Here is a 71,047-nt window from a genome sequence, read left to right as displayed (position 1 = left end):
GGATTTTCATGACAACTTTACACCTCTCCCAAACAAGTTTCTTACTTTATATTCCTATTCGAGAAATGTGCAGGGGATAAATATAAAACAAAGAATTACTTGTGCACGAACATGTCAATTGCCATATACTACCGCGGAAAGAAAAGGGAACGTCCTTTGCATCCACGACTGATTCAAGCACGTAGTGGTGCTGCGTAATGATCATGTCCCTAGCTATATATACTACGCTGTAATCGCCTTTTATTTCCCTTTCGTTTATCCCCGTCAGATTCAGCAAATCACAACAGTACATTGGTGATCAATTTCTGATTAGACAAAGTCCATATCAGGGTAGAGATGCAAGGTTTTATCTCACTAATCCACATGACTAGCATTACAGAACCAGGTTGAAAGCTAACGCAATAATATTATTCCAGGTGCTTTTCTTTGCAGACCGCGGTTCGCCAACTCTATATCAGATAGATAGGCATGTAGCCAGGCAACACTGCCTGGCTGGCCCACAGCCACACGATCAACATCCCACGAATACAATTTCTGCATTGTCTAGTGAAAGTTTGGTTTTGGTGAAAAGAAAAGTTAAGGTAGGTTGAGTCCTCTAAGTTTAATATTCAAGGGAGCCTACTCCTCCAAGGAAAAAAAATAGAATTTAGTTTGTCATTTTTTTACTGATGCAAGTGATTATATTCACTAATACTCCTAGATAGAACTGTTAAATGTTTCTCTAGGATCAAGATTGACATGAACTTTGTAATGTTCAAGCTGGCCAACCAGCAGATCTTTTGTACTGTTTATTTTGTTCATGCAAAATTATTGAATCACTGTTGATGAACAAGTTGTTGCATGCATGCATAATTCCATATGCAAGAGGTGATGCATTTTCTGCATTGTTGTCTTGTAGACCATGAACCAAAAGTGTTTTCTGCACTGTTGCCCGGACCCAAAAGTAACTAAAGATTGAGAAGGACTACACTTCAGGGATAAACAAGGAGCTAACCAAAATGCTGAAATGAGATATTCATAAGTCTGGGGTTGGTGCACAGCACAAATTTATTCGTTTAAAAAATGTTTATTTTATTTTTGTTCACATTACCGCCACTGTATTTACATCTTACTACCACTCACAATTCACAGCACTGCCAAAAAAGAAAAAATCACAACACTGCAAATACCAACTGCATGCATGCAAGCTGCAACATCAGCAGACACGGCTTTATTCATGTGTCTGGTAAGTGTACACCAGCGAGAGTTGCCCAAAAGAGTGTCAAGATCGAACAGCAAGAATCCGATCGTCCAGTGGAAGAATCACCCGTTGCTCATTGAGTCATTTGGCATTTTTCAATTTTATGTAGGAAAGACGAGTTCCTTTTGTTTTTCTAATGAATGACTCGAAAGGCACCAGCTAGATAGGCAAGTTAGTGACACAGGTGAACACTAGCACTGCTAGCTAGCTACTGCTGGCTGGCTGGATGGATCAATTTGCTCCTAGGTTAGTACATATACCGGCCGGCTCTGAATTATGGTGCTTTCGGTTGGCGCATTAACATCACTCATGGGGGAAAAGGATGGACGCTGTTGATCCTGTTTGGAGAGACGGCGCTAATTAAACTTCTCACAGGATGCATGACATGAGATGGATCATCGTTAGGTTATTGCTGCCTTTGGGCTTCCTCGAAATGCAGGAATTTTTATAGGACTTTTATGTGTAAGTTGGTTCAAATGTCACAAAAGTCCTTCATTTCAAGGGAATCCTTATGTTTTCTGAAAATATAGAGGGGATTTTATGGAGAGCTGGTCATGATCGGTGGGTATTTGAAGAGTCGGATATAGCAATTTTAGAGATTCTAGCTCTTAGTGATGTGCTCTTTCCGTTTCAGGTTATAAGACTTTATAGCATTGCCCACATTCATATAAATGTTAATGAATTTAAGTACACCTATATGTCTAAATTCATTAACATATATATATATATATATTAATGAATATATATATATATATATATATATATATGAGTGTAGGCAATGCTAAAAAGTCTTTGTAATATGAAACGGAGAAAGTATGTTCTTCGATGATCTGACTGTGACGACTCATGAACAAACTAAATTCCTGCCTAGAAATCCACATGATTCAAGCCTTCCAGGACAGCTACTTATGGGTTGAACCTCTGAATTGGGGGAGGCAGAGCTTCTAAAATGGAGGGCCACTGTTGGGTGAGATGACGTCGTCAAAGCAACTGTTCTATTGCTGCTGCATATATCTGTCCGTCGACAAAACATTCGCTCGCATTTTATGACGGGTGATCTGAACTAATCGATCGTGGAGCTATCGATCCCTTTGTCTCGGTTGATTGGAGAATGATTTCGTGTAGAGTGTGACTGCTGGTCATGTCCAAGCTAGGCTAATATAACCTAGAAACTGACCATGGTGACATGCATAATAGTCTGTATTAGTGCGCACTCCAGTCGATCCAATCATTAAGACCGACAAATCAATCCTGTAATTGGCTCGAGCTTGTGTCCTGATCTTTCCTGGAACATAAACTGATTGAGTGGTAGGCCACTGTGAGCCTCATGTAACATAGACACTACCACACATCTATTTGCATCAACTGAAATTTGAAGATGGATATCACCCTGTTTCTCGCATGTCATCCATATATCCATAAAAATTGTGAATTTTTTTTACAAGATAGATAAGTGAGTAATATATCACTTTATAAATATTTTTGTTCTTTTTATTACAACTTTTGTATTTGTCAAATCTTTTTACATATTGATCTACTACATTGTTTTTTTTCACGGTTATTCATGTAGCATGAAAAGCAAGAAAATATTCCTTGTCTTGTTCGGTTTGGAGGGGATTGAAAGGGATTGAGGAAGAATAATTTCACATCATTATAGAGTTGGAAAAAAGTACCCTTAAATTCCTCTCTTTTGGGAGTTGACGAACAAGGCTTTTAAGAACGTGTTAGGTTAATCCTCACGAGAAAGGTATCGGAGGGAATTGAAATAGATTAATTCCACATCTCAATAGAATAATTCCACACACCTAATTCTTAGGGACGGATTAAGTGAAAAAAAATAGGGATGAAATTAATTGATATCCCCCAAAAATGTCATCGTGAATATATATTTTTTTTAAAAAAAATGTCATCGGAAAGAAAGGAGGAAGGTAGACGATTCCCTTGACAACAAGGCCCAATCAACTGTTCACCTCCAGCAGGCGCGGCCAAATTCTGCAAGCAATTGACCAAGCTAGGAAATAAACACCATATCTGCAGTCGAAAACGTGAGACTAAACAGGCATCAAAAGTCAGGCGGCGGCGACTACGCGCGAGCTGAGCTCTTCGAAGTCTCGCCACCTCACTCACACACTCACCATCAAGGCATATATTGATCACCTACTTGGAGGCTCCGTGCGTCAAAAAGATCAGATAACAACAGCTGCTAATGCTGTGGACCATCATCAGCAGGAAGAGTGAAATGTAGTGGAGCTCTGACGAGAAACGGATCGACCTGCTTTCTTCTTGTCTCATCTCAGATTAATTGATCAGTACTGTCATTAGCAGCTATGCTTTGGCTTTTGCGGTTAGTAAGTCAACTGAGCCAACCATAACAAGCCAGTTTGGGAAGGTGTGCGTCTTGTCCGGGCCAAATGTTCATGCAGAGTTAGGTGTTATACACTGGTGTTAGCTTGTGTCTCTACTGTGTCTTCAAGACTGCAATCACCGAAAGGCGATGGCAATCGTGGCCATGCAAGTTACTAGTATATCAGACGTTCAGAGGGAGAAAAAAAACACAAACGCACTCAGTTTGAACAGCAAATTCAGAAGTTCAGTACTTCAGTTCAGTGTCACTCGTGTAGAATGATGATTAGCAAACTGTTCTGTCCAAAATGCATATAAAATTCAGTACTCCTACTAGCCATGTTGAGAATGCATATACTTTGCGTTGCTTCGGACTCAAATACAATAGTCATGCACTTATTTCACATTGCGGGTCGCTTCAATCATAACTATATTAGCCCTAAAAAATAATACTATCTAATGACTAAAAAGTCTAAAGTGCAACTCATCTTTTTCATCTAGATTAGATTATGTCTTTTAATAAAATGTTCAGTGAACACATGGTTGTACAGTGAGTCAGTGACTACGGAATGTGAATAGCGAAAGCATCTTCTTTTCTTTCTTTTTTTTTGTCATTGGAAAAAATCAGGGAAAAACCATTCGAATTTATGGGAAGAACAATATTTTAGTAGCCTTGGAGAAGAACATTTCAGCCAACTCAACAACCATTGAACCTCTCCTCTCCGCAAAGGCAGATCCAACTATTCAATCGCTTCTCTCGCTGCATGGGTCTCTCTTCTTGCAGAGGCTCCACATGCAAACGTTCCAACCATTTGGCTTCTGAGATCAGGTGCCGTAGGACAGGGCAGCATGTACCATTGTTGGATCTTACCCTGTAGCTGGTTCAATGTTAAGATAACGATGTAATCGTAGGGGTTGGTGGGTCATAAACTTGCATTGCACAGTTCTATCACTCAAATATTTTTTTTCCTTCTATCACATCATGCACACAACACATACTAAACCACCATGCCGTTGCCTTTCATCCAAAAATATATCCCCTTAGCAAAAGTAAAAAAAAAATATGTGTTGCAAACTATTTATGTAGTGCAAACTTTAGAAACAACCGTAGAATTGAAAAATGGGCATATCAGATGCTTTTAAATTGGGAAACTGCTATATACCGGTATCCCGTTGGGATACTGACCCAACGGGATCGCTCCCTCTCCACCTCCCTGAGACACAAGAGCGCGGGCCACCGTGGGAGCAGCGAGCGTAGACGAGCTGACGTCGGCGATGCCGACAACAAGCTCCGGCGGCGCCGATGACGAGCTCCGGCGTGGAGGACGCGGCCGCCGCCGACGAGCTCCGGCGTGGAGAACGCGGCCACCGGCAAGCTCCAGCGTGGGGCATGGTCGCATGGACGGCGGAGGATCCTGCGTGGTGATAGAGACGGCGCCGGCGACGAGCTCCAATGTGGGGCGTGGACGGCGGAGGATCCTGCGTGGTGATGGCGGCGGCGCCGGCGACGAGCTCCGGCGTGGAGAACGCGGCCGCATGTTGAGGCATGGACGACGGACGCGGCCGCTAGTGACGAGCTCCCGACGGAGGACGCAGTCGCCGGCGACAAGCTCCGATATGGACCGTGGATGGGGAAGGATGCGGCTGCCAGCGACGAGGTTCGGGTTCGGTGTGGACCGTGGACGGGGGAGGACGCGGCCGCCGATGACGACGCCTCGACGCCCAGCTCCTGATATCTGGTAGGTATCATCTGATACCTCACAAGTATCACCCCGATACATCGTAGAAATCGCACGATACCTGATAGGTATCACATGATACCTCACGAGTATCGCCTGATATGTGATAGGAATCGTCTGATACCTGATGCATGGTAGAATCGCATGATACCTGGTAAGTATCACCCGATACCGGCTAGGTATCAGGACATGATACATCGCAAGTATCACCATCTATGTGGTAAAAATCGCATGATACTTAATAGGTATCATCTGATACCTTGCAAGTATTACCTGATACGTGGTAGGAATCGCCTGATACTTGATGGTTATACTTGATACATGTTAGGTATTAGGTCCTGATACCTTACCGGTATCAGGCGATACTTGCGAGGTATCAGGTGATACCTGATACCTATAAGGTATTAGGCGATTCCTATCACGTATCATGTGATGCTTGTGAAGTATCAGGTGATACTTGTAAGGTATCATATGATTCTTACCACGTAGAAGGTGATACTTTCAAAGTATCAAGTGATACCTATGAGGTATTAGACGATACTTACTAGATATCAGGTGATTTCAACTGCGTATCAGAAACCGAACACCTACCCGGCACCAACGCCGACAACCACTACCGCCCCCTCCCTCCCCTGGCTCTAGGCACCGCCGCCGCACTGCCCCTCCCTCCTCTGGCTCCGGCCACCGCCGCCGCTCCGTACCCCAAATCTGGCTACCGCCACCGCCGCCCCTCCCTTCCCTAGCTCCGGCCAGGCGGCCACCACCATCACTCTGTTCCCTGGCTCCGGCCACCGACGCCCCTCCTCTCTTCGTTGATGTATCCCCCGCCGGCGGCTCGGCCACGATGTGTCGCTGCCTCGACGCGACGCAAACGAGGTCCTCGATGTCGCAGGAGCTCACTGCGCGGGGCTCGTCGCCAGCGGCCGCGTCCTCCCCTCGCCGAGTGGGTCTTCTTCCCCAACTGCGCCGAAGGTCCTCGTGGACAGGCGGCAGCAATCTCCTCCACATGCTCAGGCGCTCAGCTCTCGCTTCTCTTTGGATAGCCCGACGGAATCCCGGTATGTAGCATTTTCATTCAAATTTAACTAGGGGTAAAAGTTTTACTGTGAGTAAAAATTTTACTCGAGATGACGTGAATGAATCTTAAACGTTCATTTTTTTTTCTATGGTAGTTTTCATGTTTACACTATATATATGGTTTTCAGGTTAGTAACAGATCTTTAGCCTCACTGAATTCACTTTTTATGTGCATCCATGTGTATATATAGTATTTGTGAGCACCAAGTTTCAAACACTGATGGATGAAGTTTTACACCCCCACGATTCCACGAGGACCACGACCACATCTGTGGTCTTTTCCCTATCACTTAAAATCTTTGATCCGGCTTTAACCAAAACAAAGTGGCTATGATTTTTTTTTGAAAAGTTGGCATACATTGATAAAGTATTAAGTATGCATAAGCCATCCTACAAATTAAATCTCAATTACACAATGAAGTTTGGGGCTGTGAATGTAGTACTGTATATAGTTATACTGTCGAATTTGCACCCTTCTTTTCAAAGTGTGCATGTAGTTTGTATGAAATTTTACATGATAGGACTCTATAGTCGATTTATTTTTAAGAATCTTTACAATTATTCTGAATATGTTTAAATAGTAACGGAACATACCATTAATGTTTCGAAGGATTTTTTTTTCTCTAGGACTTGTCCTTGTTCGGAACTTTAGATATTCTTTAGATTTGTCAGTGATCTGGACCACTATTTATCCAACGGTGGATAGAAGGGTTGCAAACTTGCAACTTTTCAACTCCAGGCGATCTCTACCCATATTACGTAGGAGTATCTACGCTTACCAGATGTACTGGGGCCGTCCAATTCCATCTTTCACCGGAAATCCCCGCCGTACGTTTGGTCATCTCATCGGAACAGGGTTCATCTGTCGTTGTTACTACTCGTTGTTACTCGGCGGATTAGGCATGGTAAAACTAGCAGCCGCGAGACAAATCCTGGGCGAGGTCACGTACGCCGCCTTGTTCGTTACCAGCGAGGAGGGAAACCACCAAGAGACGCCAACTCAAAGAATCGCCTTGTGCTCTCCTCCGCCTCCTCCCCGTTGCTTGCCTTGCTCCCCCTACCCCTCGATCTCTTCCCCTGGCCCCACCACCCGTACCGCGACGCAATGGCCGCCTCCTCCCCTATATAACCCGCGTCTCCTCCATCCCTCACCTCGCCTCTGCTCCCTCCAGCGTTCGTCCAGTTCGTCTACCTCGTTGCCACAGCCATTGTCATCTGTCGAAGCTTTACTGGTAGTGCGCGTTCTAGGGGCGGTCGCCGTACGGGAGGCGGTGGCAATGGTGGACGTGGACCGCCGGATGGCCGGCCTGTCCCCGGCGGCGCACGCGGCGGGGCTGCGGCGGCTGTCCACGCGCGCCGCCGCGGGGCCCTCGTCGGCGTCGGCCTCGCCGCGCCACGGGCTCCACTCGTTCCACGCGCTGGCGGGCGCGGTGCTGTCGCACCTCAGGGCGTCCGGGGTGGCCGTGCTCCCGGGGCTGTCCGACGCGGAGCTGGCGCGCGCCGAGGCCGAGATGGGGTTCGCGTTCCCGCCCGACCTGCGCGCGGTGCTCGCCATGGGCCTCCCGTCGGGTCCCGGGTTCCCGGACTGGCGGACGCGCGCCGGGCTCCGGTCGGCGTTCGACCTGCCCATCGCGGCGGCGTCGCTGCAGATCGCGCGTGGCGCGCTGTGGCCGCGGTGCTGGGGGCCGAGGCCCGCCGACCCCGACAGGGCGCTCCGGCTCGCGCGCTCCTCCATCCGCCGCGCGCCGCTGCTTGTGCCGCTCTTCGACCGCTGCTTCCTGCCCTGCCGCCCCTGCCTCGCCGGGAACCCCATCTTCTTCGTCACCGACGACCGGGTGCTCTGCTGTGGCCTCGACATCCTACACTTCTTCACGCGAGACTCCTCGTTCCAGCCGCTCGACCTCCGCCCCCCCTCGTCGTCGTCGTCGGTCGCCCCGTCCTCCGGCGAGGCGACGCCGTACATGCGCCGCAGCCTCGACGCGGCTTGCGGCGGGAAAGCCCCACGCTGGATCGAGTTCTGGAGCGACGCCGCGTCCGACCGGCGCCGCCGTGACTCGTCCTCCTCGGAGGCCTCGACCGCGTCGTCGTCATCCGGGTGCGCGTCGCCGCCGGCGAGGAGATCGAGGACCCCGCACTGGGTCGACACCTACCTGGACAGGCTCGGGTCAGTCCTCAAGAGCGGCGGGTGGAGGGACACGGAGGTGAATGAGATGGTCGAGGTGACGGCCTCCGGTCTGTTCGACGGCGAGGAGGCGCCGGCGGTGGACGCCGACGCGGTGCTCGACGCGCTCCTCCTGAAGGCCGACAGGTGCTCGGACTCGCTCCGCCGTGCCGGGTGGAGCTCCGAGGACGTGTCCGACGCGCTGGGGCTCGACCTCCGGCGATGCAAGGAGCGGCCGCGGCCCGCCGTTCAGCTACCGCCGGAGATCGCCGTCAAGGTGGAGCGGCTCGCGAAGTCGGTAGCTAGGCGGTGACCTCATCGCCGCCGCCGGAGCCATCGGCCATCACTAGCACTAGCAAGCATGCCGTTTTCCTTTAGAAAAAGTTACTTTCTTTTTTTTTCCTTAACTTTTTCACTATACAAGGAAAGAATACATGTACTTTTAATCAAGTAAATAAAAATTAACCCCGTGACCGTGATCATCTGAATACTGGGATGTAATTTAATGCTCTCATGTCTCAAGTGGTGAGAGTAACTTGGTCAAGTGAGTAACGGTTACATTGACGGCGCAAGCACACACTTTTTTTTTCACTTTTTTTTTATTTTGGGACTGGTAAGAATTTTTTTCAATCTTTTGTTAGCAAACGGTACTTTTTGTCGAATCTTTGGGGGTCAAGGTGGATGCCAGTGTCTGCTGCTAATCTACCGATCATCTACCGATCCACCCCAGTCTCTCATTTCCACTAGCAAAACGGATCCTACCGTCCCATGTATCTACCGTACTAGATTGAATGCAACGGATCTTACGGAACTCCCAGTGCAAGATCTAGCGGTGTGCTTCAGCAAAAGGCAGCGTTTTCTCTCACTATAGGGCTAGTTTGGTTTGGTTTCAAATTGTGCCCTACCAATTCATTGGCAATTGTCTATAGTGTTTTTTGTTGTTTGTATTGGTGCCAATTTTAACAAAACATCTCTTAGATGGTAAAAATTTTGGCCATCCAAAATTGATAGTGCCAAAAGTTACCCAAACTTTGACACTACCAAGATTTTGGTATAGCACCAAATCAAACTGGCACATAGTTTCTTGATTATTTTTGTCGTGCATTTTGCCTCCGTGCATGTTCGAACTGGATAATACTAGGAGTACTACTACTAGCCGACAAATCGGCAGTAAATGGTAAATTTCCACCGTTTTTAGTTTTTACCCTCACCTCACCTAGACGGTGTGTCATGATGAGTGGTTGGGTCGGATCGGATAGTTGTGGGTTGGGTTCGTGCTCATACATGCACCCCCGCGCTTTTGGTTGAGGGTGTTGCAGCAGTTGTTATTACTGTGTGCACCGTGCCGACGTGTCTCCGCTTTCCGTCGACCTCGCGGCCGGCCACGGGTGTGGCCTCCGAAAAGAACAGCCTTGTTCCGTAGCCAGCCAGCCGCAGCGGCGGCAGCGCACACGCGCGGCTTTTGCCCTCGGGAGCCGAGCGCCCGTGTCGCCCGCCCCGCCTGCCATGCCGCGCGCTGTGGCCTGTGGTGCCCGTGCATGCAGCCGTACGTGCAGCCGCGGCGCGGCGCGTTCCCGTTCTCACTTGCTGCTCTCCTCTCTCGTCGCAACAAGCAGCTTTGGTGCAGGCACCTCGCCTCGCACGGTTCATCAATGCCGCGGCGTGCGCTCCGTGCAGGTGGTGGTGATAAACTGAACGTTTCAACTGGTGATAAACTGTACAGATGGCCAACTCTCCGAGGGCCCTTCAGTAGCATAGGGATTCTTTTTAGTTCCGATGGGAAATTAACCGTTTTCTGTAATAAAAAAAAAGCGTGAAATTCTTGTAGGAAGGTGCCCCAGCGAAATGGATGTGTGCAGATCTCTTTTATCTGGGAGGTTTTATAAAGGGGAGTAGCTATACAACTGTCGACAGTTTTTTGGATGAAAAACTTTCAAATGTAACTACTATATAAATACATTGTAACTACTATGTAACTCGAGTGTAACTCAAAAAAGCACGCCGGAGCAACTGGTTAGCTGGACAAACCTCTAAGTTGGAGGTGTTGGGTTTGATCCCTGCTGCATGCGTCTGATTTTTTCCCCTTTTACTTCACTAGCACAAATCTCAAAGCATATTAGACGACTTAAAATTTGAAAGTTTTCACACCTGTTAACTGTCGACAGTTGTATAGAAAATCCGTTTATAAAGTGTACGAAGGGTATGTGTCATGGAGACCACAAGCATCTGTGGTCTCAGGTTGCCACATAGGATAACCCCACACAAAAACCACAAATCTCAAAGCATATTAGACGACTTAAAATTTGAAAGTTTTCACACCTGTTAACTGTCGACAGTTGTATAGAAAATCCGTTTATAAAGTGTACGAAGGGTATGTGTCATGGAGACCACAAGCATCTGTGGTCTCAGGTTGCCACATAGGATAACCCCACACAAAAACCACGATATCTATAATGGAGATCACTGCTAAGTGTATTTTTGTGTTTCAATCTCTACCTATTTATGTGTTAGTCCCTATGATATTTGTTATTAACAAATTAACTATTTTAGACCTTCTAACATCAAAAAGAAATGTACAGATACCCCTAATCTATATATAGACCCACACTGTCAGCCTCTCAAATCCTCTCTCTCTCTCATTTATTTTCTCTTCCTAGCAGCCTCTATCTTATCCTCTTCCTCTCCAACCGATTCAACACCTCCTCCTCCTCCTCTCAACGGCACCGCCTCCTCTTCCGACACAGAGGCGCCGCTCCCCCTGCTCCCCATCTAGCTCCGGCCTCTCCCCCGCGTCTTCTCTGCAAGCGGCAGCGGTGGAAGGGACAACGAGTGGCGATGGCGGAGCCCCATGGCGGCGGCGGCGGATTTGGCCGCGAGCTCGTTGGCCTCTTGCCCTCCCTTCTCTACGAGCGGCGGCGGCCTCTTCCCACGACAGTGCCGGATCTGGCCGCCAACTTCTTCCCTCTCCCCCCTCTTCTCGCAGCAGCCGAGGGACCATCGGCGGCGGCGGATCCTCTCCCCCTCCCTTCTTCACGAGCGTCGCATCAGCTGGCCTCTCCCCTCCATCCCCATGTCGCGACGGTGAGGGGCCACTGGCGGTGGTGGATCCGGCCATGAGCTCACCGGATCTGGCGGCGGCGGAGAGCAGCGGACGACGACAACCACGATGAGATGGGGATTTGGGGTAGGTGCACGGGGGGACCGATCAGACGAGGCGACGCGCGGGGCTCTGACTCCTCCAACGCAAGTTCTCGAGCCGTGGCTTCGCGGCTCCCGGGCCCAGGCGCGGCGCTTGGAGCGTTTCCTCTGCAAGCTTGTTGCTGGCCTGCGAAACCACTAGCTCGGGTGCCAGCTCGGCTCAGCTCCGACGTGGAGCCGTGAGACCACAGGCCAGAGCAACGTGTTGTACATGGCCTAAGTTAACACGTTGCACCATGTAAAGTGCATCTTTGTCTCACTTTGATCTGCACCATTTATCATCACACGCTTTCACTTTATATCAGTTTATGTCATAATATATTAAGAAATTGAAAAAAAACTCAGCGAATTAAACCTTGTAATATTTCAGCTGGATTTTCACAGTGAGATTTGCTAAATTTGGTGCAAGCTAAAATGAGGTGTACTACAAGGTGCAAAATGCTTAAGCTCCCATATGTTGACCATATGCTGATATAATACTCCCTCTGTCCAGGATTATAAGGATTATAAGGGAGTATTCCCTTTTTGGTAATCATTAAGGAAGAAGAGAAGATGCATCTATGAGACAGGAGAAGTACACATTGGAGAATAAACTGGTGCTTTTGGCAAGTTGGTAAACAAGCAAACCAAATTGGCATTAATGAGTTTGTCAGAGCATTTTCCACCACTTCTACAAAAATGGCACCACTTACACACATTACAATTTCAAACTCGAATTTGAAACATGCCTCTGCCTCTGTTGTACTTTTGTCTTGGAATAATCGAAATCCCATATAATCTTGGACAAAACAAGAGGCCATTATCCTCTATATTTGTGGACGGAGTGAGTAAGTTGTATGACCTTTTTAAAAAATAACAATGATTTATGAGTAAAAATGTTATAGATGTTGTCGGAGTTCATGGCACCACGGGCCCCATCTAGGGATGAAGGAGAAGATGGCACATGATGTCAACCGCTGCCTCGAGCTCACGAAGGTGACCAGAGAATGGCGGCCGCTCGAGGACAAGTTTTTGCCACCTCGAGGCCCCGACATCTAGCCAGGGCCCAAGGATGGCCACCGGACCAGAACTCCCCTAGGGAGGAAGTCCATTCCATTAAGAAGATTTGACTTTATCATGTGTGTTTCTTCATCCCATCATTCCGCATTAATGACAGAGTGCTACAAGTCATGTGGATGGATCATGGGTGATGTGGGATACATGGCTGTCCGTGCACCTCTCCTCTACCCACATCACCCCGAATAAAAAGGTGGGTGATGTGGCATGCCCTCAGCGCTCATCCCACAGCCCCCCTTCACCAATATCGTTGGTTGATAGGTGGGCCCCTCAAAGACTGGAGCGAAAACTTGTGTTGCCCCGCTTCACATGTTAGTCGATAGGTGAGGCCGTCATATCTAATAGGTCTACTTGGAGGAACAACAACAAGATCAAGCATATTAGCCACTGTGTGTTGGGCCCCACTCATGTACGCATGCATGCATAGGCACTGTGGATTGCCCTTCGCGTGTAAAAGAAGGATCCATGCCACCCAGAAAAGGATTGTTGGACTCCCTGAAATAGACCAAGTTAGATCCAACTTTCAAAATCAAGGAAGAAGCAAGGTTCATCCTCTCCCTCTTAGCACATCCGATCAACATCCATTGTAGAATTTGTACTTCACCGCATAGAGTAAGAACACAGGTGTAGAATATTACGCTTCTCAGCGGCATGAACTTTAAACCTCCTATTTACACTTCCTATTTCGAGTGCTCCATTCACGGGCTCAGAACTTGCACCCTGGCTGAACTGTCAAAGGAGGATATCTTGCTTTTCCGCGAGAGGAGTTTTGTGCTTCACTAGATGTGTCATTAACGATTTAAAAGCCAATGCTAAAAATTAACCTTGATTAAAAAAGTTCAAAATTAAGTTTAAATTTTGGCAGCGGCTTACAAATCACGGGGATAAGATGGGAGCCTTACTTTTTCTTTCTATTCTTGTGGCCTATTTTATCGGTCGTTCTCCATTATGGACAACTATCTTATACTTTTGCATTGTATCCATCCATTACACTTGGAATTCTCATTGACAATTAAACTATCGACAAATTTAAATTGCTATCCACTTTATTATTTAAAAAATGCATGGGATGTTTAATAGGTAAATTGTCACTAATATGTAGCTTTGAGTGCATTTTTTTAATGGAAAACAATAAGAACATAATGCTATAGTACGAAAATACTTGTCATAACAAATATAATGCCTAGCTTAAAAATCTATATAACAACCAACCTTAATAGAAGTTCATATATTTACAAACAGGGACGATCCAGGCTAATTATAAGAATCACCTGTGCCATTATACTATATACGGGCCACCTTCACATACAAACAAAAACAATATATGAACTGTGATTTATAATGGAAATACACGGCCGTGACACCAGTGAATCAGGTTGTGGCTCTGTTACTTCCATTCCTTCCCAACGAACTAATCTGTTATTGTCCCAACGAACCAGTATAAGTTATTTTAGCCCTGGGTGAACTTAACCATATTTAGTATTTGCTTAAAAGAAATCTATCTTCACTCCTTCTAATAACATATAGATCGAAAAACTAAGTCCCAGTTAAGACAATAATGTTTGTTAAATACTACTAGTGGATTGATCGGATTAACTTCAGGCAGCCCTGATCATTTTTCAAACCTTAAATTAGGATGCATGAGTGGAAGCATCGTGTTAGTTGATAGCATCATGGTTCCATCATTGCTCCATGGATATATATAGGTCCTTGCATTATTAAAATTTTACACACTCCATTCCGCAGACAAATCGGACGTACTTATGAAGCAATGCATGTCCTGTCGTGTCGAAGCCTTTCCCTAACTCCCTGATAAAAATACCATTCGCAGGTATAGTAGGTTGGCTGTGTATTTTGGCACTACATCAGGAAACATATGCCACAAACGATAAACCAATGCATGGCTGTAACATATGCCGATGGAGCACTACCTGTATCAGTTCAGACATAACAGCTTGTGATTTCAGACATGGCAGCTAAAGCTTGCGTTCTTTACATATAATACCACGGCAATTCTTGGGTGGTCCTTTAAGGCCTAATTGTCATTGGAGAAAAGGAGAGGTTTCTCTCGTGAAACATGACTTTTTCGGTTGTAAAGTATGAATCGCGTTTGGCTCATTTGCTTGGCAAGGGGGCATAGTCTGAACTAAATAAACATGTACATTGTCTGTCTATATTCCTGGACCACAGGCATGTATGTACGTATGATGAACTACAATAACGATGGTGCAATAGTATCGCTGATGCGCACACTCTTTCTTATATATGTTTCATTTGTCAACCAACTACGACGACAGACTAGTTTGGCTCTTTTGGATATTAAAAACGAAAAATGAGACGATCAATTAATTAATCATCTTAATTATTAATCCACGGCAGGACCACACATCAACTCGATCGAGCAAATGTCAAATCCAGCTTTGTATCTACAGGGAAGTGTTTTGCTTCATCAACAGGTCCTCCTAATAGAGTTGTATATATGCTCTATATAATATAGTTTATTTACAGGTCAAGCAATTATATTAGACGTGTAGTACTTACTTCCTTGCCCACATTAATTTTGGGTGTAGGATCAGATCGAATTAGTGTGCACCGATTATGAAAAATGAAGTATAGATAGCTAGATCTCAAGGAATTTAGTGGGTTTCGTAGAATTTTGGTACATAAAACAATTTTAGCATGTTTATTAAAAAAAACTTAGTCTACTGCGTTGGTCATCAAATTATTGAGATCTAACAAGCTCTCAGCCACTATACAATTGAACCCATATGAATAACTTCTCCGATATGTTTTCTATTGTCAAACATACTTCCTCAGAAAGACAAGTGTCTGAATTAGGTCATCATGGGAGGATAAGAATGAAATGGTGCGCATGGTATGGAAATAGGAAAAAGAGATTTATCGATTTCTAATTTGAAGTGAGGCAGGGTTGGCATTGAGGCCATGAGATAGGAGCAAGATCATGAGCACACTAAAGGGAAATTAAATGGTCAAAAAGTGGTGGATAGTGTTCGTATATCTAACAAGTAATAAGTCGTTAAAAATAAGAAGCAAACCAACGCATTGTGCAAAGAGTGCTCTCGTAGCATTGAGAAGGGGAGTGTTATCAATGATAGTTTTAGCCTATATGGCACAACTCTCTTCCAAGACGGCACCATGAGACCATCTTAAGTTTTAAATACCCTAAGGCTCGAGTAAAATTTTTGGGATATATATACTTGATGCTACTTGTTTCAAAACAATCCAAAATGTTGTGCAAGCAGTGTTCTAGTAGTGGTGGTTTTTTTAGCCAATGTTGCATTGAGCAAGAGGTATACTCGATGATAGTTTTACCCTATATGCATATCCCTTGTAAGGCTCTAAATATCGCGATCATTTTTATACTACATTGTAATAAAAACTCTAATTCGTGAAGTGAACCTTTGGCACAGCTGAAGTTATTCGTTCCAAAAGAACCGTTGGCACGTCTAATAGAGAGCAATCAACCCACAGCTAGATCTCCTCCGATCCGACGTTTGGTAATGATTCCCCCAAAGCAAAACAAAACGTTCCTCACGGAACACCGAGTAACCTCGGCGCGAGCAGCGCGCGGCCCCGCCGAGGAAGGGAGGACGACTAGATATGATCATATGATAGCCAACGACGCCCCCAGATCGGATCACCGATCCTGCCCGGGGAACGCGACACGGCGGCCAGCCCGTCCCCGCGCCGGGCTGCGCCCCAAAAGACACCCGCCTCCCCTGCCACCCCCAACGTGCGCGCGCCTCCCCGCCGCGGCCGCGACATCCATCGCACGGCGCCCCACCACCCCGCCCCCTCGCGCGCGCGAGATTTTCTGAGACTTTTGCTCGCGCGGGGCAGGCTAGCGAAGGTCCACGTGCCCCGGCGATGGCACATGCACAGGCAGAGCGCCCGGGCCAATGATGGTTAAGCGCATCGGCAAGCGCAGGACACCGGGGACGCATCGGCAAGCGCCACACGGGCAGGTGTGATTTTGTGATTTGGTTCGGCTCGCCCAGCTCACCGTTGCTGCCGCTGCACGAGCTTTTCGGGGCCGGGACAACTGGTACACTGGTACACACAAATTAAGCGGCAGGGGATGACTTGGAATGAACGAAGTACTGATCCATGTGGGAGTGCCGTTATGATGTGCAACTACTAGGTTTAGGTGGAGTGAATCGTTACTGTGCACGTTGTTTTCGTTGTCTCAAGGTTACATGTAGGTGCATGTGCACGATTTAAAGGGTGCAAGATGTGTAAATATTCGCCTTTAATGGTCTATGAAAGGAAGCATTTACCATTCGATTGAAATGTAGCAGGGGCAGTGCCCAAATGCCTTTACCTATGTGAACTCGTTACGGAACGTAATATCAAAAATACAGTTCAAGTCATGTGTAGTACAACTCAATAGCCAGTTTGCGTTAAACAAAATACTCTACATTGTGTCGATAGATGCTACTAGGGGCGGATCCAGCGTGAGGATGTGTAGCGTCCGTTCCGTCGTGGCGCCTAGCGGGAAAATTAAATTCTAAAAACCCTGATTGCGAAATCTGTTTTTTTTTTGCCTGTTGTCAGTCTCTGTGTCAATCTCTGATCTCGAATCCCTGATCCGCCGTCGAATTCAAATTCCGAACCCAAACCTCTCCCAAATTAAAATTCCTCCGCAAAAGTCTAGTTTGCCTCCCTCAGGTGCGGTGGGCCGATTCCCTCTCGGCCCAACTCTCTCTCTCTCTCTCTCTCTCTCTCCCTCTCCCTCCCTCCCTCCCTCAGCTCTACCCTCGCTCTGCCCGTGCGCCGCACGCGCATGCGCGTGAGCCGACGCCGAGCCGAGCTCCCCCCTCTTTCTCACGTTCTCTCGCTCTCTCTCTCCCCGCTCCATCCCCGGCAAGCTCCCTGCCGCGTTTTCGCAACCCCGTGCGCCGTTGCCGCGCGCGCGCGCCCGCACGGTCGCCGCCCGTGCCGCGCCTGCGCCGCCCAGCCCCGCTGCCCTGCCGCGCCTGCCGCCGCGTTGCCGCTCGGCCCCACGAGTCAGTGCGCGTGCCCGAGCCGCGCCGCCCGCGTTCGTCCAAAACCCTGAGGCAGTGCCTCCCGCTCCCATCCCTCTCCTCCCCGAATTGGCACGGCTCGAGCTCCCTTTCCCCTCTCCGTTTCCCACTTTCCTCTCTCAGCCCGGCCTCTGCTCTCCCTCCGCTCGGAGCTAGCGCCATGGCAGAGGGGCAGCCGCGCCGCGCCAGCCCGTCCTCCGTGCCATTTGACCGCGCCCGTGATGCCCTGTTCCTTCCCCTCGAAGCTCCATCCCACGCCCATAAAAGCCGCCCCTCCCCCTCTCGTTCGGTTCCCCTTCGCTCGCCCGAGTTCGCTCCAAGCCGCCGCACCATTACCGTCCTGCCCTGCTCGCCGCCGCCGCTCGTCGTCGCACGTGTCGGAGGAGCCGGCACGAGCGAGGACGCGTGACATGGACTCCGGGCGCACCATCTCCCTCCTCTTCCCCGGCCTGAGGCCGGAGCGATCACGCCCCGCGCCGTCGGCCATCATCACTGCGCCCCTTCACCCCGTACGGTAGTGAATCCTCCCCGTTCTCACTCCTCGTTCCTCCCCTCCCCCTTAGCTTTCGGTAGAAGCTTGTATTGCCTCCCCGTAGCTAGCTGGCGCCGTCCCGACCGCTGCCACCGCTCGCTGTGTGCTCGCCTCCGTCGCCGCCCATGCTCGATAGCGTCCGCACGTCGCCGGCCTCTCTCATAGTGTCTCCATCTAATCCGACGCTACAAACGGACTCCGGTAGCCGCGTAGATGCTCTAGTCCGGAGGAATCGCACTCCTATCGCGCCGTCGCCGTTACCCTCTTTTCTCGCCGCCGGTCGCCGCCGCCGAAATCCACCGCCGTCGAACTCCCTCCGGCGAATCCGAGCCGTTGGCTCGTCTCCTCTTGTCCCGTGCAACCTCCCGGTGTGCTCGCCTTCACCCGCATCGCCGTAGATCGCCCCGCCGCTCGCCGCCACTGTCCGCCGTCCGTTTCGGCCGGCGTCGTTGTCTTCCTCTTGCCGGCCCGCGTGGCTGCCACGAAGGCGCCACCTCGGCCGCGACCGGGTCAAGCTGACCCCGGTCCGCCGCTCCCCTCTACTCTGCTCGTGCGCGCGGTCCACCGCGAGCCGTGAGGCTGCGCGTGGGCCCGCCGCATCCGCGTCCTCTGCGAGCCGCGCGTGTGCACCGTGCCCCCCTCCGAACCCTATCGCCGCGCTGCTTGCTCCCCGCTCACGGTGAGCCGAGCCGCCGACAAGCAGGTCCCACTCGGGACCACGCGAGGTGGACTCGGCCCACCGGTTCCCCCTCCCTCGCCCCCCCTCCCCGCGCGTGCCTTTGGGCCGCCTTCTCGGGCCGGCCGGCCCATTAGCTCGGCCAGGCCGCGCCCTAGCCGCCCGAGGGAAGTCTATTCCCCCTCCTTCTTTCATTTCTTTTTCCAAAAGGGTTTAATTAAATCCTTTTCCTTTAGACCAAAAATCCAATATTCTTAGAAATTCAATATCTTCTCAACCGTGTGTCCATTTGACTCCGTTCAACTTCCGAAAATCCTCAAATCTCGAGATCTATCTAATGGCATGCTTAGAGGTCAATAATAGGAATTTATTTTTGCCTTTTGTTGAGTTGTCCCGTTTCGCGTGTAGTTTCGGAGCCCGAAGACCCGCAGTGCGAGGATTTCGAGGATCAAGCTCAAGATCTCGAGTAAGGCAAGTCACCTTTGATCATCTTGCACCTATAATTTAAATCTAAGTATTTCTTTTCCGCAAATATTGCATGAATAAGTTTATCACACGTAATTCGGCCGTGGCTTGCGAGATAGCCTACCGGCCCTAATCCTAAATTGCTGCAATTACCCTCCGTGAATTATTGAATACTTAAAACTCCTTTGTCGACTGTTGTGCTTCGATGCACGGGCCTTCGGGCACGGGCATCGGAACACCTCCCCTCAAATTAAAACATCCAACAATGGGTAAAACTTGGGGTTTTACAAAAGACTTGGAAAACCCGACACCTGGGTCGGTGCTTGCGAACTAAAATGAATTTCCAAATCGCGGACCGGGAGACGTACCGGGAGTACGGTTTCCCGCTCTTGCACTTAAGGACCGTTTCCTTGGAATTACATCCGAGCATACAATAGTGCGACCACACTGGTGGAATGGGACACCCCTGGCTGAGTAATTAGCTAATCAGGGGAGCCTTGATTCCGAGAGACAAGTGGATTCGCCGGGGTGGTGTCGGGGAGGACCCCTGGGCTTCCTGGCACAGTATGGTCTGGGACCTAACCTGTTGTTGGTCTGGGACCCCTCTCGTCGGTATATGGTAAACCTGTGTCGGCTTTGGAAATGCCTTGTCATGAAAGCTTGGAGGTCTCTCGACGTGGCTGATCCCCACGGGCTGGGTGATCCGGGTTAGTAATGTCGTGTGGGTAAAGTGTACCCCCTTTGCAAAGGTTAACAAACTGTTCGAACAGCCGTGCCCACGGTCATGGGCGGATGTGAGGTGGTTCCTAGCGTAGTTTTGTTTGACCACTGCTTGTGAAATTGCTGTTGTGGAATGGGTTCGATGTTTGGAAAAATCTGCGGTTGATGGGATCAGCCAGGCCCGGGTGGCCGTTTGAAAAGCTGTTGGCCGGGAGCCAACCTTGATCTAATCAAAGACTGATACATTGCACATACTCCGACCGGACGAGACGCACTGTCTCATCCATGTTGATTGAGAAGCACTCATATAGTTGTTTCAAAAATGAGTTTAATTAAAATCAATCGCAAAAACAATAGCCCTTCCTTTGAAGCCTGCATTTAAACACTTAATTCCCATGACTTGCTGAGTACTCCTGTACCCACCCTTGCTCTATATAAATAATCCCCCCCAGTTGCTAAAGAAGATGAAGTGGATCCTGCTGACGAGGAGTTCTTCCAGGAGCAACTCGGCTACGATGAGTTTTAGGGTTTCGGCCTAGTTCCCAAGTCGCGCCTGTGATGAATGGTCCAAGTCTTGGCTTCCGCTTTCCCTTTTGTAATGCAGTTGTGAGCTCAGGATCTGTCCGTAGCCCAACATGACTGTACTCCTACTCTGTAATAAAGAGACCTCTGTTGCTGTGATAATCTGTCTTCCTGTGATACCAGCACTGTTTCCTGGGACTGGTATCGATTAACAAGTTAATTTGGAGCGTCACGAGCTAGTTCCGTTCGGGGCTAGTTCGGGGCGTGACAGGATGACGGGGTCTCGAGCCCCCACTACTAGCGTGAAGACTATGAGAGTCCTCACAAAGACCACACTAAAATTTTTTTACGAGTAAATTATATTAGCGGTACATAAACTTGTCAGGTGCGTGCAATTTAGTTTATGAACTTATAAAATGCTCATTTTGGTGCATGAACTTGTCTGGTACGTGCAAACTAAGACTAAAATGGCTCGACAAGACCAATTTTTTTATGTTAAACATTATAAATTACAAATTAGTAAATGACTTGCATGTACATAGTAGAAATGTTATATTTGTAAACTTACATTCCACTTTATCTTTTGTTGTCTTTGTCCCTTGCATCATTACTCAGATTTTTATTTTTTTTATACAATCACTATGCCTTATTATATGTTTATCCTTCTTAGACTAATGTTTACATAGAGTTTAAATCAACAACAGAATCAGCAAGATTAAGCTTACAGTGCGATTTTGACCTTGTTCACACGCACCAAACAAGATCGTGCACCAAAACAAACGTTTTACAAGTTTATTTACTAGATTGCACCCACCTGACAAGTTCGTGTACCGCTGATGCAATTTACTCTTTTTTTAACTATATGTAAATGGGAGGGGAACTGTAACTCTATCTAGTTTACTCAGATCTCACTGCTATTTTTTTCTAGATTCGCCAGCTACCAGTAGCCAGGTAGGAACTTTTCTGTCGGCACACGCGTGAACGCACACGTCCAGATAGAGAGCATTCATAAACACGAGGTTTTCAGGACGTGTAGAATCCTAGGAGGGAGGGAATGGATCGAACGACATCGGCCCGTCCACTGGACGTGCAAACGTGCAGCTAGCGCCAGTCGGCCAGTGTGCTACTACTACCACCACCACCCATCCAACGCCCCCAAAAAAACCATCTCGAGCTCGGTCGCCACCGCGAATCTATCGAAACCCGTAGCCACCGCTGCCTCCTCCTCCTCGTTGCACGAGAGAACGAGAGGGCCCCGCTCCACCCGCTTGCCGCGTTCGAATCCGAGGCGAAACTTCCGTACGGCTGAGCTATCCTATCCACCGTTCGGTGTGATGAAGCAGCCAGCGTGTAGGCCCGCCTAGTGGGCGATAAGAAAAGCTGAAAAGGGGAGCCGATTGATGTTAACGCCGAGAGCTCGTGACTGTTTCTGATCAATCCGCCGGCGATTTTTTCTTTTTTTCTTTTTGAATCTTCGCTTGCGTGCGTGCGTGCGATGCAATTCCTGGGTGTGATCATTGCGCACGTTCGGGTCTGACGCCGTGCCGCGCGTTGATCCCCATGGGAGTTGCGTGCCGATGCCGACCGACCGATTTCATTTCCGTTCATGCGTGTACTGGCCTAGTGGGGTGATGTGATCCACGGGGGTTCCAGCAGGCGTGTGGTACAAGCCACTCAAGAGAAGCAAGGACAAGATTAGGCTACAACAAGTGGTGATGGTTTAATTAGAACGGATTGATCAATGTTTTGTGGTGGATTATAGAATTTCCCACTTGGGAGGAGCACGTAGCTCTTGTACGGAGGAAGCATTGTCTAGGGTAGGGAGTGAGTGAGTGATTTCCCAATACTAGTACTCCTACCAATGTGATTTCCCAATACTAGTACTATACTATCTTTTCTTCTGGAGGAAACAATGTGAATATACATACCCCCAAGCAGTCGTCCTCGTCCAGATCCAACTATACATAGAGCATTAAATGTGAATGAAAAAAACCAATTGCACAGATGAGACGAATCTTTTAAACCTAATTGCGCCATGATTTCACAATGTGATGCTACAGTAAATATTTACTATAACGGATTAATTAGGCTTAACAAATTCGTCTCACAGTTTACATGCGAAATTTATAATTTATTTTATTATTAATCTACGCTTAATATTTTAAATATATATCTGTATACTTTAAAAATATTTTGACCAAAGAACTAAACAGGCCCCAGATGGGGTAGTAAACAATGTGAACATTTGGGGTTGTGACCTGTGGGAGGGAGCTGGTGCATTTTGACGCTTGGGCGCGTCAATTTTCCTGCGTGAATGATTAGGGGCCTGTTCATTTTAATGTCATTTTCAACCAAATTTTGATAAAATTGCTAAAAAAGTGGCTATATTTAGTTTGCTGTTAAATTTTGATAACTATAGAAAAAATCCTACTAAAATTTTAGCAAGTTACCAAAATTTTAATAACTATATCAAAATTTTGGCAATATCAAAATTTAGTAAGGGTTTTTTAGCATTCAAGTGAACATGCCCTATATTACGCCGGCGTGAGCGTGAGCGTGATCGGTCCATCCTGCCGCCGCACAGAATCGGCGGTGAAATGCGGCACCGACGACGTGACGGCTCCCACCTCGACGGACGCCGCCGTGTACGGCCGCCCGCCTCGGACCACTCTCCCTCCCCTCGTGCTAGCGACTGACAGGTAGTACAGCGCGAGGGGGCCCACCGCGCAGTCACACGTAGTAGTTCTACCTGCACCCCTAGCTGACAGTGACACGTGGAGCCCACGGAGAGTACGGCCAGCGTGTCAGTGGTGTGTGCCCCCCCGGTTGACACTGCCGCGCCGTCGTCGCACGTGGACTCGACCGTTGCGGCTTCTAGCCACCGATGCCGCCTTCACGTGCGCGCCCTCCGCCCCTGTCGTGTCCCACATGCCCCCACGTGAGCCGGGCCGCGGGACAGAAACCTCATGGCGCACCGGAACCCACACGCCAGCGAGAGAGACCCCTCCAGGTAAACCTCAGGCCTGTTCACTTTGATGTTATTTTCAATCTTACCAAATTTAGTAAAGTTGTTAAAAAAAATAGCTATATTTAGTTTGCTATCAAATTTTGGTAAATATATATGAAATCCTGCCAAAATTTTGGTAACTATGCCAAATTTTTGGCATTGCCAAAATTTGGTAAAGTTTTTTTGGCATCAAAGTAAACAGGCCCTTCATGACGTGTTTCTCGATTTCGTGTCAAAATAATCTCCTCCGTTTCAAAATAATACTCCCTCTGTTTCCTTTTGATCATCGTATTGAAAAAAAAATGATAATTTCATTTTGATCATCGCATTACAGTGGGGAGGCGATGAAAATCATATGAAGGACGTTAATGACACTTCCTAACGAACACTGCATGCATATGATTAGTCAGGCTATGCGGCATGCAAAACTAATTAGGAGCCGCTGCATGCATGGATTTAATATGCTCACAACTGATTGGCCAGCCATACAGCATGCAAAATTGATGGTGCTACATTCACGGATACGAAACGGTAATGCATGTTTTCGATGTTGATTAAGTGCTCCGCAGGATTGTCTTGGTATTGATGCACAAACCATATATGAAAATCAATTAGGAATGGAGGGAGTACTACTATCCAATTTAAACAGATACTACTAATACAATATAATACAATGAGTATGGATAACCTTTGTCGCGTTCCTGTTTAGATTGATCTATTTTAGATAGAGAAAATAGACTTGAGCCACAACTCTTATAGTGCAAAACCAAATGCCCTTAACTGGATACCACGGGACTCCCACCGGGTCATTTAGTCTCAAGCCCAATTGGAGAACACGACTCCTCGTGAAGATCTACGTGACCTACAAGCTAGGAAGTTGTCCCACTATGACATGGAGACGTGTTACAGCGAATACATGCACCACAGACTCACACTGTGAAAGCTCTAAAAAAACTCAGGCACTGTTTCTAACGGATATAAATACCATGGTAACACACCAGTAATAGTACTCTCAAACTTGATATCTGATACGGGACTATTAGGGTTTTCACAGTACGACTATGGCGTGTGGATTTGCTGAACATGTCTCCATGTCGTCGTGAGCCGACTCCGGTAGGTCAGGCTGGTCTTCATGAGGAACCATGTTCTTCACCTACGCCTGAGACTAAATGATGCGATGGGACTCCCGTGATTTCCATTTGAGGGTATTTATTTCAACCTTTGCATTGTGGGAGCTATGGCTCAAGTGAGACTTAGACTTATTTATCACCAAAGACACATAATTGAGGGAGACTATCTATACATTGTTCGACAAATTTTCTCCTAAAAAATTGTCATATGTAATTATAGTACAATAGAAGTATAATTGTATTTAATTTACATGTAACTATAATATAACTGTTATGTAACTTCCATATAATTTTGAAATCATATTTTCTTTAAGATTTATGCAAGTGGAGAAGAAAAAAATAACAACTCACACACAAGGAGAGGATTTGGTCCCGTGACCTCTGCTTCGTGAAAATAGCATGTTATCACAAGATTTTTCTAAAAGTAATTACATACAAATTATGACGTAGTTATACTACGATTAAACTATATTTACGTTTGTTGAATTGTTAAGAGAAAATTTATCGATAAATATATAGCAAAACTGAATTGAGGAGCTTTGCACTGATACTGCCCAAAACGGACACAAATCACAATATTGGGCGCACGGTGGTGATATGGCCATAGCCCACAGCGTCGGATGAGCTCGCTGCGCCTGCGCGTCACCGTGTCGTGCCCGCGCAACGAAAGCCAGCCGTTACCCGGAGCATGCAGCGCGGGGCGCGTTGACATGACATGCGGACCAACGACGCCCGCGAACCCGCGCGCGGAGGAAAGCGCCGGTGCGTGCGTGGGCTTCCGCAGCAGGGGGGCCTACGTGCGCGTGTACGCGATATATACGGTTTGCTACAGCCTACTACCACACGACGGCGGCTGCATGCCTGCGTGCATCAACAAAACAGTGTGATCCACCAGAAGGCGATCGAGCTTGGTTCGTGTTGTTAGCTGATGAACTGCTGATGGCTCGATGAGATCAGGTGTAGTAATTGGCGATGATTGCATGCTATAAGTCTATAGCAAGTAGGCCGGCCGGCAATCGATCTCTAGTTTTGGCGATGATTGCTATAATATGTGCCTAAAACAAGCAAAACTTTACTGTACATTCCGTCTGTTCCTCAGCCGCTAACACAGTGGGCCGTAGGTCAGATTAGCTAGGACATGTTATCATTGGATGAGACGTTGGAGCGACATTTTACAGGTCGCCATGAAATCAAGAAAGTGAAAAGCAAATCTAGGTAGCTTGTGGCCGCTGGCCGCCATCACACAGAATGTAACCTACTCGATCTAGTTGATGTTCCTTGAAACATTTATCATACTCGAAGTACCTGTCGATCCATGAGTAATGAGTAAAGTCCATCACCGGTCCCTAAACTTGTACCGCTGTGTCATCCCGGTCCCTAAACTCGCAAATCGTTCAGGTCCTTAAACTTGTTCGACTGCGTCATCCCAGTCCCTAAACTTGCAGATCACTCATTTAGGTCATCCAACTTATTCGGTTGTGTCACCCCGGTCCCTAAACAGGACGGTCTAAAAACTTTATATCAAAAAATAATTCATAACTTTTTCATGTGAACTCTAATGAAGACAAACTTTATATCAAAATTGTAGCCTTCGACACGACCTACAACTTTGTAGTTGAAAAGTTTTTGAATTAAAACTGTTTAGCTAGGGTCCCAAAATATTGTTGCATGTTTATAGATTTTGAAATTTTAATTCTAAAATTACATTTTGGGACAAAAAATGACTTAAAATAAAAAAAACAACTACAAAGTTGTAGATCGCGTCGAGGGCTACAAGTTTGATATAAAGTTTATCTTCATTAGAGTTCACATGAAAAAGTTATGAATTATTTTTAAATATAAAGTCTTTAGGCCGTCCTATTTAACCTAGATGATATTCAAATCCAAGTTTAGAGACCGGGGTGACACAACTGAACAAGTTGGAGGATGTAAACGAGTGATCTGCAAGTTTAGGGACCGGGATGACACAGTCGAACAAGTTTGAGGACCTGAAAACGGTCAATTTGCGAGTTTAGGGACCGGGATGACACAGCGGTATAAGTTTAGGGACCGGTGATAGATTTTACTCATGAGTAATCTCAAAGTACGGGCTTCTAATCTTGTAATTATAGCTGTATGCATGTCGACTTGTCGAGTATAGTTGCCACTGTGTTAGGATATGGAAATTAGTATGAACAAATAAATTAAGCTGCTAAATTGAATTGGTCCAAATCAAAATGCTGTTCCATCTCGATCATTGCCAAAAGTTCTGGCGCTGGTTACTCCACAATCCCAATCCAGACCAAATCTGCCCCAATCAGGCGACAGATCAGCCATCGGTCTTCTCTGGTTCCCGGAAGATGACCGGGGAGGGAAGAATTGCTTCTGAAATTGTCCATGAAATGGACAGTGCTGGGTGTCTCGCAGCCCGAGCAGAGATGGCGTGGGCTCGCCATGTCCCGGTGCGTAGGGAACACCGGGGTGTTGGCGCCAGTGGTTCGTGTCCCGGATGGGCTCCTCCTTGGCCCGGCAATTTGGCCCCGCTTGGACAGTGACACTGCCTGAACTAACTGTGGCTGGTCCTGGCACAAATGCGATGGCTCAAGAGGAGTATTTTGCCACCAGCTAGCTCTGCTACCTGCTGCAGATCATGCTTACCTAAGCAGCTCACCTAGCTAGGTGCCATATCTAAATCCCATATCCAGAAATCATTTTAGGGCAGCAGTGCGTGACAGCGATCGAAGTGCAGTTTGGGCCAAGAAGTAGTACATCAGGGAACAGCTCGGTCGACGTGACAGGGTACTGCAACATGCGAGTGATCTTGGTCAGCTCCAATCAAGCAACCATCTGCACTCAAACTGGATCATACTGTGGAAAATTTTAGCATGAAACAGTACGTCTCTCGTCATGTAAAATTTCAGCCATACGTGCGGAATCGCAGCCTGCCGTTACATTTCAGATGAACACAGGTTTGGCATCAGCCACTATGGAGAAGATACGATTCACAATCTAGTGGGCCGTTTGCAAGATGCAATCTCACTCTCTGGATGAGTTTGCATCCAGCAACAGCATGATTAAGGACGCTAGAATCTGCAGAGATAGATAGATAGCTGCACCGAAAACGGGCCGGCGTTCTCTGGTGTGGTAGGATGTTCTTGTCTCCCTTTTTCGCGTTTTAATTACATGTAGCACCGGCGGCAAGCGGCGACGACGTTCAGCGAAAGCGAATTAGCTTGTCATTTTCTTGCGAGTTAGACGGTAACGCCTGCGTCTTTTTTTTTTGCTGGTCGGAGCTTACAACCTGTTTTTAGCTTGTCTGTGACTGTAGGTGAGGTAAGCATACCTTGGATCTGCACTAGAACAGTGTCATTTTCTGGTCTTGATTCGGTGCTGTCCTGTAGACCAATGCAGTTAACCTGATCGGTCCATGTATTTTGTTCTTATCGCTTTCTGATTGTGACGGCCAGAGATTTGGGCTTTCCCTATGCCGTAATGATCTCGTTTAATGAGGTTAGATGCCCTGGTAAGTGATATATTGTGTGCACAGCTGGAAAATTTACATCCAATCAGATATGGATTTCTCCAACATTCCTGATGCAGAGACAGAAACATCAAAGATCAAAGATATGGCGTCAAAGCCAAGCATACGCAGACCTGGCCTCCAAGCAAAAACACCAAACCTTCTCCAGCTCCTTGTAGAAGAACATCGGGGCGTGGATGGAACTCAACTGTAGTATCTGATTGGTCTGGTTTGTTTTTCCTTGTCAGGTGTGATCCCATGTTGATCATTTTGGGCATAAACTCCTCTGACATGATACATCCTTCTGAGTCAAACCAAAAACTTCACCTTCATTATCAACAGGTAGCTCTAGTTCACCTTCATGATACATCCTTCCTGTGACATGATACCCCCAGAACAGACAGCTGTTTGCCGTGTCGGCAAACTACAAAAGCTCTCTGAGACAATGCAATCTGGGGCCAAGAAACCAAAAACATTGAACAACACACTTATCTCAGGGTAGGAAAAGAGAAAGCGGGGCACAGAGGGGGACATAAGAGCACGATAGAAGACTTGCAGAACTGTAAGTTGAAGGTGACAGGGCAAGTTAAGCACTAGTACACTCGACTCTGTTGATCATCAATTTACAACAGAGAGATGAGTTTTGAAATCCTGACAATATGTACAAGAACCTTAAGGTTAAAATATGGTGTGTCTTGTCAAGCTCCGGTTATCAATAACTCAAATTTTACCAGGGACCTGTCAATGTTCTTCTTAGGCAACGCTTCTTTTGTCCGTAAGGATTGTTGACCGCCTCTAATACCTGCTTGCCATGAATCAGAGTAATCATTACCTAAACAAGATAAAATTGAATTGCATGTAGATACAATAGTAAGACCTGAAAAGGAAGAGTGTGGATGTAAACAAAACTGAACAGTTAATGAATGGATTATAACAGAAATTTAGTACTTCCTCCGTTTCACAATGTAAGTCATTCTAGTATTTTCCACATTCATATTGATGTTAATGAATCTAGATAGATATATATGTCTAGATTCATTAACATCAATATGAATGTGGGAAATTGTAGAATAACTTACATTGTGAAACGGAGAGAGTACCAAACAAAAACATACTGTTGCAGTGACTACATAAGGCCTAGCAAGAAAAGCTCCACGTAACGAAAAAAGGAACAAAAGCAACAAATGCCATAAAGCCCACAAACCAGAGCAGAATTTTGCAGCAAGTCAAGGCCCAGTTTGCCAACAATTGGGCCACCAGTCAATATTATCAAAGAAATATCTCTTGGTTTAAAGAAAGTCAAGAAATTTCCATCTCAATTTTTGAATAAGGCTACAATAAATTTATGTAAAAAGCAAAAGTAAAAATAAAGGTGTGCTGTTTTTCGGACGCACGTACACAACCAAGCCTTCCAAAGTGGTGGGCCTTTAATACCTGGACAAGCTAGTTCTAGCTACGATTGGTTTTCAATTTTACTATGACAAACCACTGATAACCGGCTGGCAGGTTTTTTTCCATGACTATAATACAATAAACTAATGAGCAATTCTACATTTTGCCATTGACAAGTGACTGAATCTAAACTATAATACAGTGAAATAGAAATGTCTTCTTTGGTTGCACAACCTTATAATTATTTAAAACAGAAAACAAGTATACAGGCACCAAAAAGCCATAATAAGTTCATAATACTACAAAGATCACTCTTTACTGCTCCATACTTTTCTGATAAACAAGCAGAAATAGATCTCCACGGTCGGTTCTCAGTAAGTCACTAATATGTATATAGGCCGAGTTTAGTTCCAAACTTTTTCTTCAAACTTTAAACTTTTCCATCACATCAAAACTTTCCTACACACAAACTTCCAACTTTTCCGTCACATCGTTCCAATTTCAACCAAACTTCCAATTTTAGCGTGAACTATACACACCCATACTCTACTTTGTGTCCACACATTTGGCAGTTTCCTGATGTTTGGTGTCACGAGCTCCAGGGTGTGAACGCAACACAACAAATAGGGATGGGCATGGGCCATTATGGGTATCCATGGACTAATCAACCGAAATGTACCTTTTCAGTTGATATTGTGTATTTAGTACATTTAGTTGCACTATAGTGCACCCCATCCCTACCAACAGAGAATAATTTCTGTAGGAGAAGCTTACAAATCTATTTTAAGCATAATTTTCCTTCTCTGTTGTTACTATTCCACTGCAGTCATTTTAGCCATCTAGATGAACAGCATCAAATAAACTGAACTTCATAGATTGTTTTAAGAGGCTATAAAAAAAGGCTATAATGGTGAAAGTACTGTCTTGTGCAGTCTACACCTTTCTGATTTGAAGCTGCTGTTCTAATTTCTTACATTCGTGAATATCATTGACAAAACAGATCAAAATTGGGAGTGTTAATTAAACAAAGCAATCGAGTTAGTTCTACTGCCTACTGGCCATCCATCAAAAACTGTCTTTTCACCATTTTCCTGATAAAGTATTGATTTTATGTAATTGCAGAAGAAGATTTAAATTAGAAAGTCCACTTTACTTCCCTAAGGGCATTTCACCAGTGTTGCCGTCATAGTTAGGCATGGATGGTGCATTAGGCAGCTAATCTACCTTGGGTGCTCTTGTCTTACTACTGTAGTGTTATATTGTCTAAGTTTTTATGTAATATGCTTGCTAATTTCTTGGATTTGACTAGCTGGTCTCACCTAGGCGCCCGCTAGGCCCCACGCCCCCACCAAGGCAGAGCATAGGCGCCAGCCATGCTGAACTATAGCGCCTAGGACCTACTTGAACCATGCATTTCACTTTGTGGAATGATACGACATACATTACAATATTTTTTTACGGGAGTAATTTTGAAAGATTGTTTGTATATGTTAGCAACACATAATGGATGTTCAACTTCAAGATATGGAAATGCATGAAAATAGTAGCAAAAAATTCAGTGAAATAGGTTATGATTCCATCTATCATTGTGCACAACTTAAACTTAAAACATGGCTTGAGTAAGGAGAAACTAAAAGTGCAATGTTATAAAAGAGAAAGGTGACTTGGTTTAGTAGTTTGGGGGGCTAAGTGAGACAAAAAGAAGTTGAGAAAATGCTAAGCACAATCCCATCGATGTGCTACTTAGATATTGCCATTACATGTGGGACCAAAGCCCAAATGTAAACAACACATGAGATGGTATTTTCTTTTTTCCAACTTTGTGATCTTTGCAGTTGCACTAAGCGAAATAGCCCAGAGATTTTAAATGCTCTAGTGAAATGGTTTAAGGTGATCTATTTTCCTTTAAAGTGTATGCCACAACTATAATGCCAGTGACTGAAGCTCAAAAGTTCAGCTGCAGCATGATGAGGCTATTCAAGTCCATTTTTTTTAATTTGATGAATATTTATTATATGTTGTAAATGTATCATTAAATGTTCAATATGGAAAATAAAAACAACTTGAAAATGTAAGGGAAAATATTTTAGCAGAGCTAATGGAATATAGGCAAGCACCAACAATGCAGTTCCAAGTTTTCCAGCTATCACAAAAAAGAGAATAAAAACATGTAAGTCGTTCAATGGAGAAGTCAAGTCGTTCAAATGCAATATAACATGTACTTATGTAGAGAGTACCATGTCAACTTCTCTAACAAAAATGTAGTAACAACTAACAGCAACAGAACTGTGTTCCACTGCTAGAGATAGCTAACATGGAGTTTTTATGTATCAGACAGATGAAATAGAATAGAGTAAATTGCACCCCCGGTACAAGAACTTGATAGGTGGGTGCGATCTAGTGTACTACTTTTTTCTACAAACTTGGCCAAACTTAAAGCAGTTTGACTTTGACCAAAGTCAAAACGTCTTATAACCTGAAATAGAGGGAGTATATATCATGTAGAATATCGATCTTTTAACCAAAATGCATGCACTAGCCAAGTTATTGCACTTATATGCTCATTTTTTAAGTTCTTGCACTAGATCGCACACACCTACCAAATTTATGTATTGTAGACACAGTTTACTCATTAGAATATTACAAAACACAAACATAAGTTTGACCAAAACATTTACCTGATTTTTCTGCATTTCTGGGAAGAAATTTTTCTGCATTTCCATAATTTCCTCCTGCATAATTAAGAAAGAAACAATGTAAGAAAGCTACAAACAATCGTTTACCATTGGCATCCACCCAAAGATGCTTAAGGTATTGTTATGCTCTTCAAGGATGCAATTCCCTCCAAATTATGAATACCGGTGAAGGTTATCCCAAAAAAAAAATGTATATGGTGGTATGAACCGGTCTTTAAATTTTACAAGATGGTATAAAAGATTAATATTGGTTTTGAAATAGTCATAAGTTCAGTCTTGATAAGATAGAATAATCAATAACACCGAAAACGAACAGAACCACTTAGGACTTTATTGCACAAGGACTTCAGATGAGAAGGGAATTTAGTACAGCTTCCCTCTCATTCTGAAGGGAATGGACATAATCCACTTGCATCCAAAGAAGGCCTTAATGTTTCCTTCTTGAAAAAAAAAACATGACAAAGAGACAATGATCAGTCATTAGACTGCTCCACGAACTAGTTATGATATTAAACAATAATAAGGTAGATGAAACTAGGTTGTATGGTCATGGCATTTAGGCCCCTGCCCTGATATTTGTAAGGTGAATACCTGATCAAAATCTAGGGCAGAAATACAAATTTAGTACAAATTTACACGTCTTCCAAAATGGGTTTGATTTGTTTCCCTTTGGTTCAATTCAAGTGGACAAAATTGAGTATACAGCTACAACTTAATGGCAAATTAACAATTTAGTTTTAGAGTAGATAGTACAAAAGGGATAACTGTGTTAGTATTTGCCTTTGGAGCACACAAACATACACACCTATGTTGCATGTGACACCTTGTTTCAGTGCTATTTTTTCAGAAAAAAAAATATGAATCTTAAAGGCGAAGTAGTTAATATTAGACAACGGCAAATCTGTATCAGCATGAACAAAAGAGATTAGATGTTACATACAGCTATCGTTCTGAAAAACATGTGGGAGCAAATATCTTATTTGAATCATTTAATAAGTTACTGGATTTGTAAACTTTTCTATGAGATATTACTAGTTCCTTAAAAGAAAGACCTGTACTGAAGCAAGTCCACCAAAATATTACTAGTTCAAGCAATAAGACAATTTTGAAGTATCCCGTCTGAAGTTGCATCACAGCATGCTAATGCAAAAGTTACAAAGCTGTCACAAATGGAATTCAAGTCAAAATTATGGCTGCTAGGTTTGAAAGGTAACAGAGATTCAAGTTTCATCATACATATTTCAAGCTATGGCCCCACCTCTTTCACAAATGGTTCAGTTATGCCTTAGTGTCTCACTCAATTTTGAAATTTACTACAGGCCTACTTTTAGAAAGCGCACACTGAATATTTTAGCAAACATTTGCTACACTGACACTGGTGAAAATTTACTTGTTAAAAAACTGGTGGAATACTGTAGCATAGTGAAGATGATGTACAGATGGAACAAATAAAATGTGATGCATCATTGTTAGGAAGTCTTTTGATGAAAGATACATTGAATTAGTACCTGTTTCTTCTGCAATTCCATGTTCTGTTCCTTGAGTTTCTGAACTTCAGCTTCCAACTCCATTGTGTAAGCCTAGTAATCACAATGGAGCAAATTTCAGTGTCAAAGCAACATATAAACATGCGAATCAAGATTCCCTTTACCGATAAATATTTTGGGATTATCCGTTGTGTTCAACACAGCAAGGACCCAATCTCGACAAGCCGGTTTTACCAGATTTGTGATACTATTTTCCCCTTCTATCACAACCATTTGCAATAGCAAACAGCTGCATATGCAACACATGCAAGAATTTAGGGCAGAGGTATGACCTGCTTCCGGGCACGAGATCTAGCTGCTGACTCCCTGTTCTTGATCATCCTCCTCTGCCGCCGCTCCACCACCTTCTCCACGTTACCACCGCTCCTCCTCCCCCTTATCACCCCCTCAAAGGGGTACGGCACCGGCGCCATCGGTGATGACAGGTCCCCATCCCCCTTGCCCGCTGAATCCATTTGTCCAACTGATGTATCCACCGGAGCAACAGTGATCGCACCACCCCCAATCCCTGCCACTCCGGACATCAGCCTATTCCCCATGGTCGGATCCCCAATCCCCACCGGTGAGAAACCCATCGCACCAGCAGCGGCAGCAGCAGCATCATTGACGCCTCCGTAGTTCCCGAAGAAGATGGAGCTGTTGTTGACAGCCGGAATCGACCGCGGAGCCACCGGCGGAGCGGCGGCCGCAGCTACCATAGCAGCCGCCGCAGCGGTATTCTCTCTGACGACCCCGGCCCTGACCAGGAACTCCTCCAGCGTCATCTCCCCGAGCGTCGGCTGCCGCCTGGGCTGCTGCTGCTCCCCGCCGCCGCCGCCGCCGTCAGCAGCAGCCGCCCCCGGCGACGCCTCTCGCTCTAAGTCCCGCCACACCTCGTCCACCGTCTTGACGCTGAGAGTGCGCGGCAGGGTGAGCGACCCCTGCCTCTGCAGGCCCCCCTCCGCCGCCGCCGCCGCCGCCGACGCCGACGCCATCGCTTGGCTCTCCTCCGCCGTCCAGATGCTCCGCAGCAGCTCGTCCATGTTCATCGACCCGAAATCCTTCCCGAGCCCTCCCCCCATCCCTCCCAGCGTGCTCTGGAACTCGTCGAACGTCAGTGAGTAGATCGACCCCTGCCTCGCCAGCGGCGCCGCACCCGCACCCGCACCCGCCGCCGCCCCCCTCCTCTCCGACCCCCCGCCATCCTTCAGATCCATCCCTCCCCCTCCCCCTCCTCCCCCTCCTCCTCCTCCCTGCAACCGCAACGCCCTAGAAGGTGGAATAGGTTGCCTGCGGCGGCGAAGACGTCAAAGCGGGCAAGGCAAGCGAAGTGAATCCTCCCGCCGCCGCCCGCCGCCCGCCGCGCGCGCCGTCCGGTGGCTGCTGCTGCTGCTGCTGCTGCGGCTGCGGCTGCGGCTGGTGGTGGTGGTGGTGGTGGTGGTGATGGATCGCGGCGGGGAATGCGTGACGCGACTCGCGAGCGAGAGCGAGAGAGAGAGAGAGAGAGTCGGAGAGCGCGGCGGGGACAGGTGTCACCTCCCTCCCCCGTCGGATCCTCTGCGGCGCGTGCGCGTTGACGGGTTCGGCGCAGAGGATCCCCGGGGGTGAGTTGATACGTGGCGGCCTAGCGAGGCGTGGACTGCGCCGCGGCCAATCAGAGCGCGCGACGTGGGGACTCCGGTGGTAATACGGCACGAGGGCCCTACTACTGTTGAGTGACTCGCAGGTGGGCCATCTGCTGTGGTGTGGGGTTGTGGGTCCCGGATGTCAGTTGGGCCTGTGAAGGAAGGGTTGGCTTTTTCTAGAAAGGGCTGTACGTACCGGATACGGAAGCAGATCCGGGTAACGTGGGTGTGGCTTTTTCGGCTTTTCCCCTGTGATTTTTTGTAGTACTGCCGTTGTACCGTCACCCTGGCATGGCATGGGTAGGCAGTTAAAAATGAGACAGAATCCCCATTTTAAACCTTATAGCAACAACCTGGCTGGATTTGTTCAAGTAAAGAGTTTGTGATAGCACATGCAGGAGCTAGCTGGGGCTTTTGTATTCTTCCTGCTACCATGGGACATTATTATGAAAAGTTCCTAAAGATTCCAGAAGTGAAGTAACGATAAAGCATCATGTTTTATATTTTATTATTTGTAGAAAGTAAAGAAATACCAACTACAAATTGAGGATTTGAGGTTCTCATCGGTTGGCTTATTTAGGGAATAAGCCAAACGGCTTATTTACAAACGAAAAATATTTTGTTAATAAAACTTTTACGGAATAGCTATCCATCTGCTGGCAGATTTTGTATGGTTTAATTTTGCACCTTTTTTTTTACCGTCGAATGTATTTGAGATTTATGCTACGCTGAGATTCGTTCATGACATGAGAAACAAAAACTCTTACACATACCAGGACTCGAATCCGTGATTTTTAACTCATCCCTTTCATTGGTTACTTACACTATAATTACATATTAATTACATATGCAATTTTAGTGTAATTACGATGTAAGTTTGAAAATTACATACCTCCTCCGTTTCACAATATAAGTCATTCTAGCATTTCCCATATCCATATTGATGTTAATGAATCTAGACATATATATCTATCTAGATTCATTGACATTAATATGAATGTAGGAAATGCTAAAATGACTTACATTATGAAACGGATGAAGTATGTAATTTAAATGTATTTACGATGTAAGTCTGAAATCTACTTGAAGCCCATTTGAGCCCACGTGAGCTTTATTTTGTTTGTGTATATTGATGTCATCCGTTAGATGTTGATCTAAAGGGTAAGAAATCTGCATGATAGGAGGCTAAAAATTCTGTCATATAATGTATAGGCAGTCCCAAACTTTTATATATGTGTTCTTAACGATCTAAAAGTAAAGGCTGAAAAATAAACTTCGATGAAAAAAACCTCAAAATAAACTCTAAAATTAAGATTAAAATTTAAATTTTAGCTGATAAGTATAAGCATAAAAAGATGAGGCCATCCGCTCAATTTTAACAAAATGCACAATATAATAGAAATAACATCATATGGTGTATCGTTACCTTTTGCTCAACTTTGGGAATAAGTTCACTTTGACTCCCTTAAAAGTAACCCGAATCTAATCCATGACCCTAAACCGTAAAACCGAATATCTCGACCCTCGAACTATTGAAACCGGTGCAGTTTGATTCCCTTGGCAATTTTGGAGGACAGTTTTGCTAACGTGGCGGTATTGACCGGGTCTTCTTTATATGTGGCATTGACGTGGCATTAGAATTAAAAAATAATTAATTTATCATTTACACAAAAGATGACACGCGGGCCCCACTGATATGTGGGGGCCCACATGTCATCCTCACTCCTTCCTCTCTCTCCCTCCTCCCTCTCTCTCCCTTCTCTCATTCTCTCCCCTAGCCTTTCTCCTCATCATCGGAGAAGGACAGTGGCGAGCGGGAGCAGGCTGACGGCGGCAAGGGAGTTGGGCGGCAAGTGGGAGAGGAGGTGGCGGCGTGGATCACCGCTCACCGCGAGGAGCAGGGCGATGTGGTCGCGGCGGCAAGGATCTCAGTGAGCCGCGCAGACGAGGGGGAGGAGGCGGTGGTGCAGCGGCGTGAGGGCGGAGGCGGAGCACACAACCGACCTACACGCCATGGTGGCGGCGGACATTGTCGGGGAGATCCCCACCTCACCCTATCCATGGCGGCCACCGTCGGATGCCGCCGTCCTCGCACCCCCCCCGCCCGCATCTTCGCCGCTCACAGCCGTCTTCGCTTGCCCGCCGCCATCGCCATGCCACTGGGCGTACCTGCCATGTCGCCAAGCTCCTTCGCCGCCGTCGCTTGCTACTTCCCAGCAACCGTCCTGTTGCGCCATCAAGAAGAAGATGGGGAGGAGAGAGGGGGGCCCTTCTCGCCGAGCTCGACGGTGGCCACAACGTTGCTCTATTTCGTCGACGGGAGGAGCTCGGGGCACCGCTCATCTCCACTCTCCACTACTCCAGATCTTGACATCCCGCCCGACGCCGCTGCTGCCGCTTTCCGGCCCTCGACCGCCCGTAGCCGCCGCTCCAGCTTGCGCTTGCCCACCGCAGCCGCGCAAGCGGCAGACAGCCGAAGAGGAAGGGAAGGGCAGCGCCACGTCGACACCACGTGTAAAGAAGACCCGATCAATATCACCACGTAGGCGCCACGTTAGCAAAAACGACCTTCAAAACCGCCTAGAGAGTCAAATTGCATCGGTTTCAATAGTTTGGGGGTCGAGATATCTGGTTTTGCGGTTTAGGGGCATGGATTAGATTCGGGTCACTTTTAATGTAAGGGAGTCAAATTGAACTTATTTCGACTTTGTAACGGCAAATTCAATACTGCGCAGCAGCCCAGGAGTCCATCACTACAGCCCAACAAGGCCCATCGGGCATCTGGCCCATCAGGTGAACTAACCGGTTTCATAAGCCCAGCCCATTTCCGGACTCCAGAGACTCCTAGGTCTCCGCCCCTTTCTCGCGTCTTCCCTTCCTTTCCCTTCTCCCTTCCCCTCCCGCCGCGAAGCCACCAGCGCCACCAGCTTCCACGCCTCCACTGCCGCCACGAGAGCCGAACCACGCAGACCTAAGCCAGAGAGATCGCGAGAGGGAGCCTCCGCTCCTTCGCTTAGCGGCGGCGGAGACCATGGCGAGCTCCGGGGAGGAAGGGCGGGTGGTGGTGGACCTCCGCTCGGCGGCGGAGTCGGCGGGCGGCGGCGGCGGCGACGAGGAGGCCCACGCCGCGCCGCTCCACGAGATCGAGTCCCTTTGCATGCGCTGCGGCGACAACGTAAGGGCCTCTAAGTTTGGTGTAGCTTCTTCGCTCGGTTTTTGCTTGTGGCGAGGGTGCTGAGACCTGCGTGCGATTTTTCTGTGGCCAGGGCACCACGAGGCTTCTGATGACCATGATTCCGCACTTCCGGGAGGTGAGATTAGATTAGCTCTCGTGCCATTCTCATTGGTGGCTGAACTGACTGCTGCTTGTTCTCATTCGAGAGCGGTGTCGAATTCACGTTTGTAAATCTGCAGGTGGTTCTGATGGCTTTCGAGTGCCCGCATTGCGGTGAGAGGTAATGGAATGTGTGCATTTGTGCGTCGACTGGTGCAAGCGCGTGGCTAGTAGAGCGCTGGGTGTTTTTAGGGGAGTATACTTGATTCGGTGTAATTTTCTGTGCTAGGAACAATGAGGTTCAGTTTGCTGGACAGCTCCAGCCGAAGGGATGTTGTTACCGTTTGGAGGTCCCGCGCGGGCAGAACGAGGTATGGTTCTGTGGCATGGCTGTTTTTATGTTGTCACCAATTTATTAGGTGGTGTTTGGATCCAGGGACTAAACTTTAGTCCCTGTCATGTCGGATGAATGTCGGATGAATTTGGAGTATTAAACATAGACTACTTATAAAACTAATTACATAAATGAGAGCTAATTCGTGTGATAAATTTTTTAAGCCTAATTAATCCATACATAGCGTATGTTTACTGTAGCATCACATAGGCTAATCATGAATTAATTAGGCTTAATAGATTCGTCTCGCGAATTAGTCCAGGGTTATATAATGGGTTTTATTAATAGTCTACGTTTAATATTTATAATTAGTGTCCAAATATCCGATGTGATAGAGACTAAAAAGTTTTAGTCCCATCTAAACAGGGTCTTAGTCTATGATGGCGGTTGCCACGCCACGGGATCTGATTAGTAGCATTATTTCCTGAATCCTCACTGGTTTCAGTGAGTTTTTTTTTTTTTTTTTGGTTTCTTTGTTCACTCACCCATCCCACCTTGCTAACAGTCACATATCACAGCTAGCCGGACCCAAATGTCCCAGTTCCCTCTAATGGCCCACAAGAACTTCATTTTTCTTGATAGATATCAGCATTATGTGCTGTAATGTTTACTCATGAAATCAATGATATTTTTTGTAATGAGGATTGAGGAATTAACTGAGTCAAGGCCTCGAGCAAATCCTGTCTTTCATTAATTTCTGCATTTCTTTCGCCTAATCAGATATACATATAACTCATTGAAGTATGAGCTGGCTAAGCAATTTGATTGCTAAGACAGTAAGACGCTGACCTTATAGCCAAATGTGTCTCCAGGAGAGATTAAGTATGGCTTGTTAGTATAATCCTTGTTCTAGTTAGTTATTTGGTTTCCTTAGACAGTAAGCTATAGGCTGCAGCTGTTACTCGGTTGTCAGACAGCTGCTATTAGTGGTAGTAGTCAATTTTGATTTTACCTCTAGCAGGAACATAGCAGCAGCAGTATTGTCGGTTCAGCAACCGACCTATCCATGTACTATAAATATAGCTATTGTGCTAACATAAGTAAGCTTTTCAGCTCATTTTCAGTTTCAGTTTCAGCTAGACTATTGAGTGTAGTTCAGAAGTGATCCTACCAACAATTGGTATCAGAGCTCAGGTTAAAGAAGTGTGAGAGAGAGATGGAGGGAGTACCAGCTGCTGGAGCCAATGCTTCCAGGTCGCCACAACACCGCGGCCGCCGTCACTCGTTATCGCCAACACCACGGCGAGGACGAGGTCGAGGCGCTGCTGTTCGAGAGGTTGTTGTGCAGCGGACTGTCAGGGAGGTTGGCGGCGCTGCTGCTTTCCCCACCCTCACGCGAACCAACTACACCGAGTGGTCGCTGCTGATGAAGGTGATGCTGCAAGCCCGTGGCCTTTGGGACGCGGTGGAGCATGGTGAATGCGATGAGCAAGAAGACAGGATGGCAATGGAGGCCATCCTACGCGCTGTCCCCAGCGAGATGATCTCGCTGCTCGCCACCAAGGACTCCGCGAAGGACGCCTGGGATGCCATCAAAGTGATGCGCGTCGGCGTGGACCGCGTGAGGAAGGCGAAGGCGCAACAGCTGCACCGGGAGTATGAATCCATCTCGTTCCATGATGGTGAATCGATCGACGACTTCGCCCTACGGCTCACAAGCCTAGTGTCTCAGCTTGGGACATTAGGAGAACGAATCGAGGAGCAGAACGTCATCGAGAAGTTCTTGCGCGTCGTCCCAGAGCGATTTTCCCAAATCGCTGTGTCGATTGAGACCCTGTTGGATCTCTCGACACTCACCATCGAGGATGTCACTGGGCGTCTCAAGGTGGCGGAGGAACGGTGACCAGCTCCAACGTCGACGACTACTCCAGCCGGAGGCCAGCTTCTCCTCACGGAGGAGCAGTGGCTCGCACGGCAGAAGGAGCGACAAAAAGGGGAGCGATCCTCCAAGCAGTCGCAAGGTGGAGCTCGTCAGCGACCTCGCTCCCATCGCAAGAAAAGAGGTTTTGGTGGCGGCGTAGGAGGCGAGAAAGGGAACACCAATCGGGACACGGCACCAAACAGATGCCACAATTGTGGCCGTCTTGGCCATTGGGCCAAGGACTGTCGCCAGCCCAAGAAAGAAGCCGCTCACCTAGCCCAAGGTGATGACGATGACGACGTCCTGCTGCTTTCGCGGGCATGCGAGCTTGAAGATGACGATGCCACTTTGTTGATGGCCCACGCTTGCGAGCTCAATGATGGCCCCATCATCGCGCCATCTCCTGTCTCCCTCGTTGAACCGCGAGTGCAGGTGAGCCTAGGAGCCACGGACGCTGAGGACAAGGAGGCGTGGTACCTTGACACAGGAGCCACCAACCACATGACAGGCCGTGGTGACGTCTTTGCTGAGCTCGATCGAAGCGTCACCGGCACCGTCAAATTTGGAGACAGCTCCATCGTAGACATCAAGGGTGCCGGTAACGTCATCTTCACCGGCAAGAATGGCGAGCACAAGGTTCTCAGTGGCGTCTACTACATTCCGCGCCTCAAGAGCTCAATCATCAGCATCGGTCAGCTTGATGAAAGCGGGACGCGTGTGCTGGTCGAGGACGGCATCATGCGTATCTGGGACCGCCGCCGCCGTCTTCTTGCCAAGATCAAGCGGGGACGAAGCCGTCTATACGTCCTCCGTCTCGAGGTTGCTAGGCCGATTTGCTTGGCTACGCGACACGATGATGTTGCCTGGCGCTGGCACGAGCGCTTCGGGCACATCCACTTCGGCTCGCTAGAGAAGATGGGCCGACAAGAGCTCGTGCGTGGCCTGCCTCGACTGGAGCATGTCGAGCAGCTTTGCGACACGTGTGTCATCACCAAGCATCGGCGCGCTGCCTTTCCAAAGGCAGCCAAGTACCGCGCTCAGGAGCCGCTAGATCTCGTCCATGGCGACATCTGTGGCCCTATCACGCCGGCAACGCCAGGTGGCCGGCGTTACTTCTTGCTGCTGGTCGACGATGCCACACGATACATGTGGGTGGCGCTCCTAGCAGCCAAGAGCAATGCACCTGACGCCATCAAGAGAATTCAGATGGCAGCCAAGACTCACTGTGGGCGCAAGCTGTGTGTATTTCGCACGGACAACGGCGGCGAGTTCACGTCGCTTGAGTTCGCCACCTACTGCACTGATGAGGGTATCCAACGTCATTTCTTCGCGCCCTACGCCCCACAACAAAATGGCGTGGTCGAGCGGCGGAATCAGACAGTGGTGTCCATGGCGCGCGCCCTTCTCAAACAGAAGGGAATGCCTGCGGAGTTTTGGGGGGAGGCTGTCAGCACGGCTGTCTTCCTCCTCAATCATGCACCAACCAAAAGCCTCACTGGCAAGACGCCGTATGAAGCTTGGCACGGCAAGAAGCCGATGGTCAGCTTCCTACGTACCTTCGGGTGCCTGGCGTACGTGAAGGAGCTAAACGATGTGCGCAAGCTCGACGACCGCAGCACACCCGGCGTCTTCATTGGCTATGAAGAAGGGGTGAAGGCATATCGTGTCCTGGATCCAAGGACACGGCGTGTACGTCTCGCCCGTGATGTCATCTTTGACGAGAGCCGCGGGTGGGACTGGACGGCAGCAAGCAGCACAGATGCTCGACCGAGCAGCGATTTCGCCATCGAGTACCATGTTGAGAAGACCACTGGGCATCCTATCCCTAGTGTGGGGGGAGGCGTGGTGACCCCATCAGCATCCCCAACGCCACTACAAGAGACTTCACCAGCAACCCCTGCCACACCAGCACCAAGTCCTAGCGTTGCCCCAACAGAGTTCGTGTCACCTCCCTCACACGACGAGGAGAGGATCGACGCGGCGCACTCCAACACCCCTGTCCGCTACCGCACAGTCGACAACTTGATCGGGGAGAATGCCCCGGCACCAGGGATTGCACAACGGGAACTCGAGGAGGCGTCTTTGCTCCTCGCTGGACCTGGTGAGCCATGCTCGTTTGCAGAGGCGGAGGGTGATGATGCATGGCGAGCAGCCATGCGTGAAGAGATGGACGCGGTGAATCGCAATGGGATTTGGGAGCTTGTTGATCTCCCACATGGCCATCGCCCAATTGGACTCAAATGGGTCTATAAATTGAAGAAGAACGAGGCCGGAAAGGTGGTCAAGCACAAAGCTCGTCTCGTCGCCAGGGGATTTGTCCAGCAACCTGGGATTGATTTTGACGAGGTGTTTGCGCCCGTCGCGCGCATGGAGTCAATTCGTCTCCTGCTTGCGGTCGCCGCCCAAAAAGGGTGGCACGTCCATCACATGGACGTGAAGTCTGCCTTTCTCAATGGAGATTTGGCAGAGGAGGTGTATGTGAAGCAGCCCCCTGGTTTTGTCGTCGCCGGAGAAGAAGACAAGGTCCTCCGCCTGCGCAAGGCTCTTTATGGCCTGCGGCAGGCGCCAAGAGCCTGGAATGCGAAGCTTGATTGTACTCTGAAGGAGCTCGGTTTCGACCAAAGCAAGCATGAGCACGCCATGTACCGACGAAACAATGGTGGCTCTGCTCTACTCGTCGGGGTCTATGTAGATGACCTTGTGATCACCGGGCCATCGACAAGAGCAATTGAACAATTCAAGGAAGAAATGAAGGCAAAGTTTCAGATGAGTGATCTTGGCTTGCTCTCTTTCTACCTTGGAATTGAGGTGAAGCAAGGAGATGATGGAATCTCCCTGAACCAGGGGCGCTATGCTCAGCGCATTGTGGAGTCGGCTGGCCTCAAGGACTGCAACCCTTGCGCCACTCCAATGGAAGAAAGGCTCAAGCTGAGCCGTGATAGCACGGCACCTCCCGTTGATGCAACAAAATATCGACGGCTGGTTGGTAGCCTTCGCTATCTTGTGCACACACGGCCAGACCTAGCATTTGCTGTTGGGTTCGTGAGTCGCTTCATGGAGCGGCCAACTGAGGAGCACATGGTGGCCGTGAAGCGCATTCTACGCTATGTCGCTGGCACGATGGAGTACGGACTTCATTACAAAAGGGAGAAAGAGGAGCAGCGGCTGATTGGTTACAGCGACAGCGACCTCGCCGGCGACATTGATACAAGGAGAAGCACAAGTGGCATGTTGTTTTTCCTTGGTTCAAGCTTGGTGAGTTGGCAATCCATCAAGCAGAGAGTGGTGGCTTTATCTTCCTGTGAAGCAGAATATGTTGCAGCCACCAATGCTGCCACACAAGGAATCTGGTTGGCTCGATTGCTCGGCGAACTTCTTGGGAAGCAACCTAAAGCGATCGAGCTAAAGGTGGACAGCAAGTCTGCCTTGGCGCTGGCAAAGAACCCTGTCTTCCATGAGCGCAGCAAGCATATTGATTTGCGCTATCACTTCATCAGAAGCTGCTTGGAGGAAGGAAGCATCAGCGCCAGCTTCATCACCACCATGGACCAGCTCGCTGACATTCTAACGAAGGCATTGGGGCGAGTTCGATTCCATGAGCTTGTTGCAAGGATTGGAGTGGTCAAGATTAGTTCAGAATAGAAGAACAAGGATTAAGGGGAGATTGTTAGTATAATCCTTGTTCTAGTTAGTTATTTGGTTTCCTTAGACAGTAAGCTATAGGCTGCAGCTGTTACTCGGTTGTCAGACAGCTGCTATTAGTGGTAGTAGTCAATTTTGATTTTACCTCTAGCAGGAACATAGCAGCAGCAGTATTGTCGGTTCAGCAACCGACCTATCCATGTACTATAAATATAGCTATTGTGCTAACATAAGTAAGCTTTTCAGCTCATTTTCAGTTTCAGTTTCAGCTAGACTATTGAGTGTAGTTCAGAAGTGATCCTACCAACATGGCTATACAGTATAGAGTATTGTGCTTCTGTGTGGAAGAAATCCTTATAGTCCTGTTTCTACTGTAAATAATTATAAACTAAACTATAGCTCAAACTTAATTCTTTTGTTTAGTTCAAATATGCTTGCACGCCGACTGCCTGTTGCATGGGTGCCTCCCATGCAATTCCATATGATATAGCTTCAGGATTCTGAAGATCACAACTTGCAAGTTGATTATGGAGGTTTTCTTTCAGAGTCCGTATGTAGCTCACTGCAATGTGTCCTTTTGCATCAGTATTTCTAATGAAGAAATTCACCCCAAAAATAAAATTGAGTTTTTTTTTTTCCTGTGGAGCTTTCAGTCTGACCAGATTACCTGTGGTTTGACTAGTTCCTGAGTAAGTCTGCCAACTAAAAAATAAATTAATATCTTTTTTCAGAGGAAGGCGGAATATCCAACTAGATGAGCAAACCTTAACCAAATTGATGAAATTTGGATAGGATGTTCACAAACATCTCCAGAACCTATTCCAATAAAAGATCCTTGGTAGATTTGCAACCTACTTCACAGATTTGGAAGAATTCTAGACAGGAACCTAAAACTGATTCAAACCCTAAAACCATGATTAGTCATTGCCCGTGAGGAATCAAACTGTAAAAGTTTGCAGATCTATTCTTCTATCTTGTATGTCTTCGCAAGTTTTGATGAAAAATTTGGCTCCTGTGCTCTTTTTTTTTCCTTTGCTTGTCATAGGTGGTTTGCTCACTGCTGGTCATAAGTTGTGCAATAATTTAAAATTCAAATACATATCCATGCTGCTTTCTGTTCATGTTTATTAATGTTAGTGATAAATCGTTGTAATTGTATGTTTATATGACAATAACTAACGAACGGTATTGGTACAGATACTGAACCGTCAGGTTGTGAAATCTGATTCAGCAACTATTAAGGTATGTCAAACTATGCTCTTGTGATGCTTTTTAAATATATGTAATGTGATTTATATGTAACTTCACATTTGACGTGTAGATTCCAGAACTGGACTTTGAGATCCCTCCAGAAGCTCAACGTGGATCACTTTCAACAGTATGCTCCATTTCTTTCCACAAATATATCTTGGAAAATGTTCATATCCAACTCTTTTTTTTATTATTGCTAGTTCTCTTAAGTATCTTGTCTCATGAGTTAGGTGGAAGGGATTATTATGCGAGCTGTGGATGAGCTGCAGGCACTTCAAGATGAAAGAAAGGTGAATCTCGGTGATCACATGCATAGGTTTGGAACTTAAATGCCACATTGTGGTGCACTAATCACCATTGGTTCTGCAGAAAGTGGATCCTCAAAAGGCCGAAGCTATTGATAAATTTTTAGCAAAATTGAGATCTCTTGGATTAGGAGAAGCTGCTTTCACCTTTGTTCTTGATGATCCTGCTGGAAATAGCTTCATTGAAAACCAGTAAGATGATCTGTAACCTTTGGAATTCAATTTGTTTGATGTGACTTTATAGGATCTTTTTTAGAGTTCTTCTTACATGAAAGACAATGTCCCAAAGTGTTTAGCACATGTGTGAATTTCAAACTCTCCTCCTTTATGATTGTATAATAATATTATTTCTGGTTTCATTTAGCATGACCTGTAGTTGCTCAAGTGGCCTGGATTGTGCCATGGAGTTTCCCGTATGATGTGCATGGAAAGATAATAGTCTATATGTTCCCATTAGCTTCCCATTTGCTTGAAGTGATTGCAGTATTGTACTTCGACACATATTAACCAATCTCCCTGCAGGAATGCACCTTCATCAGATCCTTTGTTATCTGTGAGATTCTATGAAAGGATGCGTGAGCAACAGGCAGCACTTGGTTTTCTTGTTGAACCATCCACAGAAGAACCTGGGGATCAGCCTGTTAATCATGCTTCAACTGTGGAAGGGAACTCTGAGGTGTTGCAGGAGCCCCACGGTTCGGTTGGAGCTGTTGCAGGTCGCCGTGCTATAGCTCAAGGAAACCCTGATGAAGTTGCTGCAGCGCTGTGCAGATATTCAGCACCAGAAGAGGTATGCTTTATTCAGTTGTACGGCAATTACCTTATTCAAGACTAATGTTCATTCATGCTTACAAAAATTTACTTGGTCAGGTTGATACTTTGCCATCAACATGTGGGGCCTGTGGAACTGAGTGTGTCACTCGTTTCTTTGCTACAAGTATCCTTTTCACCTTTTGTTCACTATTTCTTCCATATGGACTCTTAAACTAAGAATAGAGAAATAGAGTATGTTCGTTTTTAAGTAAAACATGTTGATAATATCAGCAATAGTCAAATAGGTCATCTGTAGTGTTTCTATATGCTTGTTTGATTCTGTGATCAATCTTGGCCTCTTTGAAAAATGAGGGGCTAAGAAATATTTGGGACTTTAATTTAGAATGTTCCTCTTAAAAAATGAGGGGCTAAGAAATATTTGGGACTTTAATTTAGAATGTTCTTGCTGGTTACTTGCATGCTTTATGTGTTAGGGAGTATATCATAGTGCAAAGCATAAATAATATGCTGGAAAATTGGCAGTAACGGTCAAATTGCTTGGAAATATGGTTTATAGTGTCCTGAGATACAGCCAATTTAGGCTTACGTAATGGTTTTATGATCTAAACATGGGGATTGATGGAATTTTTTTTGTGTGTGACCGTGCTGGATGATGGATTGATGGCCAAAGCATGCATGTCTTTTACTGGCTGGTTTGTAGCATATGATTAGTGGAGCTAGGTTCCACAGTAATTGCTGTCACGCAGTGTAGTTGTAACATGTTTTGATTGGATCCTTGAATCGTACAGAACTCTCTAGTGATATTGTACTGCTAATTATTAATATTTGCTAGTGTCTGGTCTTTGACCTTTGGTTAGAAATCCCATATTTTCGTGAGGTTATTGTTATGGCAACAACATGCGACATGTGCGGCTATCGCAACTCAGAGGTCAGTTCCAGACTTCCGTAGTCATACATGCATTTCTTTTAGAAAAAAAATGTTGTACATTGGTGACAACTCTGAACTTAAAACGGCTTTCTTTTTGTTCTATCAGTTGAAGCCTGGTGGTGAAATCCCAGCCAAAGGAAAGAAAATTACACTACGTGTGCAGAACGGAAAAGATCTTACACGTGATGTCATAAAGGTCAGAAATTTGTTTTCTTGGCGGTGTTGTTGTTTGCAACTTTGCATTGCATGCAACTTTTTTAGTGTGCCTGCTTGTGCATGAGATTTCTGACTTATCTAGGGTGGGAAGTATTTTTGGTACTTCATTTTGGACTCATAAATCTGGCTTTGTAAGTCAGAATCCCTCTTTTCAATGGGCAAAATGATATAAATATTTATGTTCCCCTTTTTCCATTATACAAGATTGGGTGTCCTTGCAATTAAGAACTAGACAAGCCTATAAATTTAATTTTCTTTTGTATTAGAAGAACGAAACAAATGCTCTCCAACGTAGGACTGCATTGTTAGATGCACTCTTCAGTTGCAATTTTGGTGTGTTTGGATCAAGTTTGATACACGATTTTGTTAATTTGGAGTTCTTTTTTCCTTTTTGTTTTCCAGTCAGATTCAGCTGGCGTAAAAGTACCTGAACTCGAGTTGGAGCTAGCAAGTGGAACATTGGGTGGTATTGTTACAACAGTTGAAGGTTTAATTGTGAAAATATGCGAGGGTAGGTGCCTCACCTAGTCATCTCACTTATTTACTACTTTTCCATTTATATATGTCACAAAAATTGGACTATAAGGAGCCATTTTAGTTCAAGTAATAAATACATGGCATGCTGACAAGCCTTCCCCCCTAACATTAGTGCTCCCTCCAGGTCACAAAACACGTCGTTTTGGGCATCAATACCATCCTCAAAATGTACTGTTGACCATTAATCTCTATTGGAATATCCGAATATATTTGTAAAACCCAGTTCTTGTGCTTTGAGATAAATATATATGTACGAGTAGTTATATACATTATGGTCTTCATATTTACAATCTAAATATTAGAAATATATTGATAGTTAGAAAGTGTTGCTAGATGTATGTCCAAAACGACAGTTCTTCATAGTCGGACGGAGAAGCTGCAAGCACCCATTGCACATGTATTCGTTCTTTAAATAAAGTTCGAAGATAGCTTATTTATTCAATCATATCTCTGGAGTGTTCTTTATTCAATACAGTTTGTGAACTAAAAGAGATATCTTTATATTGAGGTTGCAGCTCTGCAGAGAGTGCATGGATTCCATTTGGGTGATAGCACACTGGAATGGAAAAAGAAGAAATGGGAGGATTTCAACGATAGATTATCCAAGGTGTGTAATTTGATTTCTTTACATGGTTTTATTTGTTCTAGCATGATTTTGTTTTCTTTCAGAATTTTCAGTAGTTTAATGGAGTTTTTCTTTCTGAATCTCCCATTTCTTGAGCAAAGTCAAGCTGCTAAAATAGGCAGTATTTGTTTCCTTGATAATGCTCAAATATATCATCAGGCCTACACCTCTGCATGTTTCTTCCTTCTCTTATTTGTTATGTTAAACCTGAGTGGGTGTTGCTGCTAAAGTCCTCATCGCTATTCTGGGTGTTTTCTTTTACGAGGATTTGATTGCAGCTTATTTATTTTTAATTTTTATGTATGTTTTGGACAGCTATTTTAATACTATTTCATATGTATGTTTTCAGCTTCTAAGTTTACAAGAGCCTTGGACTTTAATTATCGATGATGGATTGGCAGCTTCATTTGTTGCTCCAGCTACCGATTCTTTAGAAGATGACAACCAGCTAACCAGTAAGTTACCTTAATCAATCAATTGGATCATATACTATATTGTCTTTAAAAATGGGAGGGAATTCCTTGAATCTAAATATTTAACCAAACTTTGAGGTTCGAGTCTTTCCTTAGTAAAGTCTTTGATGTGAACTATGGAAGATATTAGTCCAGTAGTAACAACGCCTGCAGGAAGAATGTGCATTATTGCTGCAATTCTGATGTGCTCCACGCATTGTTCTCTGTAAAATTTCCAGTTGAGGAGTATGTGAGGAGCTGGGAGCAGAATGAGGAGCTTGGCTTGAATGACATGGACACATCGTCTGCTGACGCCGCCTACAACACCACCAACCCATAATGTACTCAATGTTGTAACATGTGATATTATCAAATATACTTATTGTGCTCCATGTTGTAGTAAGTTGCGATATTTCTCATTTTAAATCCTCAAGTTTTGTGTTAGCCATAGCTTTTGTTTCTGAGACGATCGAAGATATTCAGTTGACCAAATTTGCTTTATCAGAACGTTTCTTGTTTCTTTGCTTAATTACATTGAACGCCACCGGCATTGTAGTCGTGCGAATTGAATGGCTAGCCATTTGGTCGGGACCAGCAACAGATTATTCACAACAAAACCGAGTTGAGATCGGGTGCAGTCATAACGATGACTGCACCTAGGATAACATGTATTTTAAGCTGTCCACAACTCCATTTTGATGATCCACGGTTCAGATCTACAGCTATAATACTTAAATTGCAGTACCGTGAACAGTATTTTTGTGCTACATTGTTCTGTGTTAATTTGTGCCCTTTTGCTACAGTGTCCTAGGTTAATTTGTGCCGTGCCCTTTTTGCTACAGTGTCCTAGGTTAATTTGTGCCGTTCACTTCAGAACCAATGGTAACGGCTACAACTGTATACTCCTTTCATTCTTAAAAATATACTCCCTCCGTTTCAAAATGTTTGACACCGTTAACTTTTTAGCACATGTTTGACCGTTCGTCTTATTAAAAAAAATTATGAAATATGTAAACTATATGTGTACATGAAAGTATATTTAACGAGGAATCAAATGATATGAAAATAATAAATAATTACTTTAATTTTTTGAATAAGACGAATGGTCAAACACGTATTAAAAAGTCAACGGTGTTAAACATTTTGAAATGGAGGGAGTAACAACTTAGTTGCTATATTTTGAGACTAAAGAAGTAAGTTGGATTTGGCCGGGTCCTCCAAGATCAAGGGTAACTCTAGTTACATAGAAACAGTGCACAAACATAGTACACCAACACATATACACCTATAGCCATTCCTACAAACCTATGTCTTCGGCTGAATCGGGGGACAGGGATAGATCTATCCTCCATAAGTGGCTCAAATTCTTACTGTCTATTTCAGCAAAGACATAATTTTCTAATATCGAGTAGCAAAATTTTTCAATTAAAATATACAATATTGTAAGGTCCTCGAAGTGAATCTCTTGGCGCTATTCTTTATGTATGACGGATGAAACTGAGCTTGTAACAATTATTTAAGGGCGTAAATGAAAGAATTCAATATTAGAAAGTTATAAAGTTATTTTTTTTAAAGAAATGCTGATGAAAAAAGCAATTGTAAAAATCATATATTCCCTCCGTTTCAGGTTATAAGACGTTTTGACTTTGGTCAAAATCAAATTGCTTCAAGTTTGACTAAGTGTGTAGAAAAAAATAATAATATTTTCAACCCAAGACAAATTTATTATGAAAATATATTCAATTATTGATTTAATAAAACTAATTTGGTATTATAATATTACTATATTTGTCTGTCTATAAAATTAGTTAAACTTGAAGTAGTTTGACATTTACCAAAGTCAAAACGTCTTATAACCTGAAATGGAGGGAGTTTTGTCTAAAAGCCAGCAATAATCCATGATCCGTTAACTGAAAAGAATTTGAAAGTGTTTTCAAGATAAGAATTTCACATGGAAATGTGGTATCTAAAGTCCGAATCACCACCATCAAACAGGTATAGTTGAGGATATGTAAACACCAAATGATTGTAGAAAAATGCCAGTATCCCGGGTGGGGTGATTATACGTCATGTACAGAGCTAATTAAAAAAAAAAGTCATGGTACTCTTCTAACTATTCCGGTTCAAGGCTTGAAGCACAATAGACAGCGTGTTCTCATAGTTACAAGAAGAATCTTTGCTCTCTAGAGTCTAATAGTGGATGAAATTTTGCTGTATAAAAGAGGAATGGTTGGAATTGACATATTGTAGTTTTTATGATACCACTCCGCCCTGAAGAGTATAGGCAGAGATTTTTATTATTACAAATACTTCACAAGGTGTGTAGTAACAACTCCTTCCCTCTGCGTCAACTTCCTTTTGTTCCTGAGCAGAATAAAAAGGGAAATTCTAGAATAAATCTTGTAATGACAGACCATTGGATATCATTGAGAGCCTCGGCTTCCCCTGCTAGGTCTTATCTGTATTCTATACTAGCAAGCCTTTTGGTTCCCCCCTCCAATTCCATCTTGAAAGTGACAGTGCCGCCTGAAAAAAAAATCCCCAATGATAGTTAAGCACATAAAACTTTCTTTTAAAAAAAAGTTATGCACATAATGGATCAAAGAAAAGGACCTTGATCAGCCATTAGAAACGGAACAGCAGTATATAAAATGTACTACATAATCTATCAGGCTTTTTTGTTAGTATTGGCAAAATTGAACTCGTCTTACTTGACTGTATAATACCATACTAGAAGGCATGGCAAGTGAAGCACCCACTCAGCGAACTCATTTGGCCATTCTTGCTAAGGTGTGATGGCCTTTTCACAGTCCTGGAGATGTGCTGATCAAGATTTGTGGTAGTTGTGCTGCGTATCACATGTGTTTTCCTATGAGCTGACCTGAGGGTATTGAAAATCCTCTCCAGTGAGTATGATCTTTTCTTTTCAAGTTTCATCTGAAAAATCATAAAATGTGTGAATTGAATAGATGTCAAAATTCCAAGCAGCACATAAGAAAGCATCTGTAAATAGCAAATGTAGATTCACTAATTAGCAATACATTAGGGGGAAAAAGTTAGATATATGCAGGAGAAGAAAATTAATTAAAAGAGACGGGGAAGAAACAACACACCACAAGCTTTTGTATTGCTGCCTCTGCTTTTGCCTTTTGCAGATTCTCCCATGCAGTCATCTTTGCTTCCTCTCCCTCAATCCTTCAAAGAAATAATGCATATGCATACATCCATCAGAATTTTGATAAAACATAGCAAATTATTGCAGCTTTATTATCTTCTGAAACTTGAATTGGATGTTTGACCTAGATAAGGCTGGATTTAATTCCAAACTTCCAAAATACTATAAAGTTCTCAAATAGAGATGATGAATATAGCATGGTAGTTGAACCAATGCAACAAGTATACTTCCATCTCACACTTCAAAATGGGATGATCTTAGATGTAATAAGAAAACCTAAAATCATCATTGAGTTATCGACAATGACTAAGATAGACACTGTAGAACAAGTAAGTGCATTGTCCCTATACGCCCTTCTTTCTTTAATCTCCATCTTATTAAAGTCTTCTAAGGCAAATTCAGTCATTTATTAGTTCCCGTAGTGTTCTATGAAGTACAGGTATGCAGAAACAATTGTATGCCTGAAATAAGGTAAGGCAAAAAAAAAACAAAACCTTCCATCTGAAAGGATTAATAGAAATAGCAATCCCTTACTTTGATATACACTTTGCAGTTTCTGTTACTTCCCAGGCAGAAGATTTAGATTCCACTGTCTTTTTCTTCCACTCTATAATGTTTGTCGAGTTCTTCTCAGAGCCTCGTGTGACATGTTTCTTGGACCACCTGGTCAGAGTAACCCGATCATCCATCTGCACATCCCTTATCTCAAGCTTAGAGAAACAGCTCTCCAACTCTTTGACTTGCTGTACTGATAGTGAGCGGGAAAATGAAGGCCTCCCGCTAGGAGAAGATGACCTGCTAAGCTCAGGGCTAGTCTGTGTTGCCACATCTTTTCTCGAAATTTCAGGTTTACTGCTGGTGGTCAAGTCTGTTGTGATTTCGATCTGTTCATCTGTGCAAGCTGCAAAATGAAAAAAGTTTCTGAATAATAATTACTAGCTTCTAGCTTCCAAATTTTGAGCGTTATTTGCATATGGTGAAAGATCTATCTATGAGTGTATTCTAATTAATAATTATAATCATGTTGTGTACCAACATGCTTATTGACAAAATACTTTGCATAATTTTTTTTTCCCGAGAATACTTTGTATAGTTAACTGGAACTCTTTTATATTAACTTTGTTTTAGCAAACAAAGATCACAATCAAGAAACAATGTTCTCTACTATTCCATTTGGCCCTAGTACTCCAAGACTAAGCACAAGAAGTACGGGTAAATACGGTGCTCAATACCTTGAACTGATTCTTGGGAAGTAGGCAATGACGGAGACGACTGAACTGCGCTATCCATTCGTTGGCAAACTCTGGTAGACCACACGGCAGGATGTGCACCATTTGCTTCACCAGACCTGCCTCCCATGCCATTGCTTTTATCCTCACCAGATGCACCACTTAGATCCCTTCCAGCATGGCTACTGGACACACAAACATGCTCAGGCAGCAAGACCCCAGCCAGGAAAGGTGAGTTTGCCGTGAGGTTTCCTACTCTCCCGGTGTCAAGCAAATATGACGATGACGAAACTGATGAGTATGGTTCACTAAATCTGCCAGGAGGTCCAAGAGGTCCACTTTTGGCCTTAGGTCGCCGCGACTGCGGGATTGAGGTCCTTCCAAGTGCATTGCTGGGATTCGGACTGAAGATCCACCTCTCTGCGTCCTCCCATTTTGAGGGCAATGTTCTCCCAGTATTATGTGGTAACACCATGCTGTTGCCTGAATGCCTTCTCTGGCCGTTTGAAGACAGGGCAACTCTTTCAGAGCTCCAACCCTGCTGATACCCAACAACTGTTGCACCCTGACGATTGTAGCTTGGTGTTCCTGGGCTAGTCGGCGCACCTGGTTTATTTTGCGATGATACACTCAATCCCTTGTTCATCGCCCCGGTACCATTGACCAAGAAACCCGGAGAATGCGTGGAGGATCTGTCAACACTGGGGCAGCCAAAATCAACTGAAGCCGGGCGCTGCTTCCGTTCATTCTTACCATGGAAAAGAACAGACCCCAACCGGTACCGCTGGTCTTGGCATTCTATCAAACACCATCCAGGCATAACAGGTTAACACTCATGAAAATCCTACCTAGACCAATCACCAAGTTCATGAAAAATGTTACCTCCGGTAGAACGGGCAGCTGAGTTCTTGATCGGTCCCTGCACTTGCATCCACCCCTCTCCCTTCACCCCTTGCAATGGCCCGTGATCCTCCTCGTGTGACCCTGAGGAAGCTGAAAAGCACAAAACCCCCCCAACTTTTAAGGGCTGTAAAGCTGTGCACAGCGAGAGCATTCACAAGAAACAACAGTAAGAGTACAAGCAATGTGCTGTTCGCCGCCACATTTGCACTCACCATTGGAGGAGGAAGTGGGCAACCCATCGAGCTCTAGATCTGACCCCGGTCCACCACGATGGCGCACAAAGCTGGGCAAAGGCTGCACCAAATAATTGTCTTAGAAAACCTGTCCCAAAACTGTCTTGGGATTAAAATCATAAAAACAACAGGAACCTACTGTAGTATGAGCAATGAACTAGTGAGCTGAGAAAAAGAACCCCGAAAGGGAAAAAAAACATATTTTTCTATCGAAAAGCACAATCCCCTTTCCTTGCAAGCGTCCAATATTTGCCAAGACCACTTTTTCTTTTTCTTTTTTGTTTGTCTCCATTGGTTTCCCCAGTTGTCCACCTACACCACAGTATCTGATTTGTTGTCTCCTGTCTCTTCTCTCTTGCATTGGACATCATCAAACAAACGTCAGTCTAATCACCTAAAATTCCCCCCCCCCCCCAGACCTTTCACAGAAATCACATCTTTTTGTAGTCTCCATGCCCAAAAAATTCCTCATTTCTACCACGAGATGTGAGAGGATTAGGAAATGCAATCGCAAGGACGCTTTAGAGAGAGTATCGCATTCGCAATCATTTGCAACAAAATTAACGAGCTAGTATTCGAGAATGCAACACCAACAAAATCGGCAATGCGGGGTTGCAGCTTGCAGGGATCACCAACCGAGTCGCAGAGAGACGATCCCCGGCTCGTCGAGCTCGCCGAGCACCCGCCGCCGCCGCCGCCGCCGCCGCCGCCTCCCTCCGCCTCCTCCTTCCTCCATCCCCTCCCCACCAACACCCCCTCTCCTCCTCCGCCGCCGCTGTGGAGCTCACCCCCAACTCGCATCTCCTCTACCGAGCAGAATCGTCACCACCACCAGCAGCAGCAAGCTCAGGGACAGCAATGCACGGCCACACGGCGGGCAGCGTCAGTCAGCGACTAGCTTTAGCTCCACCCCGAGCGGCGCGGCGTGGTATTAAAAATGGCGGGTGTAAGCAGCAGTGCCCCCGCGACACGGCGTGGCATGGCGTGCTGCGGTGGTGGGCGTTTAATACCCCCGAAATGAATCGCGGTGTAGGTGGTGGTGGTGGCCAGTGGCCACAGCCCAGGCGTACGGGCATCCCGAGGCGAGGCCCGCGACGCCAGCCAACGTGGCCGTGTAATAACTGCGGCGCTGAATCTTACCACCTCCACCGGCAAACTCTGCACCGCATCTCGCGATCTGCCTTGGCCCGTACCACCATTTCTTTTACCGCGCGCGTCGCAGTGAGAATCTCGCAGTCGCAGGCGAGTTAGGTGGCGAACGAACGAACGAACCAACTTTTGCATTGCTCTCTCCCGTACGTGACGATGGCGGCCACGGCCGGTACGGACGAGCCGGTGGCTCACCGGCCCTCTCTCCTCACTTCACCAGCAAGCTAGAATGATTGGTGTGTTCGGAACAGCCGGTTCCTAACTTTCTCCTCTTCCACACGCACGTTTTAAAAAAAATACTAAATGGTACGTTTTTATGTAAAAAATTTCTATATGAAAGTTGCTTAAAAAAATCATATTGATCTATTTTTTTTAAAAATAGCTCATACTTAATTAATTATGTGCTAATGAACCGCTCTATTTTTCGCACGCACGGGTTCCCGGCCTCCAGTAGCGGGCCTCCAGTAGCGAACACACAATTTAGCTACTTAACCGCCCACCAACTGGGGCGCCGTTGGTGGCGCGTTCTCGTCTCTACAGGTCACAGGACGACTATACGGGTTTATGTCGCGAGAGTCGCCACCACCATTGGCAGCATCCAGCCAATTAAGCAGCCTGCGTACGTACGTTGAACGTCGCGTAGCAACACGGCAAAGGCCATCATCGCGAAGATGATGATGAATGCAACGGCGCGTTTCGTCTCGTTCGATCGATCGGGTCATGTTCATGTAACACTGCCAAATTTCATCGCGCGCATGAATGCAATGATACCGATGCGATGCGATCGACAAAAAGAGAGCAAGGACACGGACGTTTCCTGCAGATCCTAATTACTCCGTCGATCGATCGATCCCTGCCGACAGATGACATACTGCCTGCCATCTTCTTACTTTTCTATATATGGTTTTTGAATGCCTGATCATGAACTGATAATTGTGCCATCATAATGATGATACTCTCACCAACATAACTGGCCTGGTTCACGTACTGCAGCAGGCTATGGGCCAAAGTGACAGCTCTGAACTTGGGTCCGGCCGGGGGGGTGTCCAAATTGAGTGTGGCACAAAACACGCGCTTGCTACTGTTACTGACCCCATAAGCGTGCACGTCTTGCGCCGGGTACGGTAGACAGCCAACGAAGCCAACAGATGCGAGCTTTACGACCTGCCGGTGCATGCTGCTATACGGATCGATGAACGACCAAAACCTACTCAGTACTCACATCTCACAGCCACTGTAATATATACACTAAGAGCAGGTATAATAAGTCCAGAGCCACGTCAAATAAGTCCTACGTGGATGAGGGAGATGAGATGAGAGAGAGGCAAGCGAGCGATTGCACAAGCGCCTAGGTGAAGAAAGCAAACGGCTAGTTAACACGTGCCTGCCAAGAGATAATTTCTATGTATGAGCCTATCAAATTAGAATTGTGGGTCCGGTAAAAGATAAAATAGCTTTTAGAGATAATATGAGGATATTACTACTATACGCACTACATGTATATGGTTAGCTATAAAGCAGAGCTGGACTTCTTTGGTGCCGACGATAAGCTTTCTCTATTAACCTTGCTCTAATACTGCAACCCTTCGTTGCAACGGCGAGTAACAAAAGCAGGGACTAATGGGTTTGAGGTACCACGGCATGATGGATCAAGCTGTCTGAATATGGGGATTGGGAAAACCAAACTGCGTCTGACTGGTTTTGAGAAGCTGGATAAAACTGCTTTCAGAGGAAAAATGTGTATACATAACTGCACATGCAGGAGCAGGATCAAGCTAACAGAGAACAACATGCTATACATGGACATTGGACACGCTCATTCCAAAGAAACGAGAGAAAATTACTTCCATACCCCTGAAATTTTAGCCGATTCCTTCTATGCCCCTGAATTTTCTTCACTCCCTTGTATACCTCTGAATTTTGATTTGGATTCCTTCCATACCCTTACCGTCAATTGACCGTTTAATAGGTATAGAAAAGTCAATTTTACCCTTCAATACATGAGGAATATGTAGAAATTTGTAAACTATATTGTTCGTAGTATAGAAATTTGTTGTGTGATTATAATATTTATAAGATTGTTGTACATAGAAATTTTAATATATATTAAACAAAGTATGTGTAGCATTTTTTTTAAAATAATAGTCATAGTTTTGGAAAGCATTCCTATATAATATATATACAACAGGAAAAAAATGTTGAACTACCATAAAAATTTGCTACATATACTCTCTTAATAAGTAAATAAATATTAGTTTTTATGTCATTATGTAAAAATAACTTAGCCATGAATAATACCTTGTACAATAAAATCATGAATATAATAGTCTTATATAACAAAATTATGCACTTCCAACAATACAGCTCGTCTAAAATTTCCAGATTTCCTTCATGTGTAAGGGCAAAATGGTCATTTTCATAGGAATTAAACATTCAACTAACGGTCAACTAACGAAATGGGTATGAAAGGGATCAAAACCAAAATTCAGGGGTATATAAGAGAGTGGACAAAACTCTGGGGTGCAGAAGGGATTGGCTAAAACTTTCAGGGGTATAGAAGGAATTTTCTCAACAAACAAAATACAATACATGTTCATAACAGCATGGCCGTCAGAGTGTGGGTTCAGAAAGACAACTTATTGCTGTAGAGCGAACAGACGCCAAAAGCCCAACATGATTGTGTGAATAATTTGCACTTTAGCTTTTCGTCGAGTGGAATGATTTGTATGTTTCTACAGGGCTACAGGCTATAGCCTAGCTTCTAGCTCGATGTTTTACTTTTATCTTAAGAAATGTTATGGTTCTTGAGAAAGTACCGTAAATACAACTCGAAGGACCTAGTAAGACACCAAGTTTTACATAAAAAAAATATGATACCTTCGGCCATACCTTATTAAGAATGATAAATTACCATTCATATTTTCATGGCTTATATCATTAGGAGTGACAGCTTTAATTTGAGTGATAATGGATATTATCTTACCAATTGTAGAAGGAATTGGGTCAACGACTTGGGTAAAGAACCAACACGGCCAGTCCATTTGGGCAGTAATGCTGCAACGTGCAGACAATAAACATCACAAGGTCGAGCTCGACCACGGCCTTCAAGGGGTCAAGGCAAAGATAAATTCAAAATTTACTGAACTAATGGGAGCTCAATTAATTACCTTTTCAACTTGCAAGGACACATCCCACTAGCTCGACATGCCTGTAGCCACTACCCACTTTCTTAATGATCCCACAATCCCTCTCCTCCCACATCAGAGTATCAGACTAGCTTATTGAAATAGAAGTATCTGTCCATGACGAGCCTATCATGCATTTTGGACATTTGGCATGACATCTTGGTCGGGATAAGCAAAATGCATATGTTCATATAAGAGTAAAATAGACACCTGGATATACAGGAAATAATCTCCTTTTCTATTCTAAAAAATATACCTCTGAAGTTATAATTTTGATACCTCTAACATATCTTCTGAAGTTTTCTTAAGTTAAAGAGAAACTTAACACAAATAAACGTCCTTGTAGGTCATTTGAACTTCACCGTACAAGATATATGGTGGGCGAATGGTTTGACCGTATGAGCAACTGCTTTTGCCCGTATCCGTTCATATGATGGCAAGTTGCGTCAGAAGGGCTTATTCTTTCATGCTCTCATTCAGTGGTGAAGCTATATTATGTTGGGGGGTGCACATGAACCTCTCCAAATTCCTAATTTCTCACTTAAAAACACTAGAATGTACAGTGTTGTACTGAAATTTTCTAGATTCTCAATGGTAGTGCACTCCCCTTGTTTTGATGCTAGCTTCGCCCCTGCTTTCATTGCATGGCATCGGCGAGTGAAGGTACTAGGGGTAGGGATGAAAACAGTTCGAAAAGTTTCCAGTTTCCGAATGTGTTTGAAGAAACGTAAAGTGTCGATCGGAATTTTTCAGAAATGAAAACGAATTCAGAAAAAAAATTTCTCGGAAAGGGAAGCAAATATGGTAAGGCTACTATACGCCGGAAACCGGAATTGGTTGGAAACAGAAACTTTTCATATACAACTATAGTTTCAACCTTCTCTACTCTCGATGTTCATATTTCTACTGAGTATTGAGGTGGTTAATCGAACAAAAATATTTTCTGCTTTTGATCTATTTTTATTTTGCCTAATTACGGTTTTTTATGAGGCCATACTATATTAATTACAATTATAGATGAATATAGTACTTGTTCTCCTAGAAAGTGAAGTGTACAACTAGTTGTATTATTATTAGAATTGATAAAAAATAGAAATATCGATTTATATGTTAGAAAAAATAATGAGCTACATCAATTTGTTGATTTGAGAAGTTCAGTTTGAGGGTTTTTTATATTTCAATAAATATCCTTTATTGTATTTGCTTCATTTTCGTGTTATTCAATTTTGTTTTCGTATACGGGGTTTCTGATTTCGATTCTGAAAAAAAATATGAAAACAACAACGGTAGAAGTTCCGTCCGTTTCCGAGCCGTTTTCATCCCTAACTAGAGGTCAAGAAACTATCAAATCTGGATCGATTGGATCCTGTCAAAGGCAGAGGCAATGTAGGGAAGGAGCCGGTTAGAGGTGGATGGATCATGTAAGAGGGGTGCAAGAGCCAAGAGGTCAGGCTGCATTTCAAGATCAAACTCAATCCGGTTTTTGGCATGGTAGGACTCATCAGGCAGTAGAAGATCAAAACTTAGTCTTCTAGTCTTTTTTTTTCTTTTATTTTTTGCTGTTCCTTATAGTTATGAGACCAAGAATGTGAGTATTCATGTACCTTTGGCTATATATATTTACTTGCAGACATAGAAGGACATGCAAGAACAAGAACACGACTCAGATCGTTCGTTTGGTTGGATTTCTCTCATATGTCCTTATGACCATCAGAAGTATACCTTTTGATCAGTGAAAATCTTGCTCAAACCATTCATTTGTTGGAGTTCCTCAGTTTGAAAATGACCATATCTTTGAACAATGAAACATTTGCTGATGAACTAAGCAATGCCAATCAAATCGACATACCAACGTGCGAATGCAGTATCATGCATCATCGAGCGGACGATGGATCATCATCGTGGTCGGAGCCGGCGAGCTTGCCGAGCGTCCTGTCCACGAGGCACCGGAGGTCGTCCCTGACCTTGCTCTCCCGCCTCGCCCTCTGCTCGGAGTTGAACGCGGCGAGCGCGCGCTTCTCCTCGGCGCTGTACACCTGGTTCTCCTTGCGGAGGCGCACGGCGGTGATCCTCGCGTGCCTGCTCCCGCTCATCACGTACCCGGTGCCGCCATTGCCGTCTTCCAGCGCGAACCGAGCACCCTCACTGGCCTCCTTCTTCCTCGTTGATCCATCCCTCCTGCTCTTCTTCTTCCTCGATGATCTTTCCTTCGGACCCTTTTGACTTCTTGATCTCTTCCTACTTCTATCTCTGGACTCATCGCTATCACTGTCTATAAGATCGGCGGCGATGTCCGTATATCTTCCGGCGGTGCCGCCGCCGCCGCTTGCTGTCCCTCCTGGAATCCTCCGATCCGCTGCAATCCGACAGACTGTCACACTCGGATTCCTTCAAGCCCTTGCCTACGTCTCGGTTCAGGCGACGGGGGCTAGGAGATCGACGGCGCCGTCTTCCATCGGGCTCCATCTCCGGCTCGGCGCGCGGCATGTCGGGGGAGTTTGGGTAGGGGTCGGCGGTTGGCGCGGCGATTTACATGGCCATTGGAATCGGAGCTGAAAAGGAATAGTTCTTCGGAGTCGGTAGCTATGCACGGGTGTAAATGGGCTGATGAATTTGTTGGGCTTTCTTGTCAAGGCTTAAATGAGATAAGTTCAATTTACATCCCTCATCTTTCCATCGAGTTTAAATCGTATCCCTAAACCATAATATCAGAAATCTTCACCCCCAAACCTGTAAAACCGGGTTAGCTTTGGTGCTTTAGCAGTATAGGTAGCCAGTTTTGCTGATGTGGCATGTTGACCCAGTCCACTGACGCTGATTAGGCGTTGATATGGCCAAAAATCAAAAGTGGTCCCACCTATCATACTCACTTTCCTCTTCTCTCTCTTCCCCTTTTTCCTCACAAAACGCCAAGGTCTCCACCATGCCGCCCGCTGCGTGAAGGCGCCCTGCTTGGCTGTGTCAAGTAGAGTGCCCGAGGGATGGCCCACAGCGCGCACGCTACAGGAGACGGCGGCGCTACGGAGTTGCCACATGATGTGCTGCACCAAGCCGTCGGGGAACACGTCATGCTGTCATCGTCGCCGCGCTCCATGCACCTCAGAGGCATGGCTAGGGGGAGGCTGGGGGTAGCGAGAGGAGAGGAGTGCTATGCGAGGGTGAGGTGAGCAGCAGTGCGGAGGAGTAGGAGTAGGTGGTGGCGGCCATCGCTGCCGTAGCCATGGCAGCGAGGAGGTGGGGTGAGGATGGGGCGGCTCAGGGGCAGTCAAGAATAGTGAGGCAGACATCGACAATGGCACCCCTAGCGGCGACTAGCTCGGCAGCTTCACGACACCCATTCCACCACTGTCAAGTCTGTCTACTCGGTGATGGAGATGAGGTCGCATCCTCCTCTATCCCTTTTCTCTTATTCCAGATACGTGCATCGCTCCTCCATTGCCGTTGGTGTCAATGAGCGTGAGGAGGTGGCGGCTCGGGCAACATCTTGGCGAGCTCGTCGTGGGCGGCAACACTCATCGAGGGTATGTGTTGGCCTCTCCGAAGGATGCCCTCTCACGCAGCCTCGCCCTAGTCGCATGTACGGAGCGGAGAGCGAGGGCCCACGTCGGGAGCACCCTAGATAAGGAGGGAGTGGTGATGCGGGCTGAGGCGCTGGCCAGGCCGAGGGAGAGGGACACGGAAGAGAGCGACGCGTGGGAGCGGGCTGCCGCCACCATTGGAAGGGAAAGTTGCTCGAACTCAGGTTGTAGCGCACGGCGGCGACGGATGGATCCACCATGGAGGGGCAGGGATAGGCGGGGCGTGAGGAGGCCGCCGACGCCGGTGGACAAAAAGCTTGAAACTCGTGGCTCGGATCGGCTCGTAGCAAGCTCGGCTCGGATCAATTCGAATTCATAGTCTTAATTAGTCGAGTCGAGCTAGCCTTTTAGCTCATGAGCTTAATGAGCTAGCTTGCGAGCTGCTCTTTAGCTCTTTAGTATAAAATATCACCATATCTTCATGAACTTAGTGTTTGTTGACTAGTGCTAAGTCTTTTAATTACATCAAAACTATTCATATTTAGTGAGTACTATATTAGTTAGTGTTTATTATTATGTTAATACATAATAAAATGTTAAATTTGAAATTATTAATATGATATTAATAAGGTATATCTCGTTAACGAGCCTAACGAGCTTAACGAGCCAGCTCGCGAACCGAGCTGAGCTAGCCTTTTAGCTCGTTAACATTAACGAGCCGAGCCGAGCTGGCTCGTTAAGATAACGAGCTCAAATGAGCCGAGCCTTAACGAGCCGAGCTGGCTCGTTATCCAGCCATGCTTGCACACCTCTCCGTGACCATTGACGAGATAGAGAGGAAGAGATGAAACTATGAAAGAGGGGGATGTCAATGATATGCAATGGCGGATTCAGAGGGTGGTCCAGGAAGGGCGACCGACCCCACTATTAAAAAAATAAAATAGCTATCCTTTTCCTTCCTGATTCCTAGCGCCCGCCACCCACATGCCCCACACGCGCGATCATAATTCAGAACGTCGTGCGACTCTCTCCTCCTCACCCTAGCCCCTAGCGACACAACGCGTTGACACGATCTCGTCTGATCACGCGACAGAGCAATCGCCGCGCCACCACCGGCCCACACGTGACGCGCCCCCCACACCCACGCTGCGTCGCGCGTGAGTCTGCCGCCTCGGCCGCCGCTACGCCGCACTGGCACTGCTGCTGTGTTGTGCTGCAGCCTGTAGTGTGTACCACCGCAGCGAGGAGCAGTCGTCGAGCCGATCAGCCGAGTAAAACTGGAAAACACCAGAGACCCGCCTCCTTGCTGCAGTACGCCGCTGCCGACGCTCAGCCGCCCGCGCCTACAATTTTAGGTTTTCTACTTTAAATCAAAATTTTACTTAATTACTAATTTTATATGTTTTAAGATGTTTTATTAATATATCATGGTAAACTTTTGGTGATTTGATCTATTCTATTATTTATACTTGCATTGTATATATATTAGTTTCGTTAGATTTACTGGTTTAGAAAAGAAAAAAATTAGGTCGGACCACCCATATCTTAAATTTTAGATCCGCCAATTATGACATGTGGGTCCCATGCCAAGTAGGTGTCACGTAAGTCAAAACTAGCATCCATACTCCTCTACCGAAGGAGTTAATTTTCATTGGTTTTAACATTTGAGGGAGGCTTGGTTTTGTGAGGGATGAGATTCGAACAAGGAAAATCAGGAGGATAAATAGACTTATGCATTTCCTTTTCTTCCCTTTGGTACACAGGATCTTCTGGATTGAGCCCATCGCTGAATACAAAGACGGACCTCCAGACTTATTTGCGGCTACAGGCCGACAAAGAGGAGTTCCTGGGGCCCAATTACTGCAGCACAGGTGGGCTTAATTCGGTGGACCGAGACACCGAGTTGTTAGTTGTAAATTTGTTGGCTATCTTTCTCATTCACTCATCTTTTCGCCTATGCTTATATTTATCAGCCAAAATTTGAATTTTCAACCTTAAATTTGAAGTTAATTTTGAGATTTTTCATCAAAATTTATTTTTCAGCCTTTGATTTTAGGTCGCTAAGAGCACGTATATAAAAGTTTTATTCACAAATTATTTTTCATTTGTAAATATGCCGTTTGGCTTATTCTGATAATAAGCCAAATGATGGAGCCTATTATCTTCCAAAACTGAAATGCAAGATGTAAATCGAGAGTAATGAATTGTTCTGAAACATTAGAAGTTAGTTTGATTTTTTTTTTTCAAAACACAGTAAAGGCGTATGTGTCTATTTATGCATGTGTACTCATCCCTATAAACCCATGCATACATGTGAAAATAATAGTTTCACTTTTGTTTTAAGTGAAATAAGTGAAAGTAGGGGAAACCCCTTTGTATAATAGAACCTCCAATAAGTGAAATATTTCCCCCTAAATTTAAAATTTTATAAATAGTTTGTTACATCAGTTTCTCATGAGATCACCTAATTGGTACTTCGCATAAATGTAACTAGACTGACTGAAGAGATGTGGTCCTTATCTTCCCCTCTTGTTGTGAGGACCAAACTACATGAAAAAGAAGTTGACAACTAACCGCCCTATGTAATTGATAATAAACCGGTACCAGAATAATTGATAGCTAAGGAAAAACGCTCTAGGATATGTGTGAACCATGTGATGACACAGTAGCATAATATTTATTAATGAAATTTAATCAGAACTTACATCCTCAAGCCATGACTACGAGCACTTATGCCCCAAGCCAACTTAACTACAGTATTTAATATCCATTCCCGTTGGCCGGTCATTCCTTCGTGCCTACTTTTTCCTTAAAAAAAATCAACTTTTACAGATGAATCTGGATAAACATCTGTTCAGATTCATCCTTAGAAGTTACTTATTTTTTATGGATGAAGGGTGCATGTTACTTGTCACCATGTGGTTATCTCCGATGACATCCCTATTTAAAGGAGGTATATATATGTACAACTCAATCCTGCCCTAACTTATGCTACAATTCTAAATTTTAGGACTTTGTTCTTTTCTAATTATGGCCATCAAGTTAGCACGGGTACATTTTGCGAACTCATAAATGGTGTAATTACTGAAAAAAAAAAGAACCACCGATGTTCCTTGGAAAACTTTTTCATAATTAATTTTTTAATTATTTCCAATATTTAATTTATCCGTTTGTGCCCTCAAATACTTCTTATAAATTCAATTTCATTCATAAAAATTGAGCCCATAAACTTACCTGGTACATATATTGGAAATGTACTGTCAGATACATGATGCCCAAACCCATTTTTCTTTCAACAGTCCAAAGGAAAAGAAACAGAAGATATAGTAAAAGACAATGTGTCACAGCACGAAATCTTGTTTTGGAATCACGCGCAAATAGACACTGACGCTTGGAGGAACAGGCCATGGTAAGAATCTGGAGGGCACAGTGTGCCGCTACTGGGGAAAAACTCTCTCCATCCCATCACTGTGCGGGCTACTCCCTCCGTCCTAAAAAAAGGACAAACACTGGTTTCCGTGCCCAATATTTGACCGTCCGTCTTATTTAAAAAAATTATAAAAAAAATTAAAAAGACAAGTCACGCATAAAACATTAATCATGTTATCATCTAACAACAATAAAAATACGAATTATAAAAAAAATTTCATATAAGACGGACAGTTAAAGTTGGACACGGAAACCCAGGGTCTACCTTTTTGGGACGGAGGGAGTATGTGACAGCACTGGTGATTTGACATATCCCGTTAGCTTAGGTTCACGTAGCTCATCATGCGTGCCTGCCCAGCCCGGATTGAGCCATGTTCCTCGAATTTACTGGGGCCCTAATCCTGCCTTCTTTTGGTGCTTTCAGGTAGATGGAACAATAATTGTGTTTAGTGTCCTGGAGAGAGTCGTTCTTGCAGTGAACACTCATGCATGTGCGAGTTGGTTACTGGAACTGGCTTATCTTGTGCTGTCAGAGGGACACTTGGGGATTACTGACTCGACCAAATCTGGAGTCATGCATGACCCCCACGACCAAACGCGTGCGTAGGGCTCAGATGAGATAATAATGATGCCAAATGAGCAAGTTAGGGCTCTGTTCCTTGATTTGTATGTGTAAAGCCGATTATCCGAACATGATCCCGATCCATCGACAGCGAGTGAGAGGAGAAAAAAAAATGCACACTGTAGTTTAGTTTTCAGTTCATTTGCTTGCATATATACCGGATCGATCATACTATAGCTTCCTATCATTGCTCGGCTTTATTTCTCTTTCGATCTGATGAAACAAACAAACTGTACGTGGAACGTAAAAAGGGTTGCAGAGTGCAGACGCCAGCCGACACAGAGCTTTCGCTCGATTACAAGTAAACTTTTTGCAGGCAGAGAGTACGTACAGAGTTCTTTTTACAGAACCAAAATTAACCATGCATGGCACGTACCTCAAGTAAATAATTGCAGCCTGAATCGTACTCCCTCTCACATTAAAAAATAAATCTAGAACTAAATATGATATATGACACATTTTAATATTATGAATCTAGACTAATGTAGAATGTGTCACATTCACAATACTAGAATGGTTTTTTTAGACGGAGTATCCCAGAGCAAATTAAAACCTGAAACTGAATGAACATTGAACAACTTTACCAGCTTTTACTGCTCCCCTTTGTTAAAAAAATCTTTTAACTGCTCGCTCCGTCCATCTTATATATTTGTCATTCTAGTTTTATCATATATCAAACATTTTTTTATCTATGAATTTATAGAGATTCATATATAGTTTACTATATAAAATTTATGTTTTTATTCACCGATAGAAATATTTTCATCATAATATATAGTAGCTTGCATGTTGCTAAACTATATAAATTTCTATACACTAATGGTAAAAATAGAAAAAAAATTAACTAAACTAATTTAGAATGACCAATAATTTAAAACGGTACTATGTTTCTATTGATTTTTACTACTTCCCCATCCTAAAATATAACAATTTTCTACCTTCAAAATTATCCTACAATATAACTACTCTATCTAGCTACATTCTCTTCTTAACCAATCACAATCTTTTTCCATTACATTTTATCAACTTTTTTACTACACGTGTCCAATACTAAAACTCTTTATATTTTGATTTGGATGTTATTTGTGGATGGAAAGGAATGCTTGTGTGCTTCGATAGGATATATAATTGCCCCGGTGAATATGGTGGTCGATCGCATCGTACAAGAATGGAAGCTTTGTGTTGCAGCGTAGCTTGTCTTTTTCTCTTTTCCTCTTCCTTTTTGTTCCGATTTTTCCCCATGTTAGCCTAGGATTTTTTTTTACATTTCTCCTTGTAACACCTTTGACTGCGTCAATGGGTCATAGTTGTAAAATTCTTGTCTTATGCTAATATATTAATGTATAAGGCTTTTACGCATTTTTAAAAAATGGAGTATATAGCATAAAAAAACTGCTGCAAGTTTTTTGAGTGAAAACTTTCAGATGTAACTATAGCATAATTGAAGTGTAATTACATTTGTAACTACACTATAATTGTATTATAACTATGTTGTAACTACGATAGAACTTATATAAAACATGTATTCAATTATGGTTTGGTTAGTTAGCACTAGGATTTTACACGTGGCATGCGTGAAAATTTATTTCTAGCAATCTTTTCCTTTCATGTACAAATCTCAAGGCGATCCGCTGATCACAAATCGAAAGATTTTGGAACAAAAAACTTGCCAAAGTTTTCTAGCAATTCCGTAAAAAAAAGTAATTGAGATAGAGGTAATACTGATCTGGCAGCTAGCCGCTAGCCTACCCGATGTCCCCTTCGATGCAGAGTGAGCAGTCAGCAACGCAGAACAGCAGCAGTCAGAGCCGTCTCCGAGCTAGCTGAGCCTGGTCGTACGTAGCTCCGCTCCGTTCCGCTCGGCGCCAAAGGGAAGGGGGCAGCCCGGCGATCCAATGGCGGATCGACGGGGAGGCAAGCGAACGGAGGCTGCTTTTGGACTCCGGCGCCGGGATCGCGTCGGGGCTCCCGGCCATTTATGCGCGTACAGGACGGTCGTACGCCACCCGACCAACTGACCGTCGTCCTCGCCGCCGTTGACCGTGTCCCGGCCCTATCTTGATAGCAACCCTGCCGATCGGAGGCGGGCGCGGGCGGGGGCGGCAACAAAGGCTACCGGCCGGCCGGCTCCGCCATGCACGCCGGGGAATCCGTCCGTAACCCCCCCATATGCATGATTCAATTCCATTCCGTTTCCATGTAGCAGCTAGCTAGCAATGCATGTATATTCTGCTATGGTACAGCTTGTTTTCGTTCATCTATTGGTAGCTTTTCCTTCATGGATCAGTGTGCTGCAGTAGAAGAATGGCCTGCTTTGGTTAAACTTCACTTTTACCTTTGTGAGAGGAAACTGTTAAAGTTTTGCGGTTTTGCTATTTATCAATCGGCTGATTTTTTTTTCTTATCTGTTGGTTACCTAAACTTGCACAAGTCTTTTACTAAACTTACACAGAAGTCATTTATTAGACTTGCATATGGCATAAAAAAACTGCATTTAAGAACAAGTTAAGTGCAACTTTTAAGTCACTTTTGTTTTTATTTTCCAGATTAATCTAGATGCATTATTATGCTTATATAAACCATATTTTCTAGTTTCATCCTGGTAAGAATTTACACACCGAAGTATGTTTTTCTTACTTTTTAGGTTAGAATATTATCTGCTTTACTACAAAGAAAAATAGAGAAAATTATTTTTGTGTGTGTTTTCGCTCAATCCCTTCTATACTGTTGAATCTTATCTTATTCCTACATGTACTTATATTTTTATTTTGATCCACTCTATATTCATTCTATTAATTGTGTGAGTTGACCATTAATTTCCTTTTCAGAATGATTATATTGCCACTCTCACATACTTATGTGGTAGCTTACTACGGAAACACAATTCTTAACATGAAAAAAAAATCATTTCAGATTGCACATAGCGCAGATGGCATGGTACAGCCATTGTGCTCTCCGCATTCCGCGTTTGACTCTGGCCGAACGTGCTCATCCTCTTTCTTAATAAAATTCGATATTGGGTCCTTCCCCAGTGTCTAGTGTTTTAAAAGAGATTCATTTGAAAAAAAAGAGCAAAGTGGATCGGTTCAGATAGAATAATTTGATCGCAAGTCTAAGAATTGAAATTTAAAATTTTATTAAAAATTAAATCAAATTTGATGAAATTTGTATGACACTCTCATCAAAATTTAAACCCAAACAAAATAATTGTGGTTTTCGGTTTCACGGTGAAACTCTTGTAAGGACTTCATAAACTTTGTTTTTCAACTTTGACTTCAGATAATTCTGCCTCAATTAATTTTTTTTTCACATTTAAGTTTATGTTTTTGAAGTGGCTAGGTAGCACATAAGTACGAGAAGGGGCAATATAGTGATTTTATAAAACCTAACGGTAAAATCACAGTCAACTAATGGAATAGTTATAGAGGGAATCAAAATAAAAAATCAGGAACATGTAACGGATGAGACAAATTTTATGGGGACAGAAGGAATTGAGTAAAAATTCCAAGACATAAGGAATTTCCAAAAAAAATATGTATACATACGTATGGATTGTTGATATTGATATAATATATTTTAAAGTGATTCATAGATAAAAAAAATTATAACCTTACAAATAGATGGCCTCAAAGTTGAGTATATGGTTCGAAGAGCTAGTTACAGAAAACATTGAAAGAAATATAGACACCATTTGTG

General features: G+C 45.1%; 5 protein-coding genes across 6 annotated transcripts; 3 read left to right on the top strand and 2 right to left on the bottom strand.

Annotated features, from left to right (window-relative positions):
• The first annotated feature begins 7,554 nt into the window (after positions 1–7,554).
• LOC4345808 (uncharacterized) lies at positions 7,555–9,042 on the top strand. Its single transcript, XM_015793830.3, has one exon. The coding sequence runs from the start codon at positions 7,677–7,679 to the stop codon at positions 8,871–8,873; it is 1,197 nt and encodes a 398-aa protein (XP_015649316.3). The 5' UTR covers positions 7,555–7,676; the 3' UTR covers positions 8,874–9,042.
• A 19,678-nt stretch (positions 9,043–28,720) lies between these two features.
• On the bottom strand, positions 28,721–35,493 carry LOC4345807 (bZIP transcription factor TRAB1-like). The gene is made up of 4 exons (NM_001403632.1): positions 34,318–35,493; positions 34,007–34,078; positions 32,481–32,534; positions 28,721–29,212 (listed from the first exon to the last, which is right to left on the bottom strand). The coding sequence occupies exons 1-4, from the start codon at positions 35,239–35,241 to the stop codon at positions 29,138–29,140; spliced, it is 1,125 nt and encodes a 374-aa protein (NP_001390561.1). The 5' UTR covers positions 35,242–35,493; the 3' UTR covers positions 28,721–29,137.
• Positions 35,494–38,526: 3,033 nt separating this feature from the next.
• LOC4345806 (zinc finger protein zpr1) lies at positions 38,527–50,470 on the top strand. The gene is made up of 16 exons (NM_001403633.1): positions 38,527–38,824; positions 38,916–38,960; positions 39,064–39,104; positions 39,213–39,294; positions 46,018–46,062; positions 46,142–46,198; positions 46,302–46,361; positions 46,441–46,568; positions 46,899–47,166; positions 47,247–47,313; positions 48,008–48,078; positions 48,185–48,274; positions 48,697–48,805; positions 49,347–49,438; positions 49,806–49,911; positions 50,148–50,470. Exons 1-16 carry the CDS (start codon positions 38,681–38,683, stop codon positions 50,246–50,248), a joined length of 1,506 nt encoding a protein of 501 aa, NP_001390562.1. The 5' UTR covers positions 38,527–38,680; the 3' UTR covers positions 50,249–50,470.
• Positions 40,474–41,160, top strand: LOC107282066 (uncharacterized). The gene has a single exon (XM_066303478.1). The coding sequence runs from the start codon at positions 40,474–40,476 to the stop codon at positions 41,158–41,160; it is 687 nt and encodes a 228-aa protein (XP_066159575.1).
• A 1,450-nt stretch (positions 50,471–51,920) lies between the features above and the next one.
• On the bottom strand, positions 51,921–56,427 carry LOC4345805 (probable GPI-anchored adhesin-like protein PGA55). Of its 2 annotated transcripts, none has more exons than XM_015793398.3 (8): positions 56,085–56,427; positions 55,428–55,509; positions 55,195–55,305; positions 54,316–55,110; positions 53,618–53,984; positions 53,022–53,103; positions 52,620–52,845; positions 51,921–52,434 (listed from the first exon to the last, which is right to left on the bottom strand). In XM_015793398.3, exons 1-7 carry the CDS (start codon positions 56,247–56,249, stop codon positions 52,639–52,641), a joined length of 1,809 nt encoding a protein of 602 aa, XP_015648884.1. In that variant the 5' UTR covers positions 56,250–56,427; the 3' UTR covers positions 51,921–52,434; positions 52,620–52,638. The 2 variants fall into 2 exon arrangements, with proteins under 2 accessions (XP_015648884.1, XP_015648885.1); XM_015793399.3 differs by having other exon boundaries at positions 53,025–53,103.
• Between the last annotated feature and the right edge of the window lie 14,620 nt (positions 56,428–71,047).

The sequence above is a fragment of the Oryza sativa genome, chromosome 8, assembly GCF_034140825.1.
Source record: "Oryza sativa Japonica Group chromosome 8, ASM3414082v1".
In the NCBI taxonomy this organism is placed as follows: domain Eukaryota; kingdom Viridiplantae; phylum Streptophyta; class Magnoliopsida; order Poales; family Poaceae; genus Oryza; species Oryza sativa.
This window is presented reverse-complemented; position numbering and strand designations above follow the sequence as displayed.

Coding starts and splice junctions, on each gene's coding strand:
- LOC4345808 (XM_015793830.3), top strand. CDS start 7,677: ATGGTGGACGTGGACCGCCGGATGGCCGGCCTGTCCCCGGCGGCGCAC.
- LOC4345807 (NM_001403632.1), bottom strand. CDS start 35,241: ATGGATCTGAAGGATGGCGGGGGGTCGGAGAGGAGGGGGGCGGCGGCG. Junction 32,535..34,006: donor TGGAATTGCAGAAGAAACAG/GTACTAATTCAA, acceptor TTAATTATGCAG/GAGGAAATTATGGAAATGCA. Junction 29,213..32,480: donor CAGAAATGCAGAAAAATCAG/GTAAATGTTTTG, acceptor CATGGCAAGCAG/GTATTAGAGGCGGTCAACAA.
- LOC4345806 (NM_001403633.1), top strand. CDS start 38,681: ATGGCGAGCTCCGGGGAGGAAGGGCGGGTGGTGGTGGACCTCCGCTCG. Junction 39,295..46,017: donor TCCCGCGCGGGCAGAACGAG/GTATGGTTCTGT, acceptor GTATTGGTACAG/ATACTGAACCGTCAGGTTGT. Junction 46,063..46,141: donor CTGATTCAGCAACTATTAAG/GTATGTCAAACT, acceptor TTTGACGTGTAG/ATTCCAGAACTGGACTTTGA.
- LOC107282066 (XM_066303478.1), top strand. CDS start 40,474: ATGGAGGGAGTACCAGCTGCTGGAGCCAATGCTTCCAGGTCGCCACAA.
- LOC4345805 (XM_015793398.3), bottom strand. CDS start 56,249: ATGCGAGTTGGGGGTGAGCTCCACAGCGGCGGCGGAGGAGGAGAGGGG. Junction 55,510..56,084: donor GATCGTCTCTCTGCGACTCG/GTTGGTGATCCC, acceptor TATTTGGTGCAG/CCTTTGCCCAGCTTTGTGCG. Junction 55,111..55,194: donor AGCTGCCCGTTCTACCGGAG/GTAACATTTTTC, acceptor GGTGTTTGATAG/AATGCCAAGACCAGCGGTAC.